The sequence below is a fragment of the Saccostrea echinata genome, unplaced genomic scaffold (genome assembly GCF_033153115.1).
Source record: "Saccostrea echinata isolate AGI-Se365-2 ecotype Australia unplaced genomic scaffold, CSIRO_AGI_Sech_v1 ptg000039l, whole genome shotgun sequence".
In the NCBI taxonomy this organism is placed as follows: domain Eukaryota; kingdom Metazoa; phylum Mollusca; class Bivalvia; order Ostreida; family Ostreidae; genus Saccostrea; species Saccostrea echinata.
This window is the reverse complement of record NW_026889788.1, coordinates 645,477-717,565: the sequence shown is the minus strand read 5'-3', so window position 1 is coordinate 717,565 and position 72,089 is coordinate 645,477. Positions and strand designations below refer to the sequence as shown.

Here is a 72,089-nt window from a genome sequence, read left to right as displayed (position 1 = left end):
ATAAAGGAAATAAAGATACATAATTATCTGTACACACGAGATTTATGCTATATGTCGTGTACATATAACAAGGTGATACCTTGCGGGTTCACTTTTTGACTCAACCGACGACTCTTGCTGCATCTCTGCTTCTTCATTACTAGCTTGTTGCGTTGTTGCTTCCTTCTCACTAGGTTGTTGCGTTGTTGCTTCCCTCTCACTAGGTTGTTGCGTTGCTGCTTCGCTGCACTCGGATACTGAACTGAGACTGGGAGTCGAGGCGGACTTTGAAGAGCAGGGTATATCTTCTAAAACAGAAGATACGGACATTATTGCTGAAAATTTAGTATGGAAATTTTCATTCAAAGCCCCCCCCCTTTAAAATCTTTTAATTTTTTTTTTAGCTGCAGTATGCTCGAAATTTACTACGTGATGTTGTATTAAACTATATAATATTGTATCAAACTTTTTTCTGCTGAGAATGAGAAAAAAATCCCACCTTTATTCACGGAACATGATTTCCGATCTTTTTTATTTTGTTGAAACTGCAGACTTATCACTTTTGTGATCGGCTTCGGACGATCACTTTTGATTCCATATGATGTAAATTTACGTACACATGACGCCTTGCACTTCTTTGTTATACTTTGCACTGACATCTTTTTTCTAAATCTTTCATAGCATGTTAAGTACTAAAAGGAGCTTTATTTGGATGCATATCTAATTGAGATGCTAATATTTAAATAGTTACAGGGTGAATAAACTTGTTTCCTTTAAACGCGTAAGGATTTCGTTCGGAAGTACAATATTCCCCTCAAAGTAAAGTTTGCTCGTGCATTTGTATTTCGGAAATTTCTGATTAAAACCTTTTATATGTTAATGATGTGATTATATAAAAAAGGGACACACATTATCAGAGTTCAAAGTAAAACTTTTCCACTTTTCCACTTTTCAGAAAACTCTAAATTCTTAGTGTGATGTTTACCTCACTTGCTTAATCTCTTATCGCAAACACTCTGCGTGTAATTCTATATACTTTTCATCTCGTATAATATATGGCATGTCAAACGTTGCAATATTCGATCTTTTCCATTTGCATTGTATAATTTTCCATTTGTATTGTATAATTTATATTTGTATTCTATAATTTTCTATTTGTATTGTATAACTTTTCATTTGTATTGTATAATTTTTATTTGTATTCTATAATTTTCTATTTGTATTCTATAATTTTCATTTGTATTGTATAATTTTCATTTGTATTGTATAATTTTTATTTGTATTCTATAATTTTCCATTTGCATTGTATAATTTCTTATTTGTATTGTAAAATTTCTTATTTGTAGGCGATAATTTTTCATTTGTATTGTATCCGCAGACTGTTTATTTGTTTCGTTACGAAGGATTTCATTGGTCAAATTTCAGCAGGTATCGGGTTGAAGATGTTCCGGGTGCTCAAAGCAAACTGGGCTCATATGTATTTGCGTGCATGTTAGAACGGTCATTGGATTCTAAAAAGGGAGTGCTGGAAGATGGCAAATAAATAATTTGTCCTTAGAAATGTTGACTGAAAAAATAAATAATTTGACCTTGAGTGGTGGTACCTACCCCCACCTCCACCCCCTCCCCCACCCCCAAGAAACTGAGTTTTCGGGTTTGGGCTGATTTTCTTCTTTTACTTTTTCTCCTTGTCTCTGGTCATATTGGAAATAAATATTCTCTTCTGCGAGAGAATGAAAATAAATAATCGGATTCGACCCCCCCCCCCCCGAGAATCAAATGGTAGTCCCTTAGCATGCACGCAAATAGAGGAGCTGAGTTTATGTTTGTACAGAGTGCTCGATCGAAATTGTGGGAAGGGTACCAGAATAAGTTTGTGTTGGGCACCTGAAACGTTTATACAGACTAATGGCCAATGATATCCTTCGTAACGAAATAAGTAAACAGTCCTCGGATACAATACAAATGAAAAATTATCGCATACAAATAAGAAATTATACAATACAAAGAAAAAATTATACAATGCAAATGGAAAATATAGCATACAAATGAAAAATTATACAATACTAATGATTTTTTCAATACAAATTGAAAATATAGAATACAAATAAACGTAATACAATCCAAATGGAAAATTATAGAATCTAAATGGAAAATTATAGAATACAAATAAAAATTATACAATACAAATGGAAAATTATACAATACAAATAAAAAATTATACAATACAAATGAAAAATTATACAATACAAATAAAAAGTATACAATACAAATGGAAAGTTATACAATACAAATGCGAAAGATCGAATATTGCAACGTTTGACATGTCATAATAATAAAGGCAAACACCTTGAACTACCATATTTTGATGAGTTCACCTGAAAATTTTCGCAACAATCAGTTCGTTCCGTGAGTCCGTATTACATTCGTACCATTAAAATGGCATTTGTCGAAAAATATAAAACATGCACCCCCCCAAAAAAAAAATTAATTAAAAAAATAAAATAAACAAAACAAACAAATAAACAAATCTGCAAGTAAACATGTCTGTCGATTTTTAATATGACCGTAATTATATGTCACGGAAACTTACGATTGGTATGCGATAAATTTTAGCACAGTCGGATGCTGAAAGTCCAGATATAATTTTCGAAGATTTCTCTCTACATTGCAGGCACATCTCACATTACACCCCATATTTTTAGTTACAAATGACGGGACGTACAATTTTCGATCTCACAAATCATGAATTTATACATGTACACGTCTGAGATTTTTTAACAGGATTATCCTCAATACAATTCTATGCGGAAGTCTGGGAACACATTGGATTGTAATTCCAGTTCGAAGTTGATTTTTTTTAATCCACCCGCTAAGATATTCCAATACGATAGACCAAGACGTAATTTCAATTCCCGAATAGTTTGAAACTGTTTTGCAATCTGAGTCGTATCTTTGTATAAAGTAATAAATATCTCACGGCATAATATAGAGTGTACAAAGATACTGAGAGTACATGGAATGAATTTGAACATTTATGATTATATCCACTACATGTATAATATGTGTACGAGTACATGCGTGGATCTACGATTTTTTTCCCAAGGGGATGGGGTGTGTGCACACCCACTCAAAAAAGGTCAAACTCAGAATTTTGATAAACAAGATCACATTGGATTGTATTTTAATCCACCTAAGATATTTTATTACGCACAATAAATCAAGATGTAATTTCAATTCCAGAATAGTTTGAAATTAATGTTCCGCAATCTGAGCTAGATCTTTGTAATGCTATGCAGTATGTTCTTCCATCTTTTAGAGTAGAGTCTACTCTCTCTCTCTCTCTCTCTGAGTAACGCATCTAACACCCTATTAGTGCCCCATTTGTGACGTCATGTTCGCAAACGCAATGCATTGTGAATGAGTTTCCACATCGTCGAAAACCCACGGTCCCAACAAGGTTGAGTGAAAGGATTATACTGTTTTGCGTTCTACAGATTCAACTGCATTACTGATACATTTTATCCATGGATTTTATACATGTGCCATGATTGAGCACTTAAAGGATAGCATGGTGGAAGCATGTGATCATCTATGCAGCTGTAGCAAGTAAGAATTTTATGATTTGCTAATGAAATTCCAGTTAAAGGGTTTACTAGGATCAAGAAATCGCTTCATTATCTTTGGAACAAATCAGTCTGTTTTAAACACCAATATAGGCATTCATATCTAGTTAACGTAAGTTCAAACCTAGGTACATGTATAGGCTAATCTGAAATATGACGTCATCATGACGATAGGCCTAATGTAAACAAGCATACGAACATCTGATGTCTGTGGACTACAAGTATTTTAATTTAAATAACTAAAATGTTATATTTTCGAGTTAATTATTGACTTCTTTACATGTTACATTCTATATTTGTTGTTATACCTGTTGTGCCTGGCATTGATGACTCGAAGCCCCCAGCAATCCCACAGAAATTTGGCTTGTCCTTCATTAAATCAATTATCTTCTCCTCGCCGGCAGTAGGGGGTTTTGGTGGAGGTCCACCGCCTGTTTTCCTGGCATGTTTACGGGCCTCTGTAAATGTCTTCTTAGCCCCCTGTTGCAGATTCCCCCACTTAAACCTCACTTGTTCTACCGACCTGCGTTGTACCCCAACTGCATTGACCAGATCTGTCACTTCTGCCCATTTCCTGTTCTTTTTAGCGTTTGTTATCAAATTGCTCTGTTTGGCTTTAAGAACTTCTTCGTTCTTTTCGACGAAATCTGTTAAAACAGTTATTTCGGCCAAGGACCAGTTGGTACTTCTCTCTCGCTTTACACTTGCAGCCATTTTTACTTCGCCGTAGCCCGTAGGTACGGGGAACGCGCGCGTGTAGAACGATTTTAACTGAAAGTTAACTATAAGACATCAATTAAATGTGAGTTAGCTAATTTATTTTTAATAGGCTTTCGAACAACAAAATTTTAACTGACAGTTACGTAACTCGTCGATAAAAATTTAACAGCTAGTTACGGCACTAACTGGGAGTTAATTTAACTAACGTTCGTGCAACCGGATCCAGAGAATTACGTAAATAATTATTTGTAATCTAAAATAAGTCTTACATGAATTGTATTTAGTTCCAGAAATATCCATTTCTTTTTTCTTTTTTTTTTCTTTCTTTTTTTTTCATTTTTCAAAGTCGATGAAATAATATCAATAATTATTTGAAATCTAAAATAAGTATATTGCGTTAGCAATCGTGTAAGACCGTGTAACGTGTAGAATCGTGTGCATGAAGGATCGTTCGTGTAACAGATTTTATCGTGCGTTAATAATGCGGAATCGTTCGTGTAACGTGATCGTTCGTATAAGTTGTCAACAATAACGTTGAGCCACTGTATATATATATATATATATATATATATATATATATATATATATATATATATATATATATATATATATATATATATATATATATATATATATAAAATCATAAAAGAAAAAGAAAATGCACGTTTCCAAATTTCATTTGAATAAATTCTTTAAAAGAAATAGAATGAAGTTTCGGTGTTTATTATTTTTTAAAGTAGTCCTCTCCGATTTTAATGCACATCTGCTATTGTTCTGCCCATGCGCGAATCACGTGATCCAGGCAGTCACGTGACATGCTCCGAAGCAGTCTGTTCAGCGAAGCAAAACGATCTTTCCGAGTCTTACATTTCTTACCATGCAAGTTATTTTTTATAACAAAAACAGTCCATCTGTCAGAAATGGCCAAATTTCGGCAATAGGATGGGTGGATAAGGATATCCCTTCCCACAATTAGTATGGTGACCCATCACAACCCTAGTCCTCTGCCTCCGGAGAGTCGTTTTTCCAATGTGGATAAAGTATGGGCGCCTTCTTTTTATCATATCTCATATGTTTAAAGTCTAAAGTAAACGATATTTTAGAGATTTAATAATTATGTTATTTTAAGATATACAACCATTTTCTAATTGTTACTTGACGATGTTTCATAAAAAATTGCTCAACTAAGGACACATCTTTTGCCCGGCTTGCTTTCGCTGGGCAACAGAACAAACATCATTTTTAACCGTCTCCCTGTCTTTACTTAAACAATCAATCCAATTAATGATTGAACTTCTGGTAAGTCTTTTGTCTTCATAAACCTTGTACAAATTATCATATTCTACTGCAAAGGAATTTCCAAGATATACGTTAAACTTTACAGCCGTTCGTTGCTCGAGTACGACTGAGTCAACCATTTTTTGTCACAAGTGACCTACATATTGACGTCATTTTCACATTGTGACGTCACAAACACCGAGCAAAACATTATTTGACATATGTTATTTATAGAACATGTGTATGACTATTTGTGTGCCAAATTTCATTCTCATCTGAATTGTGGTTTTGTAAATATAGAGATAGTTCGCGAACTTTTTGATCACCCCTCGTATATATATAATTCAAAAGTAGTTAAAAGATGATGTCACACAGTAAAAATAATCATAAAAGAAACTGCACAGTTTCCAAATTTCATTTAACACAAGCGCTTTCTAGATTTAACAATCCGTCTTCAGGTCTACATACTTTGAACACATACATACTCAAAGTATGTACACCTGAAGAAGAATTGTTAAATCCAGAAAGCGCTTGTGTTAAATGAAATTTGGAAACGTGCATTTTCTTTTTCTTTTATTTTATGATTATATATATATATATATATATATATATATATATATATATATATATATATATATATATATATATATATATATATATATATATATATATATATGGGGGGGGGGGTGAAAGAAAACTGCTTGTCAATAAGAAGTATCCAACCAAAATCCCCCGATAAGGTTTTCATGTTCGAACTGTAACCGTTCACGGTAGCTCAGTCGGTAGAGCGCTCGTTCCGTGATCGGGAGGTCGTAAGTGCGAATCTCGGCCGCGACTGACCTAAGTCGATAAAAAAAATGGGTAGCAACTGTTCCTTCGCGATGCGCTCGGTACTTTCAAGTGAAAGTTGCGGGTCCTTCGGATGAGACCTTAAAAACCGAGGCCCCGTGTCACGCAGGCGTTGGCACGATAAAGATCCCTCACTGCTCATTGGCCCTGAGTGCCGAGTAAAGGTCAAAATTTGAAGCCCTTCACCGGTATATGGTGACGTATCTATATGAGTGAAAAATTCTCGAATGGGACGTAAAACAACATACAATCAATCAATCATCGAACTGGTTTATTTTCCTTGTCAAAAAAAGGAAGGGTCGATGTTTTGGTGTTGGTATCTATCATTGACTCATATATTTTTTTTTAATTTTTTTTACTGGTTCAATCATGAAAGCCGGAAACTGGCAATGCCCCCCTTCCTTTCGTATTACGGGCCTTAAGTTAACTAATCACAGGGGCGGATCCAGCAATTTTTGAAAGGGGGGGTTCCAGGTCTGTGCCACAGACACTCATGCATAGAATCACACCACAGGCACTTCAAGCCTATTGAAACGGTTTTCTAAGGGGGCAACCTTCAAAGAAAGTTGACAAGCAAAAAAAAAACAAACAAACAAACAAAAAACACCTGTGCACCACGCTCTAAAATCCTATTTCGGGGAGGAGGGGGGGGGGGCTTCCTCTAACTACTCAGTACATTTTTCTCCTCAAATACATGAATTTGCGCATTTTTACCTTTGGGCAACAAGAAATGGGGGGATCCAAATCAAAACTTACGTATTAAAACTACAGCAAGATTATTCTCCGTAAAAGTGAGCCCCCTCACCCTGCATTATACGGGAACATTTTAAAATCTTTTTCTTCATTGATTAAAATATCTCCATAATATAAGGAGAGAAATATATTCTCTTATGCACACTCCCTTTCATAACGTTTTATGTATAAGTGTACTTCTTAAAGTTAGATACTTCGGAAGATAGTCCAAAAATTGCATAGCTAAAAGTTCGCCGGAATCTTACTGATGATAATCAGAGTGAAACCTTGCATGTTACTTGTGAGTGGTTGGGGCCCGGGGCCTGGATAGTAAAGGTACACGGATCGAGGAAAGCAAATACGCGAAACTCTATATAGAGTGCAGATATTGAACTACCTATTTTATTCAAAAATGTTAGCCGTAAAATATCTACCGGTACATTACAGAACTCTCTCTCTCTCTCTCTCTCTCTCTGGAAAAATAAAGGGGGTTCCAACCTCCGGAACCCCCTCTGGATCTGCCAATGCACATATACATGTATATTGTGCTTAATTTTTTATCAGTGTACAATTATTTGTACAAGGGAGGTGCTGGTCAAGAGAACTTGACAGAAACAATTCATACACAAGTTTATATGTACACATTTTACTCGTTATTTATATTAGTGTAGTAACGATTAAATAAATCTGAATTTTTTGAAACATATTTCAATTCCCTTTTCTTCCTTCTCTCAATTTTTTTTTTTTTTTGACATCCCACTTGCACTTCCATCTCTCTGCTTATAATAAACAATGTCAAGGGTCATATATGTAAAATATGCATCTTGTTTCTGGAAACATATTTCAAATGTGTTGAAACCAGACAGCATTCTTTCTTAAGAAGGGTGAACGTTACTTTTCACGTTTTTATGCAGGTCCATAAGATATCACGCGGTTTTTTTTTTTAATGAAATGGTTGACATGAAGTTACAAAAATAAAGATTGATTGATGCTACAAATAGATATAAATATTGTATGTACCGATATGGGGATTCATTAAAGCCGGGCATGTGCATCTGACAGATCAGCACATGAGTTCTATTTTGGATCTAGTTTACAGAGATATTTCTGATAATTATCTCAATGCTAAATTTCTAATGATATCTTTTTTAGATAATTTTCCCATTTCTAATTAAATGCATCTAACAAAACGACAGAAAATCAGGTCCATAAAAAGCCTTCGATTTTTTTTTTATGATAAGCATTTTAACCGCAATATTAATTGCATGTATCTTCTATGACGTCAAAAATGACGTATAACGAGTAACGTCATGTACAACATACATGATCATAATTTACACCCATGCTTTTTTTTTCCAAATATGATTTCAGAAAATGTAAATTTTAGATTCTTGACCACATTTAGTGTCTTAAAAACAAACAATCGACAGCTTTTCTATCGCCTTGTGTCTTATCTATGGATCTTTAGTGTAATATGAGCCACCCATTAGCAATTGGCTATTGAAATTACCGGATTTTTGAAAGCATCAAAAATTCAAAAGTAATGTCAAATTTCGTATTTTTCAAAGCACAAACAACGCTAATAGTTGACATAAAGATTTGTATTTGTGGTATTTATACATATAGTAAGTATGAAAGTTGTTCTTGCCCGTGACCCCATCTAGAACTTTGGGGGGGAAAAACCTGTTGATAAATCGGCATTTTTAACGCTTTTTAAAACCAGCAAATACTGTGATAAGCTCTCAAGGTGACCAGACGTGTTTTTCAATGCTCCTTCTTATCAGTAATTACCTATGCTGCTGATCATGGTAAATAATGGAATCAAGTAATCTGAATGAAAATACAAGTCTGTTCAAATCTATTTTGGATACTTTGGGACTTTCATTTTCACAAGGAAATTCCAATGCTGATGATGAAGATTCCTTAATTGATGTACCAGATTTCTTACGGATGAAATTCAATCAACAGAACATTACCTTGAACTATGATGAGGATAAGTCTGAAGACATTGTGACCATTCTAAACAATGACCTTTTGTTTACCAAAACTGGTTTTAAAAATGGAAATATCTATAAATCAAGTAATGGCAATGTTACGACTACACTATACAAATCAACTCAAACAATCCATGTCCAAGGGAGTGAAAGATCTACTTGGCTTAGAGAATTCATTGGACAAATTCCTCATCTGCCAATAACTGAGGTTAATAAAATTGAAGGGATGCTTGAGCCACAAAATACCTCCACCCCTAAACCTTGTAAATTACAAGATATGGAAAGCAGACCATGTCAGAACTGCAACAGCTTTCAAATTATTCAAAAACACAGTCTGTTACTGATCTCTCTGAGGAAGTTGCCAGATTGAAAATGGAGTTACATACTCTTCAAATTAAAAACACTCATTCAGTAGATGCAACTACTCAAACAAGGGAACCACTTATGAAAACTAAAGCTGTTGATACACGGGACATTAAGGATACCAAAGTACAAGGCATGTCAAGACATACACAGTGTACTAGAGTGGAGACGAGGGAATCTTCAACTTCCCCAGAAACCATGTCGGCTCAAAGAGAGCAGAAAACTTTTAGCAGACAATAGAACCAACAACTGGTGACTGACGTTCCAACCGGAAAGTCTGTACTTGTAATAGGAAGTTCAATCCTCCAGCGAATCCGAACCCGTGGATTACTGAGAAATGTTGCGGTCCGTACAAACCGAGGGGCTCGGCTGAATTGAAATTTCATGCAATGTTCATATATCTGTAGTGTATACAGTACCAATGACCCATCAGTAGGATCGGATCTAGCTAATAGTTTTATGTTTCCTGCGCAGTCAATCAGTAACTAAGATGTAAATTCTGTCAAAAAAGTATTTCATAAGAAACCTTGTACATCCTCGATTACTAGTTCATCTAAACAAAATTCTAATTCCAAAATTTCTGAAAATAATGATCAATCACGAAAGACAACTCCAAATAAATATTTAAATAATCTTGGACTCATCAAGAAAGGTCTTAGATTTGGGAATCTAAATATATGTCATATCTTGCCTAAAATTGACCAACTTAAGATTCTTTTATCAGGATATCGCTCCATGGATGTATTTGGTATCTGTGAAACATTTTTAAATGAGGAAACAGACAACTGTGAATTAGACATTGAAGGATTTAATTTTGAGAGAAAGGATAGATTATTGAAATCAGTGGGAGGATTAATGGTTTATGTTTCCAATAATTTGCATTACAAACGTCGAAATGATTTTGAAGTAGGTAACATTGAAACAATATGGCTTGAAATTAATATCCCAAATTCAAAACCAATTTTTTATTGTACCACATATAGGCCCCCATCTGCCACCACCTGCTGGGTAGAAAGTCTAACACAGGAAATAAATTGTGCATCCCGCTGTGACGATGCTGAAATTATTCTAACAGGTGACTTTAATATCGACCTTATTAAAGACCCCCCCAAGATACTGGACCTCTGCTTTTGAAGAATATGACCTCACACAGCTAATTAATGTACCTACAAGAATAACAAATACCTCATCAATCCTTATTGACCATATATATACTACCCTACCAGAAAACATATGTAATCTGCATTACCATCAATTGCAATATCTGACCACTATCCTGTTTGTTTTACAAGAAAATTAAATAATAACGTCAACAAGTTCAAACACACAGAAATAACCTACAGAGACTTCAAATAATTTAATGAAAATAATTTTCTTGCAAACTTAAAAGAGGTAAATTTCCAATCATTAGAATTATTCTCTGACCCAAATGAAGCACTAAGGAAATTTTATTCACTTTTTAATGCTGTATTAGATAAACATGCAAAAGTAAAAACAAAAAGAGTTAAGCACGACACATGACCTAAATGGTTAACTCAAGAAATTCTGCAAGCACAACACATGCGCGATAACCTTCATAAAAATAAAGACTTCGAAAATTTCAAAATATGGCGCAATAAAGTTACATCACTTATTGAAAACGCCAAGATTAGTTATTACAAAACAACTATAGAACAAAACAAAAGTCCAAAACAGATGTGGGATGTATTAAACAATTTAGCTTCTAAATCACATAATTATATTCCAGCCGCACTTGCAAAAAATAATATCACAGAGGATACACAAGAAATGGTAGAAATGTTTAATTCTCATTTTTCAAATATTTCTGAAGAACTTCTTGCAGGCGTAAGTAAGGAGGAAAATGACTTTACAGGTCTTTTGGACTTTGTAAAGTCTAAACTGGGTACAAACATGTTTGGTATTCCGCTTATTACTCATGACGAAGTACTATCTTTCCTCAATAAACTAGATATTAGTAAATCTTCGGGTGTCGATACCATCGGGCCACGTCTATTGAAACTTACATCACAAATAATACATAAACCTGTGACCCATATTATAAATACAAGTATCATATCTGGCATTTTCCCTGAGAGTTTAAAACTTGCAAAAGTTACTCCAGTTTATAAAAAAGAAAACAGATTAGATCCAAATAACTATAGACCCATTTCCATTTTACCAACATTATCCAAGATTATTGAAAAACATGTGGCAGAGTATATACGATCTCTTTTTACGAACTTTGATCTTATAGTAGAATATCAATCAGGCTTCAGAGAACTACAGCCCTTACAAAAATTACAGATGAATGGTTAAATGAAATGGACAAAGGAAAAATTTTTGGTACTGTTTTTCTTGACTTCAGTAAAGCTTTTGACCTCGTAAATCATGATATTCTACTTAAAAAACTACAATGTTATAATTTTGATGCAATAACTTTACAATGGTTCCGATCATATTTAAGTGACAGACTTCAAAGTGTCCATCTGTCCAACAAACATTCATCTTATCAGCAAGTCACAGCGGGAGTTCAACAGGGTCTATACTAGGACCTCTTCTGTTTTTATTATACATTAATGATCTTCCATTATGTATTACAAAATCCAAAATAGACTTATTTGCAGATGATGCCACTTTACATGCATCCAGCAAAGATTTCCATACTATTGTAGATGCATTATCAACGGATATAGCTTGTATAGCAAAATGGTGTTCTCAGAATCAAATGGTTCTAAATGCTACAAAAACTAAATGCATGTTAGACGGTACGAATCAAAAGAGATCAAATTTCTCTGAGCATGAATTTAATCTATGCGTATCAAACCAAAAACTAGACATTGTATCAAATGAAAAATCCTCGGAGTTTATTTAAATAATTCCTTACAATACAGTGTACATATTGACCATGTGTGTAAAACGCTGTCACGTAAAATTTCTGCCCTCCGTAGAATACGCAAGTTTCGAGATTACTTCCCTTGATGCGCTCTTTCGTCGCGGAGGTGAGTTTTGTTTCCACGTAAACCGGAAGGTGGGACAGTTTACATTGGAAACACTGTGCATATATCGTAATCACCAACATGCCGGTTTATCATTGTTGTGTGCCCGGGTGCACTTCGTCTACTCGGAAACAATTAAATTTATCAAAGTATCCTCATCTTAAAGACGTAATTTTTTTTTCGTTACCAAAAAAATCGGAGAAAAATAAAGCGAAATCTATGGATTAAAATGATCAGACGAGAAAAGACATGGACCCCAAACAAATATACTCGAATATGCTCATTACATTTCGACAGTGAGTGTGACATACCAACGCTTTTTCCTTACAACAATTTTAAAGAGTCATCTAAGAAAAGGTTTGCACAATCATCAAATCTTTTTACAATTGAAAGTAATCTGACATAACTATCGATCATGATCGATCTTGTGATTTCAAATGATTATCCTACTTGAAAGGTTTTGTAAACATATACTGTAGTATGCTACTTATGCGCAATAAAATTATTGCCTGACATAAAAATCAATCTATTATTTTAAATGTTAAGTAAAAATAAAAAAAAATCCTTTTGTATTCATGCATGCAAGTACATGTTTACATGGAAATATAAAAAAATGCAAGGTCCATTCTTACATGTGTATATAAATGTATTTAATTTAGTATAATTTATATTACAGAACAACTTGTAACTCCAGTAACACAGACCAGCCTGTAAATGATGGGTTTGAACCACTGAGGGAACATTGTGAAGTATCTACAGAAACCTCAGCTGAGTTCTGCATGTATGAAGATAACTCAATCCCATATGTTGTTGGTGAAGTAGAGCTTTCTGATGCAAAGTCTAATGGTACAAATTTATTCTGATCAGACAAAAGACATCAAAATATTTAATTCTTATATACTATTTGAATTAAACTTAATACAGTGAAAAATAATTATGTAAGTTTATATATTTTTTAGTTTTAATCAGTGGAAAGAAGTTTGAAGATACTGAAAGAAGTCCTCCTTCATCTGATCACTCCTACATAGCAGCACCTCAGGGCCTACCTAATGTCGCAGACATGTCTATGCAGACAGAACTGACCATGAACGACATTACAAAGTTGAGTGAGGAGAACAAACATCTGAAAGCAAAATTAGCTGATAAATCATCACTTTTAAGAGATGCTTTTGTTGAAAACATAACAAAAAATGATGCAAATGTTAGATCATATACTGGTTTACCATCTCTTGCCCTGCTATTAGGAATATTCAACATACTTGTTTCCAAATGCTCTTAAGTATTGGTCCGGCCAAGTAAGTGCCAAAGAAAAAGGTTACCAGAAAACCCCCAGACACAAGAAACCTGGTCCGACAAGAAAACTGTCTCTTTTTCATGAATTCATATTGACACTTGTTCGTTTACGCTTAGGAATTTATGAATTTTGCCTTTCAGATGTGTTTGGAATATCAAAATCTAGAGTTTCACAAATTTTCATAACATGGATTACTTTCATGTTAAATGTTTTTGGGTATCTAATAAGGTGGCCAACTAGAAATCAGGTCAGAAAATATATGCCAATGTCTTTCAGAAAAAATTATCCAAACACACGTGCAGTTAAAGATTGCACAGAGTTTTTCTTTCAGCGTCCTCGATCACCTACTGCTCAGGCAGCTACATACAGCAGTTACAAATCTAAGAATACAGGTAAATGTCTACTAGCTATATCCCCTTCAGGAACTTTTATATTTGTATCAAAGGTTTATGGTGGCAATGTATCAGACAGATTTATTTCACATGATTCTGGATTTTTAGATTTTGTTGAGGAAGATGACGATATCATGGCTGATCGTGGGTTTACAATTAGAGATTTGATAACAAATAAAAAAGCTACACTAAACATTCCCCCCTTTACTAGAAAGTGTGCTTGGGGAAAAAAGAAACTGTTAAATGTAATTGAAATAAAACAAACCAGAAAAATTGCCAAGCTTAGAATTCATGTAGAAAGAGCCATCCAGAGACTAAAATTATTCAGACTTGTTGGAAATATTATTCCATGGTCTTTAAAACCAATAATGAATCAGATGATAAAAGTTGCAGCATTTTTATGCAACTTAATGCCACCATTAGTTAGAAGGTAATTGAATTTCCAAAAAAAAAAAAAAAAAAAAAATTAAGAAAATGCACTACATGTTTAAAATAATTTTTCTTGGTTAATTTTTGATAATTACAAAAATATAACTTGCTGGAAATTTGTCAGGTTGATAATCAATACAACTCGTATATATAGTTGTTCATGTTGTATATTTATTAATATTTTATTCTAGTATTTTTAATGTGAAAATTATTAATACAATATGTATTTCAAGTGTCATAAAGCTAATTTATATTTCACAGAGAGCATGCTATCATATAGCATATTATAATATTAATAATTCAGCAGTAGCTACATATATGTGCATGAAATATTTGCAACCAAAAGCTAATCGCAACAGGTCACATACAAACGGAGCATATAAAGCATTAGCATATATTATTGTAAAAATTATTACATGCAATGCAATATGTATTTCAACTGTCATCAAGTTAATTTATATTCACGAAGAGCATGCTTTTATATAGCATATTATGATATTAATAACTAAGCAGCTAGCTACATATATGTGCATGAAATATTTGCAACCAAAAAGTTAATCACAACAAGTAACATACAAAAAGAGCATATAAAGAATTAGCAGATATTAGATTCCTTGCAACTTTGGCAATAAAAATCTTTCAAAAAATATCTTTGATTTTTCAAACAATGAATTCCACAGGGATGGATCAAAATAAATTCTTTCGGTGTAAATGTTGTGTTTTCCAGGGGTGACATCACCTTCTAAATACAAAACAAAATCACACCACTGTACATTTACAACAGCCATTTGTGTTTGAATTTGAGTATACCAATTTGAGTTCTCTTTTAATTTCATACAACCATTCTCATCCATTTTAATATGATATTTTTCATTGAAAATCTTATCTAAAGTGTAATTTCTAAATTTGTATGGACATTTAATTTCAAGAATACCTGTTCCACAACATCGACACTGTAAAATTCCATCTGGTGAAGCACCAAGATGAGGTTTATTGGAATCAATAACAAGACCAGATATTTTAACTTTTCCACCCATGTGTTCTGCAATATACTTTTTTCAAATAAATTTCTTGCTAAAACTTCTCTTTCTTTACCATAAACAGTAGCTGGTGTTGAAAATGATCTACAGTCAGTACTCAAAATTTGTTTAACAATGTAATTATTGGGGTCACTTCCTTTAAAATTACAAGCATTGTGTAAGGTTGATGAAGTAATTCTCCTAAATCTGTATTTATACCAATAGACTGAGTCTGATTGCTGTTCAGTAAGCCTGTTAATTTCACTACAATCTGTTTCAACAATGCATGTAGATAAGTAGTCAAAAATTGATAAATTGCCATTAGGGTCAAAGTTTGAAATGCACTGTTTTAAAGTTTTAGGTATATTTTGTACATTATCATCAATAGATAAGTCAAGAACTTCAATGATTTGGGTGTCAGAACCTTTTACTAAATCTAAAAGCATATTATCAACATCACAATTGTTTTGACTTATGGTAGTAGGGTCAAAGCAATGTTCAAATGGACGAATGCGAGTTTTTTCAGTTGATTGTTCAATTTCATCCAACAGTTTTGGTTTTGATTCCCAACGAGGAACATCCCAGGTGCATTTTCTGTCAGTGCACGTTTCTGTGTTTCTATCAATATGCCTCTCGGACCACATTGCCAGACTGAACAATAGGGCCACAACATGTTTACATCCACCATCATCTCTAAAATATACATAACTCATCTCAAAGATGCTTGATGCTGCGAATATTTTCTGTACTACAGTACTAGCTCTATAATTTTTATTTAAATCCTTTATGTGTTTGTTTCAATGAATATTTACAGGATTCCTCATAATTGGTGCAATTAATTTTATTTTATTGTAAATGTGTATTTATCTGACAATAATAATAATTATTATTTATGATAATATTTGAATTCATTGCCAGGTTACTTGTATATAACCTGTTGATAAGTCAACAGATGTGGTAATAATAAATTATTATCTTGAGACTTTGGTTTTTTTTTCTTTGCAGTATAATAGCAATGATTGTAATTTTAATAATGTTTATGAATATAATTTATTGTTTAAGTTTTAATCATTATTTACCCAGTGCAATCACAACCAGCAGAAGTGCAACTGCCATCAGTACAATTCAAGAGGCACCAGGTCCTATAGGGATCAGCAGACTGTGATGTCTCTCTAATGCATAATGATTTCACATATAGATGGTTATGAGTCAAGTCATGGCATTGGACAGAGTGAATATGATTAGATTGATACAATCTGTAACCGTGTTCACACTTGTAATTTTGCAGACGAGTGGGAGACCAGGCATCAGCCTTGGACAGTAAATAAACAAATACATCCGCTTGACAAAATACTGGAATATGTTTTAAATCATCAGTCCATTTTTTAATCCCTGGGATGTTACAACTGGAAATTGAATAACCTCTCCATCAATAATTACTCGACTTCTCTGGCGCAGAAAGTCTCGAGCATCATCGGGGGGTTTCAAGACGGGCAAATTTAAATCCACAGCTTTTTTTGCCAATTCCCGTAGTTGGTACACATTATAATCACTGACAGTCATTCCTCGTTCAATTAAAAACAATTTAAGCTGTGGTTTCAGCATTAAATCGATGTTTAACGACATGTTTCTCTTTAGCGCGTCTATATATAGGATTGTTTACGTTCTCCTTGACGATGTGTCCCACCTTCCGCGTCAACTGGAGTGTTATTTGCGCCTTTAAAATAGGAGAGTTCCTATCTCGAAACTGGCGTATTAAAAAAGTTTCTTCCTATTCAAACACGCAAACTGTTTTACAATGCTTATATTATGCCTTCAATTGATTATTGTTTAACCGTGTGGGGTAATACGTCTCACTCAAATCTTGACCGAGTTCATAAGCTTCAAACACGTGCTGCAAGGTATATTTTAGATGCTCCCCCTGATGCGCCCTCACAACCTCTCTTTGAGAAACTTGATTGGTTCACAGTGTATGAGCAACTTACTGTAAATAAATATGTTTTGTTATATAAATCACTGTTTAACTCTAACCCTACTTATTTAAATAGTATGTTTGATTTCCAGTGTAATAATCGATACAATCTTCGATCTGAATCCAATTTAGACCTGTGTGTTCCAGCTCATAAATGTAAACTCTTTGAAAATTCCTTCCAATACTCTGGTGCTATGTTGTGGAATGATTTACCTGTATATATAAAAATGTCTCCAACAATCAATGCTTTCAAGCACCAAGTTAAAAGATATGTAAAACAATGTCGCAATAATTCATGATTATTTATTGATTGTGTGTATTTGTATATGTATATTGATTTTTGTCTACAGAAGGCCCCGGGGAAGAATAGTGCTTGCACTAATCTGGTTACCTTCTTGAAATCAAGTTTATTATTATTATTATTATTATTATTATATTCCAATCGTCTGATATGCCTAAAGACGCCTCATTTAACATTTTTTTTACATGTGGGATATGAGTGCGTTTCCACTTACATTATCTATCTATCTATCTATCTATCTATCTATCTACCTATATATATATATATATATATATATATATATATATATATATATATATATATATATATATATATATATATATATATATATATAGCTCATGAATCGATCCTATAAGTTTGTGTAAAGCACTGAGACACATATGATGGATCGTGGCCATAGCATTTTAACACGCACTGGATTTCTGTTGTTTTTTTTTCAAAATGAGCACACTCGTTACCGCAAAATATTTTTATTGGAAAATGTTTCTCGAATAGTTGTTATCCTTTTTTCTGTTTTAATATTTTGCGGTAACGAGTGTGCTGTATGTGTAAATCACGATTAACTGTGTAAAATTTGGCATTTTCCCGGAAAACCTCGAATTACGGTGAGGTTTAGAATTTAGTTTGACATAAAAATTTCCGGTTTTGACGGAAATGTTATACATGTGAAATGTGTTAATGTTTTAGGGTGAGAATTATCAAAAACATATATTCTGAAGTCCTCTTACTGTAAGCCAATGAAACCAAAATGTTTGCAAAGAGTTTATTGACTGAAAGTTGTGAGTCGTACAGATGATCGTATAGTGGCTCTCTCGAAGAGCGCCGTAGATCGTATTTTATAATGTACAACAGCTGTACAATACGTAATACTCATTTACATATGAAATAGACAAATCAGATTCAAGTAAACAAGTTATTCAATAAATTTGTACAAAATCCTGGAATTTTATAAAATAAATTGTAATTGAAACATAAACCTTAATAAGCTTTAGTCCAACGTCCTAGTATTGTGCAAAAGTTAATATAATGTTAAGATAACTTTAGCAATGTTCCGTTAGTTTAGTATGTTTAATTTAATCAGTATTTTATTATGTAAAGTCAGTTTACATAATTGGATTGGACATCAGGCATGGCCTATATAAGTCCTCTCCAAAAAGGTCAGGATTACAGATGTTAAGAATTGACAATGTTTTACAATCATGATGAAATAATTCATACTAAGTTACATTAATTTCTTTTGTTAACTAGAAATGGGATAAAAGGAGAGATAAATTGTTAAATTCACAAGAGTTATTACTTAGCATGTATACTCACTATACAATATAATGAAAAAATAAAAGAGAGCAAACAAACAACAAAATAGAATAAGCAAACAAATAAAGTGCAAAAGACAAATATGTAAGGAAAAAAAACGAAGAAAATAATATTAATAATAATAAATAAACACATCTGGAACAAGCAAAAACACTGTATAATAATTAGAAAAAAAAAGAATGAGAGTGCAAAAGACAAATATCCAAGAAAAAAAATTACAATATATGTACATGTACATGGAAATGCTGAGATTTGAAATAAGTATAAATATAAAAAATATTAGGAAATTAATATTAAAACTTAAATAAGAAATAATATCAAAATTGCTTTGAAAACTTGATGTACAGTTGGACTGCTTCAAAATTGAACAATTAGTTTTATCAGGTAATTGTCTATCACCAAATAGCAAAGTATTCAAAATTTGATCAGGAGAGAGGGTTTCTAATTCTATCATACTCTGAAGATTGTCAAAAAGTATCATTCTCTGATTATTATAGGCAGGGCATTCTAAGAAAAAATGATAGTTATCCTCGTTCAGATATCCGCACTTAGTACAAGATGCCATTTCACTTAAATACTGATTATACAGGTGAGCATTTAGATTACTAGATTCATTACGTAGTTGACAATGTATAATGTTTTCCTTGCGATTACCATAATTTAAAAAGATCTTGACATCCTTTATTCTATCTATAGTAGGTTTCTTTAAGATATTCTTGAAACTTGAATAAGATTCAATACATTTTGTTTCTAATGGTAAATTGTTCCATAATTGTACAGTAGAAGGCAGAAAACTGTTGAAATATGACACTGTCCTTGCTTGAGGTATGACAAAATTAAAATTACCAATATTTCTAAGATTGTAACCATGATTTGGTGGCATAAAAGGTAGGACCATTTCTTGCAAATAGAGAGGGGCTATACCATACACAATTTTATAAAATAACAAGAGTTTTTGTCTTTCCCTTCTATTATTTAGTGGTTCCCAACCTAATTCTAAATACAGAGCATTTCTGGATGAATTTTTCCTAAGTCCTGTTATTATTTGGGCTGCTTCTACTTGAATATTTTCTAAAAGATTTGAAAGTTCTTGTGAGCAATTATCCCAGACAATGCTACCATATTCTAAAATGGGTCGAATAAAAGCAAAATAGACTTTTATCAATGCACTCCTATCTAACAAATGTTTCAACATTCTTAAAAGATTTAGCCGAGAACAAGCTTTTCATATAAATATTTATATGAGATGACCATTTGGCATCATTTTGGAAAAGGAGTCCAAGATGACAGTGTGTTCTAGATTCATTAATAATACTACCATTAAACCCAAAATGGACTGGGGGATGGTCACTTGAACTTCTTGAAAAATTTAAATTACAGGTTTTGGTTGGGTTAAAATCCACAGCCCATGTTGAAGCCCATTTATTAATTTTATCTAAGTCAGACATAAGTGATATTGCTGCTGCATTAACATCATTATCTACAACTATAAACAGTGATGTATCATCTGCAAATAACCTTGTATTATTAACTAGATTATCAGTTATGTCATTAATATACAGGAGGAATAAAAAAGGACCTAGAACAGAACCCTGAGGAACACCTGCAGATATAGGTTTAAAATTTGAATAGAACCCATTTAAGGCCACTCTTTGAACTCTAACATCTAAATAATTTACAATCTATTTTAATAGTGTACCTTGAATACCATAAGATTCTAATTTAAAAAGTAGACCTTTATGCCAAACTTTATCAAAAGCTTTTGAAATATCACCGAAGACAAATCTTACTTCTTTACCTTTATCTAGGTTTGATATAATCGTATTATAAATTTCCACTAATTGGTTGATAGTTGAGTCATTTGGTTGGAATCCTGACTGGTATTTTGTTAAGATATTGTTTTCTAATATAAAATTGTACAAATATTTAAAAATAATTTTTTCCATAATCTTGCAAATAGTACTAGTTAGTGAAATTGGCCTATAGTTATTAACTAAGTCAGGCTTACCTTTACCCTTAAAAACTGGGGTAATATTAGCTTGCTTCCATACATTTGGTAAACGTTTTAATCCAAACGACTTATTAAAAAGTTTTACTGGTGGTTTACAGATGGAGGAGGATAATTGTTTAAGAATATTTGGTGTTATACCATCTGGACCAGGGGTTTGCTTACATTTAAATTATTCAATTGATCAGCCACATCTTGTTCAGTGACAAATATGTTTTCAATGGTTACTAAGGGAGGACCTGGACCATGCTCAGGCAAAGTTTTACTTTCATCAAAGCTAGAAACATTTGAATAAAAATTATTTAATGCTTCTGCCTTTTCTAATGGATGAAGTAAAATTTGACCATTTGATTTTAAGGGAGGCATAGGTTTATGTTTATTTGAAAATTTTGCGATTGATTTTGTAATTCGCCACCATTTACCTGGTGGAATATCTTTATTAAGTATTTGAGATGTAAGTTTGTTCTTATGCTTTTCTTTGGCATTTCTAACAATAGAAATTACCTCATTTCGCAATTCTCTGAAACGACACCATAGGTTTGGGCAATCTTTATGTTTTGCTTTTTTATGTATACGGTTTCGTTGCCTTATTCTTAGACGTATACTATTATTCATGAATGGTTTATCTCGTGGCCTAATTGTGACTACCTTTTTAGGTATATGTTTATCCAAGCATCATAGTGTGTAAGAAATTATCATATATTTCATTTATATTTGAGGAATTAAAGACTGTGGATCGAGTCCCAATTGACTTTGCTAAGATCATTTTCAATATTTTTGAATTTAACATCCTCATAGTTTCTTATGGTGCTTTTATAAGCATATTGTTTGAAAGTTTTGTATTTTATATCAAAACTAACAGGTGAATGTGTACTACAGAATGGAGATGCTACATACACATTATCTACAATACTATGATTACTGGTGAAAACTAAATCTATACAAGTACCAGGAGTAGTTGTAAAATTTGTTGGTTCATTAATCAGGTTTAATATTTTTTTTTGTATCATACATTGTTTAAAAATATTGTTTCCACTGCTCAACATATCAATGTTAAAATCACCCATAAGAAATACTGGCATAGACTCATTTGATACTATATCTAGTGAATCAGAAAGACGCTCAAAGTAGGAGACAGTTGAATTAGGTGGTCGATATATTAAACCAAGTAAAATTTTCTTATTATTTTGCATATGTATTTCACACCACAGAAGCTCAATGTCAGTAATATTGAGATCCTCTCTTATGATAAAATGCAAGTCTAGGGAAATATGAAACAGCATTCCACCCCCAAACCTATTGCGATCCTTTCTGATGGGAGGGTGAAAACCGTGAAACATGATTTCATCATTGGCTATATTATTATCAAGGTGAGTTTCAGTAATACCAATAATATCATATTCAGACAACTTATTACAAACCACATCAATTTTGTTAAGTAAACTACATACATTATTATGGACTTCGCTTAAATTTCGAGTTCCAAAATTATTTGGTATTGGTCCAGGGTTTATTTCTAAATTACCCATTATGAGTAAAAAAAAAAACCCAATACTAAAATATAACAATGAGAATTATTGAACACATTTAAAAATGCAGATCTATGTGATTCAACATTGAGCCATGTGAACCTCAAGTCAGAATAATTACATATAAGTGACAGACAATCTGGAATATATAAATAATTCGGGAGACTCTGGTTTTTAACAAATAAAAGAAAATTAATCATGTGTACCATAAGTTATCAATTGAATAATTAGAAAAAATACCTGAGTCTCACCACAGGGTACACACAGGATGTTGACATGTTCAAAATAAAAATAGAATTTGAAAGGATCAACAATTTCCGGAGCAGTAAACATTTTTTTCCGTATTTCGCCAACTTGGAAGATATACATATAATTTGTAACAAGAATTCCATAATAATTTGATAAGACTATACTCAGCATTTTTAGTGCAAAATAATTACACTGGTACGAAAACAAAGAACATATGGGAGGAAAAGTGCAGATATACACTAGAATACAACAGAGAAAAGTGCAACTTGTTTGGAAAAAGAATAATTGAATATATACAAGAACAATAAAGGGGAAGTTTTTCCCAAGTCATAAAATGATAGTATAAGTACTGTGCGTAGTACAAAACGCAGCATAAAAAATGTGTATTGGCATTCTAAAAATAAGTTGTATTTTTCCCTTTTTTGAGGAATATCACGTGACTTTAGGGATTTTCCATAAAGTCGAAATGCACGTGGATCTGGAGTTACACAAATACATGTGGTAAGCATATAAATATCTACTTTAGGTTTAATCTAAGCAATATTTATATATTGTTTTTTGTGTTCATAGAATAAAATTGTAAGTTTTAACCCGTGTATAAGTTTGTATAGTCAGACTGGTCTCTGACACCTTGGTATTTACAGTCAATGTGGCCACTATGAGGAAAGTCCAACTGTTTCCATGGCCGCACTGGCATATGTTTTTGTTTGGGATACTGCACCTGGTTTAAGGTCATCAATTCTTGTACACATTTTTGTTTAGTCATCATGGTATTTTATGAAGATTTTCCCATCTGCCGTCCACGTATCTTTGATTTCTTTGTTTTTTTAGTTGTCTTGCATGATATGAAATTGCGGAACGGTTTTTGTCAGATCTTCGAAAATATAGAAGGAAGTGTTATGAGACTGATTATACTCGTGAACGGTTTTCATCTTTTTATGACATTGTGTCTTGCTTTCCATGAAGTAAATTTGACAATAATATCGCGGTTTAGTTTTGAATTACGTATGTTTAGTATGTTTATTTTCTGATTAAAATAATTGTCTCAAACCCTATAGGTTTACATTACATTTTTTCATATTTAAGAGGGGTAATCAAAAAGTTCGCGAACTAATTGAATTACTTCCTTAAAAGAAATAAAATGAGGTTTCAGTGTTCATTATCTTTTAAAGCAGTCCTCTCCGATTTTAATGCACATCTGCCATTGTTCTGCCCATGCATGAATCACGTGATTCAGGCGGTCACGTGACATGCCCCGTAGCGGTCTGTTCACAGAAGCTAAAAGGTTTTTCCGAGTCTTATATTTCTTACCATGCAAGTTATTTTTTATAACAAGGACAGACCATCTGTCAGAAAAGGCCAAATCTCGGCAACAGGATGTGTGGATAAGGATATCCCTTCCCAGAATGAGCATTGTGACCATCACAACCCGAGTCCTCTGTCTCGGGAGCGTCGTTTTTCCAATGTGGAAAAAGCTTGGGCGCCTTATTTTTTCATATCTCATATGTTTAAAGTCTAAAGTAAACGATATTTTAGGGATTTAATAATTATATTATTGTTCAGATATTGTTCAACTATTTTTCTTATTGTAACTTGGCGATCTTTCGAAACAAATTGATCAACTAAGAACACATCTTTTTACCGGCTTGCTTTCGCTGGGCAACAGAACAAACATCATTTTTAACCATCTCCCTGCCTTCACTTAAACAATCAATCCAATTAATGATTGAACTTCTGGTAAGTCTTTTGTCTTTATAAACCTTGTACAAATTATCATATTCTGCTGCAAAGGAATTTCCGAGATATACGTTAATCTTGACAGCCGTTCGTTGCTCGAGTACGACTGAGTCAACCATTTTTTGTAACAAGTCACCTACATATTGACGTCATTTTCCCACTGTGACGTCACAAACACGGAGGAAAACATTATTAAACATCTTCTATTTATAGAACATGTGTATGACTATATGTGTACCAAATTTCATTCTGATCTGAACTGTGGTTTTGTAAATATAGAGATAGTTCGCGAACTTTTTGATCACCCCTCGAACTAGGCCAAATAAGACATATAGTTCTTTTAAAAACATTATTCTGGTCCTCAAGTTTGAAGTGTAGTAAGCCAATAAACAGTACAAGAGAATGAATTTTTAGAAAGTGAATCTTATTTTTTTTTTAATATTTCATAATTGACATAAGCATTTTCAAATATAGAAAGCATAAACAAAATTATTATCTGAATACCATAAGTTTTATACAGCATCCAGGTTTCAGATTTACAAATAAATGCTACACTAATGAAAGTAATGATACAATCATGAAACACAGGGTCAAACTAATATAATCAACACAACTGTTGCAGAATTAAAAGTTCTTCCATTGACATTGACACATTATCAACTTCGTAGATAGAAATTCAGTTTAAGTTATAACAAATAGCTAATTCTAAAACTCATTGTTGTGGACCTAATACCATGGTGCAAAAGGAATAGGAAGCAAATTAATCTGACACCATTAGTAAAAATAATCAAACGTTGGAACTTGATGATTAAACCTATATATTTATATGAGAAGGTAATGATGATAATCCTGCAGAATCTAAACAGTCTGTATCTGTTGATGCATGTATTTTAAACCTCGAATATATCACATCGCCAAAACACTAAAATAGTGTCAAATGATTTAAGATACTTGGCTGATGAGAGTCATTTTCTTTCAAAAGAAAAACACAATAAGCTGATATTAAATAAATTTTTACCAAAGAATATTTATATAAAGGAAAAGTCCTTATTATAAAGGTGGACATTCTTCACTTCACATTTGAAATCAAAGGGTGGTTGTCCTCTAACATACAAAACACTGACAGCACAATTCTTCAATACATGTTTGAAATTCCAGTACTTCAACAAAGGATTTATACATATCTTCCCAGGCACAAAGCAATGACCATCTCTTTTGCACTGCCATTTGTGGTTTATGCTTCTACAAAAGTAAAATCAAGGGTCTTAGAGGCACATAGCATTATATATATCGACAAATATTAATAAATATCAATTATTTGATTGAGTTTAATTTTCTCAATTTTCAGGATTTTTGGAATTCCCTCTTGTTTAGAAATTTAAGAAATGTTTCTTTTTTCCATGCTTTACTCATATTTAAAAACTAGACAAAATACAATTATTTAGCTCTTAAATTAAATTCTCAATTTCTCAGCCAATCTGGACAAAACTTGTCAACATTTAATGGTAGGTAATTTTTTCAACAAAGCCTCTTTGTTCAAGTAAGCATTTTGCTTAGATATTTTAATTCAAGTAAACATTCTGCTTAATTGCTATATTAATGTTTTATTTCAAATATTAATTTACTAGACAAATATTAATTAATTAACTTTAAAATGTATACAAAGATTCTTATCATTTTAAATCATCTGCTACCAGTAGATTATGTATGCATAAAATAATTGTTTTACCAAAATGAACCAAACACTTTAAATGTGTTACTCATTCTAAGGGAAAATTGAGTTATTCTCATTTTAAATATGACACTAACATTTAATACAGTGGGATAGACCATGTGACGTGACAGTGCCTCTTCGTGTGTTAGTGATAACATTAATTAATGGAAATATGTTGCTTTTTAGAAAATAAATAAATAAAATGTTTCTTTTTCAGTTTATACTTATAACATAAAACTGCAAGTATCTTTTTTATGAGATTTACATTTATGTTCGAGAATCTTATGTCTTGTGATTAATATACATGTGTATATACAGCAGATCGAATTGTTTCAAAATTAATTGATCAATGATATAGATTCAAAGAGTGCTCAAGTTTCAGCTGTACAATATCTTTTTTTTTATTCGGCTTCGCCTCGGTCAATATTGATATTTTTCTGATGAATAATAAACCATATTCACCATCGAAAGAGTCCATAATTGTATCGTATTTACAATAATATTATATACTTTTCATGATGAAAATCACCTGTCATCCAGCATAATTTAAGTGGTATATATACAGTAAGTCCGAGACATGATTTCGATTATAAGATTCTAATTCTTTTTTGGGGGGATGCCTGTATTTTTGTTAGTTTCTCCCTACCTCAGATTCACGTTTTCTAGAGACTGGTCCTTTGATACGCTCATACCTAAGGCAGGTAAACAAGGAAAAAAATTCTGGACATCGGCAACTGCAAGTTCCGAAGAGTATGTAGACGGTTCGCGATCTGGTGGATTACGGTCGACGGATCTATAATTTTATCATCACTGAAAGTGGGAATGGTGAAAAAGGAATTATATAGGGTGTAGGAAATCAACTATATTTCTCGTATCATAGCTCATGAATTACTAAAATTCCATTTTTATAAAACAAAATCTTAAATTTTTACGATGAGAATTGTCATATAGTGATATACGGTGTAAGATGATGACAATTTTATAACTGTCATTTTCTTTCATCAACTTTAAGTTATTATTGCATGAAAATATTTCTTGCCGATATCCTAATAGAAATTTTGACAGTTGAATCTGAATAATTGATTTGGATATGGATTATAACATATGGAATGTAGCAAGATCATGACAAAACTTCTATGTGTATATGTACGATCTTGAAGAAGAAACAAAATGCTAAAACACTTAATACAATTCTTTAACTAAAATCATTGAAATTTGCTATACGTTTATAATATAAGATTGGTCTTAGACACATCATTTATACTTATGCATAAATGTATTAAGAAACTACAATGTATTTTAGCATTTGATATGTTCGGCGTAATTTAAACATATCATGTGTATGAAGAAAGAATTTGAAACATGGTGTCTTATATTCTTGAGTATTTTTTTATTATTACTTTGAATTCTGAAAAAAGATCACTCCTTATAAACTTCTGACAAGCAGCTTCCAAATCAAAATTTACAAAGAAAAACTACATCAAAAAATATCTTAGAAAAAGCACACACATACACGTACTGAAAGCATACCTTCATAAGAGATTTTAAAAATTTGCTATTTGATGGCATCATTGGAAGAAATATTCTAAGATTTATATTGCATTAATCTCTTAATATGACGATTAATTAAAGAATATTTCACATTTTGGATTTATTGCACTTGATTATCTTGCACAATCATGGTAATTACATGTATTGAGTCCCGCAGCGTCACTTGGTATTGTTGAAGAAAACGTAATAATCTTCCTGCATTTGTTGCAGCGCTCTTTTCTGAAACAGTTAAATCGAAACGGTTCAAAATAAGTACATGTAATACCTTTTGAAACTCACGTACAAATTTAATCAAAATTTATCAAATTTACTTTCTTTTTTGTAATCATTGTGATAGTGAAATTCTGTATTGTTTATATAGCAAAGAGATTTGCACAGTAAAAGCAAGCCTTAAACCGCAATTAGCAAATGAAATATTTCCTATACTAACTTTATTTTGTCATTGTGTCGCAGACAGTCATGTTTGAATAAAGAGTCATGATATATAATATGAGATGGGTTTCTCTTATTTTTCATTCAAAACGTATTCTGTGTAAAAGACAGCATTTATATGGAAAGCCCAAGATTTCAAAAGATCAAGAATCCGCCAAGAATTTTTAGGATGCAGAAGTGCGGCAATAATCATATGCTTGCTTGGCCACGGGTCGAGACCCACATACAGGTAGGGATTTATTTTTTTGTTGTTGTATGTCACGAATATATAGCTATTATTTGAAAAATATGGATAAAAATATATCTGTTTAATCAAAGAAAGACCGTATGCATTTCTTGTTTTCCTCTTTTTGCCGCTTTCTTTGACATTAGAAACAGAAACAAATTAATTCTCACAAGATTAATATTTACAGTTTAGATAATGCAGAAACATGCATTTATTAAACATTTCACTTCATATTTTATGACATATTAGTATTGTGTGTTTAAGTTTAGTATTTAACATGAAAGTATAATAATGATTATTTGTGTAATTCTTCGATATAGAGTTACTCATTTGAAACATGCACAGTTAGATCCACCCATCTATTTCTTTGGTTTGTTAAAAGTGGCATACTTAATAAACCTGGTGACGTTTAAATAGTTGTCAAAATAGGGAGAATTTCTCCATCATGGACCATTTGGTAAGGACTTTGCCCTCTACCTGTAATAAATTCATTGCTAGTCCTGACTTTAACCCCATTTCATTTTTAACCATTAATTAACAAGACTGATAAATAAGATAACATGAAGTAAGACTAAATTTTTGTTTTATTTGGCCCAACATTACTTAATGGCTTTATTTAATCATGTTACAAAACTTAAATCTATACAACTCATTTTCATGTTGACAATAATACTAATAACAGAGATGACAAACAAGTGTTAGATCAGTAATATTGTTTTATTTAGTTACCATGGCTATAGCTTTATGTTACAGCTTTATTTATTTCTTGTGACAAAATGTAGCATTGGGTTCACAGGTACTTGGGTCGTGGTTTATAATATAAATATGTATGAACCCTCATACATATTTATATTATAAACCACGACCCAAGTACCTGTGATTGGGTTAGTTGTATCTGATCTAATGGCGACACATATAGTATATTTTCTATTATAACTATTTTGTAATATACATAATGGCTGTAATTTAACTGATTTGCAGAGTGTCATTCGGTTACATTGGTTACAATCCTTACCCTAGCCCCAATGAACCAATTAATCTTAATTAACCATATTCCCAACCTAACCCCTTTCCCTAATCTAAAACACTAACTAACCCACATCCTAACTAACAGTAATCCCTAACGTTTATTTCCATCCTAACTAACCTTTATCCCAATCCAAACTTAACCTTTATCCCAAAATCAACTAACCTTTATCCCAATCCCAACTAACCTTAATCTAAATCCCAACCCTTACCCTGACCCCAAATCCTAACTAATTATAAACCCAACCTAACCCTTCTCCCAAATCCCAAACACTAAGCAAAACCATAACTAACCTTAAACTCTAATTAATCCAAACCCAATTTACTCAATTCCCAGCACTGACCTAATTTTAACCCTTAGTACCTATATTTACATGTATTTCTTAACCTAAGTTTCCAGCAACCACTGTAACCTGACTTAAATACATAAGAGTTGATTAACCAATGTAACCAATGTGGTTGCAATTGGAAAGGGGTAAAAGTCAGAACTAAATGATATGTTAACTTGACTAATTTTATCAGAATGGCAAAACTTGGGCAGAAAATTGTGAGGGCGTTTGAAAATGAAGAACATTGTGACGTACGTATCACACTAGCTGATGGAACTTTCATGTGTGCACATTCATTAGTGTTGGTCATTGGTTGTCAATACTTTCATACCCGATTAAATGGAAATTGGAACAGTGGAAAAGGGAACCATGAAGTAAATTGCAGTGATTTTTCTGCAGGCCTTACACGGTCGATGATTAAGTTTCTTTACCAAACAGATATTGATCTGTCAATGGAAAATGTACAGGACATTCTACAAATTGCAGATTTCTACATCGTTCCTGATTTAAGAAAGAAGTGTGAAGAGTTTTTGCTCTGTTCAATATCATCTGAAAATGTTTTTTCCATCCTGAATATGGCTTTTACATTTAGCATAGAAAATGTTTTGTCATCTGCATTGTCATTTATTGACAATTATTTAGAAAACATTATGTCTATCAGAGAAAATGCAGACTTGTTTTGTACATTTCATAAAGATCTGTTAATTCTTTTAATCAAAAGAGACTCAATGTGCATTCATGAAGAAAAACTCTTCAAATTTGTTGTTATGTGGATGAAATCTGAAAATAGAGCTGAACCTGTTTGTTGGAATACACTTGTTCCTCACATTAGATTTGGAAGAATGTCTATTGATTTTTTCATAGAAAATATTGTTTACAAAAATGTTATAGAAAGTGATTATGCTTTGAAAATCATGTTATATATGACCTCTTTATCTACACAGAAAGATGAGATTGATCACAATACATATCGTCCAAGAAAGTGTATTTCTTTAAATGACCGTGTAGTAAATAGGTTTTTTTCCATAGTCCGGATAGTACATGGGAATATGATGCCATTTATGGTGACCGACTAGCTTTTTCTGTAAACTCAGATGTTAGATTATCAAGAGTTATTCTCTTTGGTGCCAAAAACTGTTCATTGTGTGTCGAAATTACCCTTTTTTCAGAAGACTGTATTGTTAAATTAAAAATACGAGAGGAACTTGGAGATGTTTTTGATTTTCCTGTAATTTTTCCAAATGTTGTAGAGATAAAAAAAGAAAAAAATTATACCATTGTTGCAAATGTTAGTGGAAGTAATGTCTTTTTTGGGGTGGATGGTGTAGAGTGTGTAAAAACAATGATTGACAGGAATACAAAGGCTGAAGTTAAGTTTTTTGACAGTGTAGGTAGCTAAACAAATACAAGAAGAGGTCAAATTAAGGTTTAATTTTGTGCTAAATTTAAATTTTTGCTGACAGACATTTTACACGTTTAAAGTTATTAAACTTTATAAATTGTTTGGAAAATAGCTTTCAATTTGAATTCCTTGGATTATCTTAAATCTTCTATTAATAACAAAGTTAATTTGTTAAACTTTATTTATGCATATATTTTCAAATTGACTATGGTAATTTTTTATTTGCTGAACCAATTGCAATGCATTTATTAATTTAAATGCATCAAATATATCATTTGTCATTGCTATGGTTACATTGTATTAATATATTGGTCTAATGGACAAGCATTTTACTGCATATGTGATTAGATTTATAGTGATAACAGAATACAGATTTTGTGTGTGACTCATAAAAAACAAATATATCATGTATATGAAATACTATTAGAGCTTGAAATGTATTCAGTTTGTCAGAGGTTATGTACTTGTACTGCATAAAAGATAATAAATGTAAAACTCTTATTTTATTTCATAAGTCCCTTTTTTGGTGAAACTGGACGGGATTTTTTTTATATACAAATCGGGTTTGTTCTTTCGCAGAATTTTCTCAAAATCTATTCATAGCTCAATGTTAATGGTAAAAGTTATTTGAATATGGAACTGAGCCAAATTAAATGTAAGCAAAAAAGAATGATACTATGAAACGATGATGTGTTTAAAAAGTGTATGAATTACATTATTATGACAAACGTTGATTAAGAAAATAGATTAGATTTAACTATAAGAGTTTTTTTAGAAAGCTGCTTAGGTATTGAGAGGTAATATTCACAATTGGCACACAGTATTGTAATATTGAATTGGGCTAATATCCAAGCAATGTTTTACAAAAGAACTAACAACTTCTGATCAAATTTATAATGATTATATTTGAGGTATGTCATCAAACGCACCCTTGGTGTTCTGCCATTTTGCCTTATTTGATGTATGTAGTATTACATGAGTTTTAAGAATTCTTTGATCAATAAAGTTTTGATTGAATAGCATGTGTAAAACTACTCCTCATAAAAAGTCAAGCAACTATCTCATAGGTATGTTTTTAAGGGAGAAATAACTTGTAATAGATGGTTTTGTTGCTATACCTTCAATTACAAGTAATTTTTCCTTTAAAAAGAATAAAAATGAGTTTGTTGCTTGACTTTTTGTGAGAGGTATAGGTTATATTTTCAGGGTTTAATTTGGTATGTGCACCATAAATGAGGACACAGAAATATGGATGAAAGTAAGTAATATTCATTTTGTAACTTGGGCACTGCAAGTATTTGCTGATGCCAATTAAGCAATCACCTTTTTAGTACCCTACCGGTTTCACTGGTATAAAAATATTGTATTTTTATGATCATTATCATTATGACAGACTAGTAAATAAATGCTTGTTGTATATTTTTGTAGATTTAAAAGACATCATTAGAAGTTACCACAGAAGAGGTTTATCTCACAAGGAAATTCACTTTTTACTGAAAATAAGACATGGTCAAAACTATAGGTATGTGTGTGTACATGTATATAAAGCTACATGTAATTTGATTAAAAAGAAGGAAAAATAACAATTTCTTAAATAACTACAAAAACAACATCAACCCCACCCATTCTTCAAGCATACATATAAAAAGAACAGAGTTATCAACCAACCTTTTCTTAAAATTTATTCAATAGAAATTAGATTTTATAGCTAGAAGCTACCCACCCCCTCCTTCCTCCAACATTGTTTGAACAGCTTAAAAGAAAGTGAAGGAATTGTATATTGAAATCAAATTCAAAATATAAGGAGACTACCGCCACCCCCTTTTTTCTTCTCCACTTCGAAAAATGATGCTACATGTTTGAATATTAAATACCAGAGTAGTTGCATCTCTTTCCTCGTGCTTTTGTATTGAATATGCACTGTGCAATGCTGCTGCTACCACTAACCTTCTAAAATAAAGGTGTGTTGGTATGTCAATGACATGCTAATTAAGGCTAAGTAATTTTAATAAAAATACATTTTTTATTCACTGAAAGGAATAAAATACTTTAAAATTCTATTTTCTTCCAGTTTCCAATATCTGAAGAGAAAAGTAATGCCAAGATTAAATTTAAATTACAGAAGAGGAAATAGAAACCTGACAGATTTTGCTGAAGTATTGGATCTTATAAAGGTAAATTCAATGTACACACACATACGTGCCTGTGTGTGGAGGGAGAGAGGATATATAAATAAAAATGCATGCATAATGTGTTTGTGTGTTATTTTTACTTTCAGAATGAAGTGAAAATAAAACCAGATCGAAGTATATCTGACATGTTTTTCAGATTGAAAACAATCCATGGGTGCAATGTTCGAAGGTAAAGTAGACTTTTTTAACTATCATTATATAGTTAACACTAAGAATATTTCTCCTTGGTTACACACAGTTGCAGGTACACAGAGAATGTGGAAAAAATGTATTAATTTTTACTATTTTGATAGAGAATTGGTGAGGCAAATAATGAGAACACTAGACCCTGTCGGCGTGTCCCTCAGAAAGGGAAACAAACTGAAACGAAGACAGTACCTTAGTAAAGGTTTTTCATAATTATTTACCTTGAATGTAGAGTTACATGTGCAAAAAGTTATGGTTTATAATTTTTGTTCAATACATGTACTACATTTGGATTAATAAGATAATATTTTGTTGAATCCTTGTCATTGCAATTTAACAGGTCCCAATTGGCTTTGGCATATAGGTAAGTTAGCATTTTTATGACAAATTGCAAATGGTTTTTTTTTTTTTAACTTTTTAGCCAGTGATTCATTTTGACGTGGTGCGTCCTGCATAAAATATACACAAAATTTGCTCAGTACACATAATTTCACTGTTTGTGCATCCCATTTTAAAAATACACATGCCCATTTTTTCGCTAAGAAGTTCCTTTCTTAACCTACAAACAAGATGCCCGAAATATTCCGAATTAAAACACACTACAAAAGCAGAAATCTCATAGGTCAACACTTAGTAATTTCCAATGAGATCCAATGATACATGACATTACCGTGTTGATGTTGATCATGATGCTACCGAATAAAACGGATAAAATTACTCTGGATCCAGGATATATTAACCAGGGTTTATGAAAAAGTAGACAAGTGGCAGTTGATAACAACAAAGAGGTTCATGCTAAAAGGAACGCTGATCCAGAACGTGCAATAAATGGCTATTGATACAGGCGATAAAGAAACAGGCGAAACTCTGAAGGGTCCCAGTGACAGCACTTTGCCTGTCTCTTAGTATGGTCATTTAAAATTTTAGTTTAGATAAGCATAGCTTGTTTGATATTCATGTTCTATGTAAAATAAATATGGACTTGTTGTTTTCGGCTTGGGACTCATAATTATGGTTAAAAGGGGGCCTTTGGACTCGTGAAGACAATTTTCAAAATGAATCACTGTTATTAAAGTTGTTAAATCAAATTTAATTCATTTTAGTATTTTATTTTCATGCATTATGATACATGTATAGTACTGTGACACATGAGCAACATATACACGTGTAATGTAAATATATAAATATATTTAGTTTCTATGCTTTGAAACCAGTCATTGCAATGTACGTATATTTCAAATACATTGGTGAAGTCTGCTGATCAATGAATGCCAGTAAACAGCAGAATGAATCATTTATGGTGTATATAGATTTTTAAATTAAAAAACTGTATGATATTTAGTATCTTTTTTAATAATTGTAGATCAGTATGATAAATTGAGCCCTTTTGGGATATATATCAGTGGATGCATTGATGGGTAGGTAAACATAAAATGTTGGGAATTTATTAATTATACTTTTTACTATGTCCCTAGAGATGTAGGCGCATTTGATAGCGTTGACAGATTTAGCCCCAGGTTCGAGTCTAGCCTGTCACTATTGCGGTTACGTTGGGCAAGTTACTTTACTAGTGCACTCTCTCCACCCAGTGGTGAATATGGTAATGCAAAAGCTTACAAATCTTACATGTTCCATTGTAATTTTAGGTTTTCCCGCTATGTGCTTTGGGTGGAAGCTGGTGTCAGCAATAAAAACCCCAAAAAGATTGCAGGGTACTTTTTGAAGACTTTGGAGAATGTTAAAGGTACATGTAATTCAGTGCAAAGATTTGGAAGAGTTGGTTTGTTAAATGAATATATTGAAGACAATATCTCATTTGATTTCTGGAGTTAAAGCAAGATGGCTTGTTTTCTGTAATATTTTTTTACCTTTTGCATCTATTAATGTTGATGTATATACATATTGAATACTGATTTGTAGGATTTCCACATATTATTCGAGGAGATGCAGGTCAGTTTTTTTTTAAACCATACAGTGTGATTTTTTTTTAAAAAAAAAAGAGAGAGGAATAAATCATGTTATTGATTTGTCAGGCTAGTAATAACATAGATACCCCTGCAAATAAATCTAAAGGAGGTATGCTGGAATCATCCAGTCCGTCTCTAAGGACAAATTTGTCCCCCATCCTATAGATTTTTTTCCTACTGCATAGAATAGTATGGCAATTTGTGCATTTTTTGAAAACCATTTGAATATGTGAACCTGCAATTTTTAAATGAGTTTTCCAAAAGAAAAGTCCTGTTATTAAAATGGTGAAAATTATGGGTGGGCTGCTGTCAAACAGGTACAATCCTCCACTCCCACCCCATCAACATTTTCATTAAAAAAAGTGTTTTTTAAACAACGAATAATAAAAGTGGGGTAACATAAGAGTCTCAGATTAGCATTTAGACTTCAACATGAAGCTTTAAATGAAAACATAAGACTGACATATCAATCTAAGAGCTATGGTACTTGGGTGACCATCAAGACCTGTGGGCATCTTGTTAAGTTAAAGGGTGTGCATTAACCTTGAACCTTTCAAGGTCAGATGTGAATGTCCTATTAGAATTACTGTAAACCAACTTTTATTCGCGACGACTTTATTTCGCGATTTACCAGGGGGTAAACTAGTTCGCGACGATTAATTTTCGCGATCACGCCTATTTAGGTTCTCTTGTTAATAAACACATAGACCATAATGACCGGTTCGCTGCGAGAAATATTCGCGATGACGAGGGTCTCGCAAACTTCGCGAAAATTTCTCGCACGCGAATAAAAGTTGGTTTACAGTATGTCAAAAAAACAAAAAAAAACTCTGGTCAGGAGCATACCTTCTTAAATCTTAATCTAAGTTATACTGCAACCACTGGTTGCCTGTGGTCAAGGTTGTGTGATTAATGAGATTGAATTAAAAGTTCTATGCCAACTGAAAATATTTCTAAGGTGAAAGCAAATTCTCTGAAAAACTTTTCATCCTTATGTCCATTTTTTTATCCAGTCCTTTTGAGACGACTATCTCAATTATGTCTAGTTTATAAACTAATGATTTGTTATTCTCTGGTCTTGATACTTCAACTTTAAAAAAATTAAATAATAGTTGAGCTTGGGTGAAATTGATTACCCATTATAGAAGATAACATGCTTTTGAAACTAATTTTATTGTGAGATTTCGGCCTTCATCTTTTGAGGGTAATTTTTTTGTACCCTAGAATTCTTTTTATTGATTTTATGTGTAAACTACCTTTTTGTTTCTTTATATCCCTGTTTGAAATACCACATATTTTTTAAGGAACAGAGAATGGGACAGTAGCTGCCATTCAAAACTTCTTGAGAGAAGATGATGATGACTGCTTCAGCAAGAAATCCTTCCTCTATGGAAAATCCACTCATAATCAAGTAATGTTTATTATTAACTATTAGCTAATTTACCACAGGTCGTGTCATTGTGTCATATGTGAAGTTGTTCAAACCCATCCCAATATTAGTGGTTATTGACTGATTTAAAAGCACTGCCCTTTCACTTTGAATTTTGACTGAATGACTGTATATTAAATCTGCAACATAGCTTCTAAATTTTAATGTTTTTTATTGAAGAGGATAGAGAGATGGTGGGGAATTTTGAGAAGAAAATGCACAGATCAATGGATTCATCATTTTAAGGTTAGAAAAATACAAGTATTTTTTCCATCCTTTAAGTAAAGTACATAAGCCGAACACTGTTCATTCTGTGAGAGAAAACTGATCAAGGCCTGTAGGGCCGAGATTACTTCTTTCTCTCACAGAATGGACAGCTTGAGGCTAATATCCAACTTAAAACATTACCTTCATTGTTTTAAGAATGGACACAATCAAGTTAACCTGTTGACAATGCTGATAAATATATTTCTTAACTTTGAACAATAAAACCAGTGTTGCATAGAACTTTCTGTTGTTCACTTAATGGATATGCAGGAGGTTTATATAGCTGTGCTGTAAAAATTTCATATTCATTCACTCTTCTACTAAGCAACACCATCTCATTCTTTATTGGGGAGAGCATTTCTTATTTAGCAATATTTAAGGATGTAAAAGATGGACTGCATATATTAACACTGTGATAATCTGGATATGGAGGGTGGGAATGTTGTGCCAACTTTTGATATGACTTAAAATTACAATATCATTTGATGAAATGATTAAGCCAACCAAAACAAAGAATGCATTGACCGACTCAGATGCAGAAATTTTTCCAGGGGTGTGGAGGAGGTTGACGGTCAAGGTTTAGTTTTATGAACCTTTTTCCTATGTAGTTCGGATGATCAAGAATTAACTTTTAGATTGTGAAGAATATGATTTTTAATGTAGTGCAGTGAAATTTGTTACAGTGTATGTTCTGATCATATCTGATGTGATTTGTGGTTACCAGTTATTAATATGATAAAATGCATTAATTATACCCCCGCTCTGAAGGAGAAGGGGGTATACTGTTTTACCCTTATGTGTCTGTCTGTCTGTCTGTCCGTAACAAAAATTTTTGTCGTATTTTTCTCAGCAACTATTCATTGCAGGTGCTTAAAATTTTAACACACTATTTGTTTAGGAATTCTATACACTTGGATATATTTTTGTACACATTTTTTGGAGGTCAACTTCCTGTTTAAGTCCACTTTGCTTATTTTGTATATTCACATTAGAGCGGTGGTATTACTAGTGAGCATTGGCTCACAGATATCTTGTTTTGATTCCTGATTCTGAAAAATGGAGTAGATGTATATCATACTGGATAATATATACTAAATATAAAAGCTAAAAATAAACAAAGGATTGGGTAAAAAAAAATGGTTTAAGATGGGTATTCAAGTTTAGGCAATATTGTTCTGCTTTTCTATTTATTTTTCTTATAGTTTTTAGGAATTAGAAAAAGATGGTCATTTTACAATTGGTGATGATCTTCATATGTAAGTTTGCTTTTTACTTAGAAATAACCAACAGGTTAAATAGGCTAACTATTCAATCATTAATAGAATAAAAAAAAAATTGGCCTCTGTAGCTATAAAGGTATAGACAATTCAAAATTCCTCGGACTCTTGAACTACTCCCCCATGTGAATGAATCTAAAATAATAAAGGCAAGGTAACAGTCATAGGACTCCAAGATAAGGGTTTAGAACTCAAAATGAAGCTGAAAATGCAAACATGAGACTCTGACATGTCAATCTAAGGGTTATGGGACTCAAGTGACTGTCAAGGCCTCTTGTTGTTTATATTTTCTGTTGTCTTTGCTTTGTCAGTTGCTACCGGTTTGTCAGTATATCACACAAATATGTGTGGTTTAAATTCAATATCAAAAGTATCAAAAGCTAATGAACCAATCAGATCCATGTTTGAAGCCAAGAAACTAATATCAAGTTTCATTTCAGAACTTTAGTTCAGTACTGCTACATGCAGATTATCAGAGAAGAATTGGAAGAAGTGAAATTTGCCTGGAATAACCACAGAATCAGGAAACAAAAATCAGGTGATATTGTTCCTGGGATACCTGAGCTCCTTTATCATGTTCCTGAAATGTTAGGTCAGTTTACTTGTTTTGATTCTGGAATCATTTACAAAGTGATCAAATTTCGGTTCACATATTTTTTTTTTGCTGAAAGTAAAAATAGGTTTGTATTTGAAAGTTCTTTAGATTCAATTTTTTATATGTAACTCTTGTGGACACTGTTAAAGACTACAATGCTGGATCAACAGACTTTTGTACATTTGTTAACTGATTTTTTTTCTCATAGAAAATTGTGTATAAATGAACTTAAAATCAAGAAATTTCATCATAAGTTGCTTACAAGGAACTGTGTTACAAAAAAAGCTTTATACCAGACATTTCCCCATTCCTCTTGTGTTAAAGTAGCATGTACATGTATATATCTATAGTAACAATTAAAGAAAGTTAAAATTTTGGCCCCTGTCAGAGTATCTTTTAGTTAAAAATTTGTTGGAATTAAAAATGCATGAAATTTAAAGTCTCTTTTTAAAAGATCATTTAATATGTTGACATACATGTATATATAACCTCTTAACCCCATCTTTCCAAGTCAAGAGTTTCTGATCTGCTCCTCTCTACATAAACCCTTGATCGAATAGGCAGTTCGTCTCAAATTTATTTGACAATGATTCAACATTGATCAATGCACAATTAACATCATTATTGAAACCACGTTTCTTATTGGATCATGCAAACTTGTATGACACCAACCAGCGTGCGAGGTTTCTAACCCAGCCAAACACTGCCTATTCGGTCAAGGGTTTATGTAGAGCGGAGCGGATCAGAAAGTCTTGACTTTGAAAGATGCTTAACCCACAAGAAAATGACTTGTTTCGCTGTGTAATACTTTTATAAGAGAAAAAAATTGCAATTGTTTACCTATGTCCTATGAAACACATCGTTTAAGAACAACAAGGTCACAAATGATTTAATATATACAAAGTATTTTCCTATGAAAATGTAAGAATTTTTCCAAAGGAATTTTATATTGAAAACTGAAAAACATGTTTAGTTAATTGTGTATGATGTTTTATTTCATTTTTTATTTCAGGCAATCCACAGTGCCAAAATTATCTTCATTATATCGATGTTAATGATGAGCGGTTTCATTTTCTGAAATCTCAATGCTGCTTTCAAAATGACTTGGATGATGACATTAAGGAAGCTTTTGACATCATCTCAGACTATTACCGTCCTTCAACAATATTAGAAGCCAGAACTATGTATATTGCACTCAAAGATGTATTGGAACACCAAATATATCATTAATTTTTTTGCTTTTTTTTCGGGTATTTTATATCCTATTCTTATAATTAATAATATATTCTATAAATTCTGGGTTGTGTATGTTTAATTATGAACATCTGTTTGTACACATCAAGTACATGTACATTGTACATCGTCAGGAAACATATTATATGGGATGGGAATTGTAAAACATGTACAAATGAAAAAAAAAACAATAAAAAAAATATCAATGCATTGAATTTTAATTTATATTATCCAGTAGTTCTTTTAATGTTCTTTATATTACTTGGGAGTTTAACCAGTGAATGCAAATTTAAAGAGTCCTGCAACTTACTACTATGCCTCCCAGATAACAATTTCACAACTTGTTGACAATGTGACACTACTGAAGAGTGCTTAAAAAGTTATAATGTAAATACTTAAGTAAGGCATTTCTAATGCTCAACCAAAATTTGAACATCGGTCGTCAAGTTGCAAGTGAGATACATAGCACACAATTCTTTGTTATGTAAACAAATCTCGAGTTATGTTTTTGTTTACATTTTGAATTTTCCAGGTTTAGACCTAAAATGAATCCGACAAATGCTAGAAACTACTTGTTTATGTTCAAAACTAATCAGAAGAAAGAAAAATCAGTTTGAAAAAGATCTTTTTTTGCTATTTTGACCAAATGGAAACAAAAACATGATCGGAGCCTTGTTTACATGACAGAAAAATTTGAGATCTGTATCTTGCTCATATCTGTAACTGACGCTCAAAGTTGGTTTATAATTAGAAATGCATTTTAAAGCATTTTTAAAAATGAAAGCAGAAATATCAAATTTGACCATAAGCGAGACCATGCCGCTTGATAGTAATGAAGTTAATGTTTAACTTGACTGAATTTCAAACGAAACTTTTTGGGCAAAAACTCACGTTCTAACCAAGTACAACATGATTACAGTGAAGCACCATGTATAAGTGATTTTGGTTGGTTATTTCAATACATCTACTTAACTTACCAATGCATTAATAAAACTTGCTTTAATGAAATATGAATTTATAATAAAAAAAAAAAGCTGTATTTGAGTTTTACTGTAAGTCCTTCAACCTAGATTAAGCAATATAATAATATAAATAGATGTTGGATTAACGATATTTGAAAGTGATTAATACTTGAATGAATCAGATTCTGAAACTAGGATTAGTGAACTGATACTCTGTAAAGGTCAAAATTTCAGTATCAAAATAAAAAAAAAGTTCAGGTGTAATGGGATGCCTCCATATTTTGGATATTGTTCTGATCAAAATATACCAGAAGAATCAAGTATAATTTTATGAATCATTCCTTACCCATAATTGTTACCAAACGGTATATAACAATCGGTTTGTCTACAAATCTTTCATGTCACGAGTTCCAATACTGCTGGGGCTTTTATAATTTTGACTTTTCCAAAAATATTTTAAAGACTCTTTTTGGTCAAATAGGTACCATTTTAAAATTCTAAAAAGGTGTATTTTGATCGTGTACTTTTATCCACATTAAAGTGGATTTAGTGAAAAATTCCCTTTGGGGCGATGGAGAACAAAAATAATAGTACATTGGTTATATCTGACCTTGATTCATTTTTAATAGTTCCTCTGTCAAGATACCCACTTTTTACATTCAATTTGAGGATAAACAGTTGATCACTGATATAATAATAAGATATAATAAAGAAGAAATTGAATATTGTGTTATTTTTTATGTTTATTAAATTGTACAGGATCATTCCAAACATTAATCCTTTCCAAATCCATGCATTGATGATATTTTCTGTTTTTTTATTCGCTCTATTAATGGTTGATACAAAGCAGCCATATTGCTGTCTATGAAAAAAAATCTCTGCTCATAATGATATCAAATGCTCAATAATGAAAAATGGTACTCTATACAAATGTGATGGGGAAAAGAAAAAAAAAACTGCTACAAATTTATATTCTCTTGTTACATGAGAACATCCCCAAATCCAGTGAAAGTTTCTTCTGTGGCAAAATACTATAAAAAAAAAAAAAGAGAAGAATAAATTTCCTCACGTAATTTCATTCAAATTTTGTATCAATTCTTTTATGAGACTTAATTTATGTCTGTTCATGCAAAAGCAATTCTTGCTTGTGTTCAACTTTTCATTACAAAATGATAAAGAACCTTACTTTGTGATAGCAATGTATATGCAAGTATAAAATGCATTTTCTTAGTGGGCATTGTCAATTCTTAGTGGGCATTGTCAATTAATGATGGTTTCTGAAATACCTACCGCTTCATGCAGGTATAATATATTTGGCAAGTCCCCCACTTTCACTTTGAAGTTGTTTTTTAGTTCATAAATGTGCGGGCAACTGGGGTTAGGGCAGTTGGTGGGTGTGCGACACTCCAAGTGGAAAACGTGGGGGGGGGGGAGAATTTCAGGATCGACCTCCACGCATATCCAGCTGAAAACGCTCTGAAAAGAATATAAAATAATTACTTAATAATAACTTGCACGACTTGTACTTTGTGTTGATTTGCACTGCATTAATTACTCATTATAATACAATTAACCTTGCAAGTAAGTTAAAAATTTAAATCCAAATCATCAAATCTATTGAGGGCAAACAGGGATTATACCTATTAGATTTATTGAAAGGGCAATTTAAAGCTGAACCCTACTCGTAAATGGGCACCATCACACAGTTATATAAACCATTCGATTAAGTTACACCCAATTGCACACATGAAACTCGACGTGTAGTTTTGATGTGTAGTTTTCCTTTCGTGGTCTTTGGATTTTATGCATTTATTTCTTTTCTATGTACATATTCTATTTCTAAATATTTACACTTTCAACTCTCTTTGTCTGTGATAACATTACATTTTGAAGCCTATAGCCCAATAATTTCATAACAAGAGGCCCATGGGCCTTATAGGTCACCTGAGTATCATGCAACAACTTTCCAACAATTGAATTTGATTCATGTCTTAAACTAGAGGCCATGAAATTTACAATTTTGAAAGAGGCACCATTGCTTATCATAATTATACACTCAGCATGCTAATTTTGGTTACTTAAAACCCAGAGGTAGATCAGAGCAACAAAGAGAAAATGCATTTCCACTTTTAGTGAATTTCATGGCCCCTGGGTCAGGGCTTCTTATGTGAGGGCGGGTCCATAGTTGAGCTCCCCATCCCACAGGAACCACTGACCCTGGGGCCACATCTTTCGAAATTTTGGAAATTTTTAAAAATTTTATTTCATCATGCTGTTGATTAATACCAAAGTGCAAACTTCAAAGCATTAAATTATTTCAGACTATGTTACCCCCCCCCCCACCCCAAAGTACCTCTGCCCCAGGGGACAGGAAATTAATCATTTTTGGAAGAAGCAGTTTATTCATAAATATATACTAAGATCATTGGCATTATACCAAATAACAAAGGAAAAGATTTTCAAAGAATTCAAGCATTTTCACTATATAAACATCAGAGCCCCCCCCCCCACCCCCTAACACAAGAATCTCTAACCCAGGGACTCTGAAATTCAAAAATCTCAAAGAGGCATTCTTCCTCCTCATAACTATGTACATAGTTTATTGGTTAAATGCTCAGGTGCAGAAAAGAAGAGTTTTAAAGAATTTATGCATTTTCACTATATATTCAATAAAGCCTCACCCTAACGCCAGAATCCCCAACCCAGGGGCCATGAAATTCACAATTTTTGAAGAGGTAGCTTTATTCAACATAATTAAGTACTTACGTAATTATGTGGTTAGTTTATTTAATACTCAGGAGCAAAGAAGAAAATTTTCAAAGAAATAATTCATTTTTTACTATATAATCTATATAGCCCCGCCCTAGCACTAGAACCCCTGACCCTGGGGCCATGAAATTCACAATTTTGGAAGAGACAGCCTTATTCAACATAGCCATGCACTTGATTAGTTTATCTAATGCCCATGAACAGAGAAGAAGAATTTCAAAGAATTTATGCAATTTCACTATATAATCTATATAGCCCCACCCTACTACTAGAACCCCTGACCCTGGGGCCATTAAATTCAAAATTTGAGAAGAGGCAGTCTTATTCAACATAACTATACACTTGGTTTGTTTATTTTAAATGCCCACAAACAGAAAAGAAGATTTTCAAAGAATTTATGCATTTTCACTATATAATCTATATAGCCCCGCCCTAGCACTAGAACCCCTGACCCTGGGGCCATGAAATTCACAATTTTGGAAAAGGCGGTCATTTTCAACTTACCTTTGCACTTGGTTAGTTTATTTAATGCTCACAAACAGAAAAGAAGAATTTCAAAGAAATAATGCATTTTCACTATATAATCTGTTTAGCCCCGCCCTAGCACAAGAACCCCTGACCCTGGGGCCATAAATTTCACAATTTTGGTAGAGAACTCAATGCTGATTACGATCATACCAACAGTTTAACTACTTGATGTCCAGGAGTAAAGAAGAAGATTTTTAAAGATTGCACTAATTTTAGTGGTTTTTGACCAACTTCCCAGACCCCAGGGGGACAGGGACCGTGAAATTCACAATTTTTGTTCCCCTTCACCCATACATGCTATATGCCAAATTTGGTTGAAATTGGTTCAGTGGTTTCAGAGAAGAAGCTAAAAATGTTCAAATGTTAACACACGACGCACGACGACGGACGAAAACAGATAGCAATAGGTCACCTGAGTTTATCCATTTAGCATAACATTTGATAATTTCATCGCGACCAAGTAACACAGCGAGGCAAGTGGTACATCCACACAGGGGAGACCTCTACAGCAAAATACTTAAAACTGTAAGAGGTCTGCGGCTTATATTTGGGCTGTAGAGATAGTGGCGATGAAATAGATATACGGCTGTCAATACCTATTTACGAACAGTGTTACGCTTTAATTAATTATATGAACTTATTAAACTCTTCATTATTCACAGGCATTGCTCATCAATGTGTATGAAAGTGAAAATTAAAAACCATATATATTCTCTGGTATTTATTTTGTAAATTAATATAAAACTTTTTCTTCTTACACTGATGATAGCAATTTGCGTACCTGTCAAACTTAAAGATTCCATATGTGGATCTTCAGCCCATCATGTTAAAAAGTGTGATGTGTATTAGCTTGAACCCCCTCCATTCTATTTGACATACCTTTACTGTATCATTCAGTTTGAATGGCCTGTTAATTGCAAGACCCCCATGGCTCTCGTACACAACGCAGAGTTGAACCTGGGGCTCATCTTTGGTTGGAAAGTATAGGAATGAACTCTGTGCGAACTTCAAAAAGAAATCTATAGTTTAGTTTGAAATAAGTCCAACATAAAACATTTATAATTTCTTCTTTTTTTTTTTTTTTTTGAGGGGGGGGGGGATATTTTTACCATAATTAAATTTTATAAACATTTAGAATTGAAATAAATGAAAATTAATTATCCATTACAGTTTGACAGCTCCACTGATTCTTCTGCTTGGATAATCAAAAATTAATTTTCAAAACCTTGTACATATTAAGACATTTGAAAGAAAAGCCAACCAACATTGACAAATACTAGAAAAGCATTTGAGAAATGCCTGCAATTTTCTAGAAGATATAAACTTCTGTATTTCACATGTCAAGTTTCTTCCATGAATAGTACCTAATTATTGTGATCTTTACTGTTTTCCAGGATAGAGGGATGATCATTTTATCATGTTGTCTTGATTCAGAAGATAAAGTTTTTTCCTTTTAATTAGTTTCATTATTTTTATCAAAAACAGACTTAATTCAAAAATGAATCTTGAACATATTTTACAATACTTTTCAATTGATATCATTATGATCATAAAAAAATTGCTTGACAACTGAAATATCACACCATATCTAATTACTAGTTTATAGTTTGCACAAATGCATGGAAACTTGATTTACTACTAGCACAGTAACAGTATAAACTTTGTATTTTCATTCTTATGAGCTGGACACACACAGTACAAACCTATGTCAATTATGCTTACCAACTGCCTTTCCTGCCTCTGTTGCATCATCTGTAATAATTCAGGGAAAATATCAAAATAAAGCAAGCAGGGAAAGATGTGGAGCTTATATTGTTTTTCTGGACACCACACAGGGTAAGGTCAGTAGCTGAGAGAAAGAGAAAGAGAGAGAGAGAACAAGCTAGCATTAGAAAGAGAATACAAAGGGAAAATCGGAGAGGAAGAGAAAATACAAACCTCCTCAAATTCTTTCATAATCTCATCATCATCATCTCTCTGTATAAATAGATAAACATTATGTGTATTCTAAATTTTGAAAGCTTTATGGAATCATATACAGGAAACTCTTGATGGCTCAAAGTTCTTGATCGCTCGAAATGAGTCTAGGGTCCTGTTATTCATAATCTATTGTTTTTTTACTATTGATACCTTGAAGTGGCTGTGTACAGGCAAGCGTCACCTAATTAACACCTACTAGGTCATTTAAATGGCCCCAGGCGTTAGACACGGGACCAGAGTAATGGGTTGTTTATTCAGGTGACACTGTCATGCTTGATCATACCTTTACCTAATCTAAAATTAACACCGACTGTCTTACGATAATTTGGAGAAGCAGTGAAAAGTAACACCCACATTTCTACCATTCATGTAAAACACCTTGAATTAAGTACACATGTACCTTTATAAAGTTTAAACATAGGTAATCACAGATTACAAAGCTCACCGAGACGAGGCATCACCTTTATGAAGGGGAAGCATCACCTTTTTGAGACCAACTTTATCATATTATATAAAAATCATTGTTAATGATCTTAGATATTCATGGATACTGTTTTGACACAATATCGTATTGTCATATGTTAAAAAATTGCATGATAACCATATGTTCATTTTATAGTATTATAAGATTCAATGTTTATCAATACAATAAAATAAAATGTGATATTGCATCCTATGATACAATTTATATCATATTATACAATATAATATTGTTATAAATAATGATCCAATATGATATTGTAACATATGATATGACATTGTATCCTATTGTATACATTATTGTATTTGATCACATAATACAATTTATATCATTATTTATGATACAATATAGTATTATATGATACAATATCATATCACATAATACATCACAATATTGTAACATATGATATTAAATTGTATAATATAGTATGATATTATATCATATTTGATACATTATATGATATTGTATCAATTGATACAATATAATTTGATACAACATTGTATCATATCATATAATACAATATCATGTGATATTATACAATTATGGACTCTTTTGGTGTTGAATATGGTTTGTTATTCACCAAAAAAAATATTCATATTGACCGAGGCGAAGCTGAGGTCAATATGGATATTTTTCTGGTGAATAACAAACCATATTCAACACCAAAAGAGTCCATAACTGTTTTATTATATAGTCGGGATTTGAATAGATAAGACATTGAAGGCTGTTTTACGACATCATTTTCATTTGCGATATTCCAATGTTGAAAATAAAAAAAACATCTCCAGATTACTGTTTGTAACCTTTATGATGAAATGTTTTGAAACTCATAATGTAAGGATATATTAGTAGTATAAACAAGATGACATGGTCATTATAGCAAGATCTCACGCGCATGCACGTGCGCTTCGCTCTGATTGGCTGAAACTAAAGTCTCAATATCTGTTTTGTTTTACGTCATAATCATTTGAAATTTTGAACTTAGTCACACATTATGAAGGTCTACAGCATGATATGTAAGAATGTTCATGAAAGCACGTACATGCACGTGTGCTGGCAAGAGCGCGCACGTGCAACATGTGAAATTACCAATATAATGAATGAAGCCTTAACTTTTCTATTTCTTGATGGAATTTTTTGAAACTCACAATGTATGGATATATTAGTAATATCAACAAGATGACGTGGTCAAAATAGCAAGATCTTACGCGCATGCACGTGTGCTTCGCTCTGATTGGCTGAAACTAAATTCTCAATATCTTTCTTGTTTTACGTCATAATCCTTTGAAATTTTGAACATAGTCATACATTATGAAGATCTACAGCATGAAATATAAGAATTATCATAAAAGCATGTTAATTTACGTGTGCTGCAATCTGATTGGCTGAAACTTTAGATGCCTATAACTTTGTTGTTTCTCAACAGAACAGGATGAAATTTAGAATATGAATAGAAATAATGAATTCCTACATGATACTACTATCAAGATTGAATGCAAGGGCGTGCTTGCATGTATTTGCGCAAGTGCAATGCGAAAAATGAACAATGTATTTGAAAAACGGTAACATTTATATTTTTATGACTTTTTATTGATTCTTAGCTATATTATAGAATATAAAGATATGTTAATAGTTTAGACAACATGCAATGATCACCTTGCATGTGTATGCACGTGCGTTTGCGTGCAATGCGTTTAATGACAAAAAATATCATTGTAGCTTTTAAATTTTTTTTTTATGAAATCCTGCGATAACTGAGCATCTTAAAAAAAAGTTTTAAAGGAAATTGGCACAAAAAGGGAGTTGGGGAGCGTTTGGGAAACATCTGTAACGGTCCCCGTTACAATTAGAACTAGTTTATATTATAGTTAAATCAACTATGCAAGTTTGAAATAGTACAGTACTATTACCTATAAAACATGTGACCTGTTCCAAAAAACAAAACCTCATCCAGCATCCGAAACCTATGGCTCAGATTCAGCATTCATGCCTGTCAGGTGCATCAGTATCATAAGACGCATCATCCATGCAAGTTTGGTGAAGTTAGGACCAGTAATAACTAAGATATAATCATCAGAGGGCACCTGCTCCCAAAACTTTAACCAGCTCCAAAAACCCTAACCTCCTCCAGCATCCGAAACCTATGGCTCAGATTCAGCATTCAAGCCTGTCTGGTGCATCAGTATTATAAGACGCACCATCCATGCAAGTTTGGTGAAGTTAGGACCAGTAGTAACTTAGAAATTGCTATCAAAGGGCACCTGCACCAAAAATTTTAACCTGCTCCAAAAACCTTAACCTCCTCCAGCATCTGAAATTCATGGCCCAGATTCAGCATCCAAGTCTTTCAAGTCCATAAGTAGGTCCAGATGCATCATCCATGCAAGTTTGGTGAAGATAGGACAAGTAATAACTTAGATACTGGACCTGCAACAAAAACTTTAACCAGGTCCGGACGCTGATGCCGACGCCAGGGGTATAGCATAAGCTCCCCCCGACTTCGTCTCGGTGAGCTAAAAATTAAAAAAAATAATTACCTTATTCTCATCTGTACATTTGCCTTCATCTGTGTCCTTTAATGGTAAAGTAAGGGACAAAATTTAACATGTGAATATTAATGTTTCATAAATAAGCATAAGCTTCTGACTTGCTTCGCTATACATAAGTGTGGATCGAATCAGAGACTCTTGACTTTGAAAGATAAAATGTACATTCATAATGTCACACATACCGTTACAGGAATGTCTGGCAGATCTGAACTGTCATTCTTAATCTGCAAAATCAGAATAGGTAAATCCATTATCTGTCTTCTTTTACAGGTATATGAATTTAAACATACAGCATGCTTTTCCAGATAAGAGTGAATACGAACAACTTAAAATCTAAAAGACAGCGAAAAATTTCATATATTAACATTTATTTATTTGTATTATCCAAACATTAGTGGTTTGTTTGGCTACATAACATTTAAACTTGATCCAGGGATTGTATACATTAAGTTTAAATTGCTCAAGGCACCATACACCCCTCCCACTGAACAAGATGTCCATTGGCCACATCGCTCACCTGAGCAACAAAAGCCATTATATAATCAGCTTTATGGAGTCAAACATAAATCTGGACAATGAAGTAAAAGATGCTTGTATAAATGAGTTTTCTCATTTCACTCTAGATATTTTTATGTTCAATATATAGCCCCTATTGGATCAAAATGATTTCATTGTAGTATCACATTAGTTTTAAAGAAATGATTTTGAAAGATTTTTTTTCTACGTAAAATTTTGACCCTCCATTGCGGACTCAACTTGAACTCAACACTACCTGGGAATGCTTTCACACAAGTAACAGCATTTCTGACCTATAAGTTTTAAAGAAAATATTTTCTGAAGATTTTTCAATCATCATATATTTTTATGTAAAAATTTGACGCACCCTACCAATGGGGACCATGAATTTAACAATTTGAATCTACACTACCTGGGGGTGCTTCCACGTATGGCTCATGGCCAAATGTTTTATGAGAAGAAAATTTTTGAAACCCCCCCACCACCCAATAAATTTTCAAAAATTCCTAATTATCTCCCCTTGAGAGAGGGTGTGGCTCTTCACTTTTAACAAACTTGAATCCCCCTCACCTAATGATACCTTGTACTAAGTTTGGTTCTGGGGAAGAAGATGAAAATTAATACTGTTTACAACTTTGACGATGACAGACAACTGACAAATTTTGATCAGAAAAGCTCACTCAAGCCTTTGACCCAGGTGAGCTAAAATTGTCAAAATAGTTTCTTCTGGCATAATGGATTGGTATTGTGAGTAAATATTATTTGGTAAATGTCAACATTTACATGTAAAATTTCTGTTTGCTTGGTTTTTATCAAACAAAAAATCTTGGTAAAACTTCTATGATTATTGTTTAAAACAACAGAAATTCATTGTTATTATAATCTTACTGGAGATTCTTGAGGACTGGCTGTACTGCAGACACCTTTTTTCTTTTTCTGTAAACCAAAAAAAGTATTTAACTAGAGTCACTGAATCTTTAGATAAAGTAGGAACATCCAATGTTTCTCCACAAGAGAGGTATAACGCAGACACAAATCATGAGCTTTTTTCTTTCGATGACATTGAACATGCCCAAATGACAATAGGTCAAATCATGATCAGGAACACCCTCAGATCATAAGCAATCTTTGTGTGAAGTAAGAACATTCAATGTTTCTCCATAAGAAATATATGGACTAGACACGGTTTCCAATATACATGTAGACAGACAGACAGACAGATAGACAGACAGATATGGCAATTCCTATATTTACCACCCCCCAAACTTTGTTTGTGGAGTTATAAAAACAAATAAATGATGAAAATATCAATAAAACAAACTCAAGCAAAACCTACATGTATGTAGAATGTAATTGTTTAATTGAACTTGAATAATGATATAAACACTTTGTTACCATGGAATGGGAATGGAGCGTTGGCATATCTTCAGTGTCAGATGCTACATGTACCTATATTAATGTAAAAATATAGGAACTCAACATCAAATCAAACCCAAAAGGTCAGCTAATAAAGACTGCAAAAAAACTATAAACTGTTTAAGCAAAACATCACTAATGGTTATAAAAACTGACAAAGGTTTAGAGGCTTTAAAATTATGCATTAACATTTTCATGCTTATGCGCCTCTGAAAGTCTAACCTCTTGTCATGACATCACTTAAACATAAAACGCAATGGTTTTAATAGGCTGCATAAAAATGTGGTTTTATGGAAATTATTAATTTACCCGTTTAGATCGTTTTCTTTCAGGTGTACTAGTCTGTGGCAAATTTTCTGTCTTCTTTTTTCTTTTCTTAAAAAAATAACAATTTTATTAAATCAATCAAGAAGTCAATAATTGATTGATAAAAGCATGAATGGAATTAAAATATACTTGTATATAGATGAAACATTCTATCTAATATAAAACAAATCCTTGCACAAAATATTATAAGTGAAACTCACAGGCTCTTCAAACTCGTCCTCTGAAGAATCAGACAGTATGATATCCAGACTTCTCTGCTTCTGTTAAAAATCAAAAGCATAATCAACCTAGTTTTTCTTGATGTGATAAATTGATAATAATTCCAAGGTAACACTTTGTTACCTTGGAATGAGAATGGAGCATTTGCATTTCATCATTATTAACAGATGCTACATGTACCTATATTAATGTAAAAATATAGGAACTCAACATCAAATCAAACCCAAAAGGCCAATTAATAAAGACTGCAAAAATGCTAGAAACTGTTAAACCAATACATCACAAATGGCAATCAAAACTGACAAAGGCTTTAAGGCCCTTTTGCATCACAATTATATACATGTACCGGTATATTCCTCAGAGAGCCAATCTAGATGTGAATCTAACATACTTCATTTTACGAGGTCGGTTTGCGTATTCTGGAGAAAGTCTGAGGCAAGTAAAGAGACAATATGGGTAGTAAATTGCATGAAGAATTTACTGGTACTATTTTTTTTCAAAGATTTTTCATATAAATCAGTCCAAAACTAGGCACATTTTGTGCACAATAAATACACAATTTTTCAATTGAGGCACTAAAGCCCCAAGGTCATGCATCCAAAATTTTTCCAGACCGAGAGCTACAAACCTGCAGCTGAAAAATGTGGTTCTTAAAAAAAATTACAATTTTATTAAACCAATCAAGAAGTCAATGATTGATTAATAAAGGCATGAATGGAATAAAAATATACTTGCATATAGATGAAACATTCTATCTATAAAACATGTCCTTGCACAAAATATTACAAGTCAAACTCACAGACTCTTCCAACTCGTCCTCTGAAGAATCAGACAGTATGATATCGTGACGTTTCTGCTTCTGTTAAAAATCAAAAGCATAATCAACCTAGCTTTTCTAGATATGATAAATTAATAACATTTAAATAAATCAAGAAAATTGTACATTTTTGAACTGGCATCTAGATCATCAATAAACTGACTTGGTGACTGACAATAATCAGATTTAAATAATATTAACATATTGCTCAAGTATTTCTTGGATACAATGATAGCTCTTGGTTTTATAATCTTGTTGTTTCCTATTATATGAAGCCATATATTGAGATATGGCATCAAACATTCATTAAAGGCAACCTTTGAGTGTGACATGATAATGATTCGGAGTAATGATCCATTCTTTCAGGTGAATTAATGTGAACCAGATTGGCATTAACCAGAGGGGAAAGAAACATGCTAAGGACAATGTCATCACAAAGAGATATGCTATAACCTTGAACTTTAACTGTAAATTCTGTAAAAGGTCATAGCAAAAATGGTTTAATGTTAATGTTTGCATATCTAATGACTCCCTCTCCCCCACTAAGACAAGTTATATTGCGCATTAGAAAAAAATAACAATTCAATTTGCCATTTCAAACCACCAAATGAAGAGACATATAGATTATCATGTGGCATTTTTTATATTTCATCCTATATTGGTGAGATGTTGGCAAAAGACTAATGCCCCCTCCCTTAAAGACCTCTGCAAAGAAAATGAAAGGAAACAGCAAATACATGTAATTGGAATATTTTTAAGTCCAAAGGGGCATAACTCTTTCAAAAATTGCTCATTTGTACCCAAAATCAAACTCGACTTAGATATTAGTACATGTATATCAAATTTCCGTATGTACAACCTCTGCAAAGTAAATGAACAGTCACTGTTGGTAGATCGACCTACAGACAGACGAACAGCAGCAGAACAATATGTTCTCCCTTCTTCCAAGGAGATAATAAAAATGCCTTGTCCAATTTTTATGAAAATAAAATATGTATTACAGAAAATAATAATGGAAATGTAAATGATTATTTTCACCAACTTTGATCCCATGTAAAGCCCATTCCTGACCCCTGGGGGTCATGATTTAAAAGAAACTTACCGGTAACTTAAACTTTAAACAATTCATTTATTTAACTTTCCGGTATATAAATGATTTAAGTATTTTTGGCTCTTGTAAAAACAGATTTTTAAAACACCCCAATACACATTCCTAATTATTTCCCCTTGGAAAGGGACATAATGTCCTTCATTCAAACAAACTTGAAAGCCCTTCCCTAAAGAATGCTTTTTGCCAAGTTTGTTGAAATTGACCTGGTGGTTGTGGAAAAGATAAAATGTGAAAAATTTACCACATCAATGGCGAAGACAAATAAGAGACAAAATTTGCCCAGAAAAATTCACTTGAGTTGTTGTACATACCAGAGATTCTTTGGCTGAGGTGGTCTTCTCCTTTAGAATAAAAAGATTACCTTAATGAGCATTTCAATTTATATGTACTTACAAAACATGGGTAACAATTTCATTTCAAATGTTTTTCATCCAATAAAATTCTGTTATTTCCTATTTATCCTGTTTGTACTTACTGGAGATTCATTTGCTGAAGTGGTCTTCTCCTTTAGAATACAAACATTATCTTAATTGGCCATTTTTATAATGTACATTACCCTTGTAATAATTTCTTTCAAATGTTTTTCATCTGGTGAAACTTTGCAATTTTTCTATTTTTACAATTAAAGAGTACTTACTGGGGATTCATTGGCTGAAGTGGTCTTCTCCTTTAAAATACAAAGATAACCCTTAAGTATATAACAATTATATTATAGGTATGTAAAACTTTACAAGGTTTAATGATAATTAAGTTTAACAGAACATATTTAACGATTAAGTAATTGAAAGATCTTTAATATCAAATGTGCTATAAAATTGATCAGATAATCACTCTGAAATTCAATCCTTTGTAACATAAATACAATTTATGATGAAACAGTTACTACAGTGTATTTGCTAGTTTCTCATTGAAAGGGTGTTACTTAATTGTTTCACACTTTTGATTTTTCAGTTTCAATCACACTTTGCAAAAGAAGGTATACAATACACACTATAATAGACGATCTCTAATTGAATTTTTCAGAGATACATATAAATTGTTCTGTTTTGCTGCTAAAAAAATTAGCAGTTTCGCTAAAGAATGTATCATGGAAGAATCAATAGAACTTTCATAGTATGTGGAATTGAACAGCTGGTATGAACAGTCTTATATTTTTTTTTTTCACATATATATATTCATCATTCATTAAAACTTTTACATGACTTCAGCAGATGTGTCCTAACAAGGTGATTTCCCTCTTCACAAGGTACTTTTAGTATTTGTTTTCACTTTCATTGACCCTTTTTTTAATTACTCTGTGTCAAGATTGGTTTAAAAAAAAAAACTATTTTTCTTTTGCACAGCTTTTCATTTCCACATTTTCTACATTTGCAAACAATCCAAACTTTAAATAAAAATCTTAATTCATGTAAATAGTACTTCCAAACAAATAAAGAAAGTCAGTAGAAATGAAATTGTTAATTTGGAACTTTTTTCATTTGCTTCTAGGTTTGCTTATCCTGCATACCTGCTTTAAATATCTTCTGTTTCTTAATTACATTTGGGACTAATCATCATGATCAAAGGTACATCCATGGAATTGCAGAGTTAAAAGGGGATAGCAGGAAAGATTCTATATTCTTTATCGTGGTTTGTCAGTCATTCCTTCCTAATTTATTTTCTATACTTTTTCTTTATGGTTTATCAAACTCATTTAAGCTTTTCTTGCATATTTTCTTTAATCAAGAGCCATTTTCAAATTGTTTTCATGATTCTGTGGCACTAATTTTTTTTATAAATGTTCTAACAATTTAGTATTGTAAAATATATATAAATCAATCTGTAGCTTCATGATTCCTGTCAACTATAACAATTACTTGTTATCTTCACAGTAACTGCAAAATTACAAGAACCTATCTTTGTATTAAAAAGTAGCTGATTCTGGTTCATTTAAGAAATACATGTAAACAGCAATGTTAACCATTTAACCCGGATATGAACTTGGTTGGTAATGAAAATATAAAAAAAATATAAAGGGAAAAAAATCAAATCCTGAACAAAAGCAATTTAACTTTATATGTAACCAACAGTACAAAATTATCCTTACTGTGATAAGATTGTTTACATTTTTTTCCGAGCTGTAATTCAGTTTATAACAGCATTACAATGATTTCAACTAATGTATAATGTATTACACAGCATTAATTTTATAATGTGCAACATTATACCGTAACTTAAAACATGCATGTATTTCAAAAAGCACAATTTCTTTCAAGCAAATCCCTGCACTATCATATGTAATATCACACACTGAAGAATTATATATCATAACACACACGCACACCCACCCACCCACACACATGTATTTAACACATTGTTCTTTTCTTATAGAAATCAATTACAATTACTTACAGGCATGCACTTGAACAAAAAAACCAAAATGTTTCCTCTTTCCCTTCGATAGGTTCTTTAAATCTTCTACGCTTGTCGTATCTTTGAGTGCAATGAATTTGTGCTCTTTAAATACCATCGCTTCCATAGGAATCTGTGTCTTGAACTTTGCACTTAAGAGAGCCATCCACTCCGGGACGGCACTGGAAGATTTCACTTCCAGTAATAATGACGAGCTGCCATTTATCACCCTCTGCAGCCTCTTTCCACGGTTGTCCAAAAAACGGACTTCCAAAATCTGTTAATGTAATTAAAAGATTAGTAGTTAGTGCATTTCAATTACCAGGTAATTAAAAATAAATAAAATATCCCTTTTTAATAGAACAATCATGCACAGTATACATGTAAAAAAGAAATATGCTATGATTACAAAATAGTTAAAAATGGAGGCCTTCGTGCATGAAATCAGCACATTTTATATTTTATCCAGCCCTTGCAAAAATGTTCCATGGAGTAAGATTAAAATTGACGGGATTCAGCTCTGATCAACTATACACCAAAATTGACCTGAAGATAAATATATACCATTGGTCTGAAGGACCAGTTTTGTGCATTACACCTTTTAAACATATTTTGTTTCCTACATACAGTACTGATAGCCTATTATAAATATCTGATCAAACAAAGACAAAATAGTTCATAAATAACTACACACATTTAAGCTGGATTCAATGATGCCTAATTTCTTACCTCCAACCCTGAAGATTTAGTGTGTCCACCTAATCTTTTGCTGGACATTTTTTCTTACTATCCAAAAACTTGGCCTTTAAAAAGTCAAGTTTGGACTGTACCTCTGAAGAAGAAAAAATAGAACATTGCCCTTTATTGCATCTTTGATTTACCGTATGTAGTATGACTTAGGTTGAGGACAACATGAGAAGATTTTAAAAAATATGGAAAGTTCACATACTGAGGAATAAATGACTGATGGACAACAGGTGATCAGAAAAGCTGACTTGAACCTTCGGTTCAGGTGAGCTTAAAATGGAAACTGAAGGCAAGAGTCTAAACTTAGCATCTACATAGTTCTTTTAGAAATCATTTCATTATTCAGATGTACTCTATATGTCTCCAGATTTTCTCTAATAAAAATTTGCATTGTTTATGAACATACAGCACTGGCATCATAATGTGACTTCTATCTCATAATTTACCAATAACATATAATTTACTGTACCTTCTCTCTTCTTATGCAAAGATGGACTTCCTAAAGTAAAAGGATAGTCATGATAGATTTTACCTGCTAATATAATATATAATTTAAATGAATTCTTCTCTTTCTTTAAGTAAAACATATATATGTAAAATGTGCTGTCATTAAACAAATACAATTTCTAAATAATTATTCTTCCAAGAAAAAAGTTTTGTAATTTTGAATCATACACGGATATCATCTGTACTTACCATTTGGCGAGAAGCATCCTTTTGCTGACTCATCAAAAGCTGTATTAAGTATAAACAAAGTAGCATATCAAAATATCTATAGGTAAGCTATTCAAACACATACTTTGAAAATTAATAAAAGGTCACCAATTTGAAAATATTTACAAGGCTATGCATATATTTATTTATAATTAGTATTTTAGCACATTGTACTTTTGTATCTCATGTACATATGCAGTATTCCTTTGACCATATTAAAACCGATATATGTAAGTTTCAGTAGTATTTATTTAATATCAAACTTACATTTTGATGGCCCTGGTTTGACTGTGTCAGGTTCTGTTGTTACTGCAATATACATTAATTAACAATAAGTTACAAAGTGGGTTATGTACAAGACTAGTATATTATCTAATATGTACTTTATTTTTCATTGACCTACAGTATAATGCATCTCTAGCATAATACTACACTATCGTTATTACCTTTCCTTTTGACACAGACTGGGGCGCCACATGAACCACAAAACTTGTTTGTGGGGCCTAAAACCACCCCACATTCAATGCAAAACATAATTCTAAAAAAGAAAATATATAATGAACTGTATATAAAAAGAGGTCATAATATAATGACAATCAATGCTTATAATACCAGATCCAGTACAATCACTAGATATTGCTAGGTACCTTTAATTACCTACATAGCTTTATTTACCTACCTAATTATACTACTATGATAATTGATTGTTAATAATTCAACACAATGTGAAATAATCATACTTATCGATGCCTTATCACACACAAGGTGGACTGGTATACATTTACTGATTTACAGTCAAGTCGTACACAGACCAACTCGTATACAGGTCAACTCGTATTGTTAGCCTATTTACAGAAAATGGATACTTATCACTGTTTTAGACAATGAAAGTCATCTTTTGCAGTAAAATATTATATAACTTAATCTTTTCTTAAATGATATCATCTGTTGTAAGAATATTTGTTAACGTTATATATATATATATTAATTATCATGTTTAATATTTGACATAAATTGTATTTGATTATATATGCATATGAAATTTTTGTATACGAGTTGACTCTTTAGCATACCGGGAATTTTTGTATACGTTGTTTATACGGAAATTTTTGTATACGAGTTGACCTGTATATGAGTTGGTCTGTGTACGACTTGACCGGACTCCCATTTACTCAAACAATATAAATGCATGCTTTGCTTAAAACTGCCTAAAAGCTGCAATGTTTCATGCAACTATCTGTGTTCTGTGTTGTTATTTTAAAACTACATAGTAAACAACCTTGCAATTTCTTGGGGTTTTTTTTTCTTCCTTTAAATGCAAAATTGCACAAATGTATTTTCAAAAACCTACTTCAGGTTGTTCTAATTTTAAAGGATCCGTACTATCCTACTATTGAGATAAATTTACTTGAGTTTCCTCGTTAATATAATTGCTTCCATTTATGGAAAAATGAAAACAATTACAATAAATGATTATCAGTTATATGTTAATAAAGCTGTAGGAATAATTAAAAAATCTAAAAGAAATCAAGTTCAGAAATGACATTTACTGCTTCGTGAGGGTTTCAGTTTCACTCGTCAATAGATTGAGACCCGCTACTGTTTTAATGAGAAAGGAAAACAATCTAAATAAAATAAAAGAAAATTATTCATTGTGTACTTACATCGAACAACGATTCCTGATTGCAGTTATGTATGCCTATATTGTAATACGACGGTAACAAGTTATCTAGATATTTTCAAATCTTCGGAAGTAAATCCTGATCTTTTGAAATCTTGGGAAATTAGTCTTTGTCTTTTGAAATCTTGGGAAGTGAATCTTGACTGCGTTTGGAAGTAATGTATCTTCCCAGTTAGCACAACAACGTTATTAAAACGTTATAAAAACGTTATGAAAATGTTATGAAAACATTTTCTAAAACGTTATTACAACGTTATTTTGTGTGGTTTTTTAAACGTTATTATAACGTTTTGCAAAAACATTGTACTGTAATGTTTTAAAAACGTTTGGAAAACTTTTTTTAAAACGTTTTCAAAACGTTTAAAAAAATCAATTTTACAACATAATAAACAATATATTTCTTATAATTTAATAAATTTAAATCCATTCATTAATGTTGTCTAAACAGTGTTTTTTTAACACCTGCACAATAAAATTACAGTTTTCCTTCAAATGAAATTTGTACTGTTTGAAATACAAAAAGATCACAGCATCCTTTTTCCATCAGAAATTATTCTGTCGTTCACTTGGACGTCTCTATTTTCTTCTGAAAAACAAAGACTTGGACATAAAACTTGGACTAAGTGATTATCCATTCATACTCGTACATTTCTTTTTAGTTAAACATATCCATGTATTAGGGCATCTGACAACTAACTACACATGCTAGTATATAGAAATCTGATGAACACAAAGAAAGTATGTTTTGGTATACAGTTGTATAAATAAACAAAAATTTACATGTGTAAATATATCTATATATTTATGATAACCATCTTCTAACATACCTTATCATATTTAATTCCTCCGGGAAGGTATGGATCAGACCTCTTTGTCCCACCTCTCATTAAATCGTAAGTGATTGTCTTTGATGCTTTGTAAATCTTGTAAGCAGCAGCTATTACAATGTAATGTGAAATTCATTATAAGAAATGTAAATAAGTAGATGTATAAACATATTTAACAAAGGCGTCGGAAGCAAATTTAAAGTGGGGGAGGGGTCTAAACCAACAAAAACGTTGTTGGGGGGGGGGGGGGTAAGCCCGAATTTTCACTAACTCTATAATTATGTCTATCTTTGCAAAAAAAAGGGGGGGCACCCCCCCCCCCCCCGGGTCCAATGATTTATAAGTTGATATGTTAACTGAAGATTATTGCATTTTCTTAGCATTAATGGTGATAAAACTTACTCTTAATTACTGTATACAGGGAAATTTTCGCCCCCGTTTTATTTTCGCCCCTTTCGCCCTTGACACAAGTGGGCGAATTTAAGACGGGGCGAATTCAAAGAAAAAAGTATAATTTCCTAAACAAAATTGTGACTGGGCAAAATTAAAAAGGGGCAAAATTGTTTGCAAGTGTGAAAGGGCGAAAATAACACGGGGCGAAAATAACCCTGTATACAGTATTCTTTAAAAGGGTGCACTTTTCAACCCTCTCTCCAGTCTCGGTGAACTGACCCATGCTATTTGTTTGTATCATCTCCGCCCCGCATTGAAACCACTGCATTCATCTTAAATTAGTGTTATATGTTATCATGAAGAATGTGGATTTCAAAATCTTTGATTGCTGGCAAATATATAATCAAGCCTGAGATTGATTAATTATTTCCTCTCCTTTCCATTCCAAAAGAAAATAGGTTTAATGTGGCATTGTATTCTGTAATACATAACACAAATTCGGAAAAAATCTAACAAATCATTTTACATGTACATCTCTTAAGAATTATTTAACCCTGTCTTGTTAAGACCCCCTCCCACACCCATTCATATTCCCAACTATATTTTAATTATGTTCTGAAACCCCTTACACATTTTAAATACATGTAAATAAACCAAACTTTTCAAACAATAAATCGCCCGCCTAATTCAAATTCCAATGAACTTTATAAATTCAACTCAACAAACATATATACACCTAAGTCTATGAGAATGAAAGATCTAAGATTCTAAATGCATATGTATTTACAGCTACAATATGATTGCTAAATTAATATACAGAATGAATACCATTTAAAATTTAACATACCATACGTTGACATTTGTAAGATATTTCCCTATTCCTTTTCTTTGTCTTACAAGAATGCCGCCAGGTTTTTCAAAACTGTGATTCTGTTGACCTATATAGATCACATGGAAATTGTTTGCAACAAGGATCGGCTGCATCAGCCCTGGCCATGGCATCCTGCTGTGTCACTCAATTAACTCTCGATTAACACATTATCGAAGGGGGAACTTAATTCCCATAGCACAAATAAATGACTCCACTGAATTATTTAAATTCAGGAACTTTGTTGAACAAATAATTTTTTAGAATTTTTTTTCTTTTACTCTCTTTCATATATAAATATTTTTTTTACAATGGTATAAGTGATAAATATGAACACATTTCCGTGATTTTTTTTTTATTATTATTTTTGGGGGTCTAAATTTTATTATCAAAACTCAAAATCAATCATAACTCAAACTTTGGAGCTATTTATAAGAAAACAGAAGTTTTATATATATACATGTGTAACGCCTTACACTAAATAGTTAAAAACTTCTGATGTTTGGAGTTGGTTTTTCTGTAACGTTTTCACAATGTTTTGCAAACATTTTAAGACAATGTTGTATTCATGTTGTCTGGTAACATTTGTATTTCATGAAATTTATAATAATTATTACACAAGGTATGATTTTTATTTAATCATACTATTCAATTTAGAGCTACACGATTTTTTATCATTATAGAAATTCATGTTAAATGCTAAATGTTTTCTGAAAACCTCCTTGCAACAGGAACAAAATGTTATGAAAAACATTTTTAAAATGATTGTTTAGAACGTTTTCTAATAACGTATTTACAACCAAAATAAAACGTTTTAAACACATTTTATAAACGTTTTATTAAAAACGTTTTCAGATAACATCATTACAACAGGAATAAAATGTTATGAAAACGTTTTGTGCTACTTGGGTTGGCGCAATGCTATCTTGGCCGAATCTCGGTCCTATAAAATCTTGGGAAGTAATGTATCTTGGCCAATGCAATTTGGGATAGAAAATCATGGCCTAGTCAAGATGTAAAACATGGGATATATCTTGACTAAGCCAGGGTTGTCAAATCATGACCGGCAAAGATAAGAAGGCCATGTTATGCTATCAAACCAAACCTGACTTGGTCAGAGTTGCAATCATAACATGACCGATTGAATTACTAGGAATATATAGAACATGACCGCCCAAGATTGAATTACTATGAATATATAGAACATGATCGCCCAAGATTGAATTACTATGAATATATAGAACATGACCGCCCAAGATTGAATTACTATGAATATATAGAACATGACCGCCCAAGATTGAATTACTATGAATATATAGAACATGACTTGGGAGTCCCGTGTGGCCGATCATGACTTGGCCGGGATTGTAAACATGACCGCCCAAGATTGAATTACTATGAATATATAGAACATGACTTGGGGGTCCCCTGTGGCTTTCCATACATGTTATATGATGACCGCGGCCAAGATAGGATGGCCATGTTATCAATCCTGACTTGGCCAAGATAGCATGGCCATGTTATAAATCTTGACTTGGCCAAGATAGTTTGGTCATGTTATCAATCCTGACTTGGCCAAGATAGCATGGCCATGTTATAAATCTTGACTTGGCCAAGATAGGTTTGTCATGTTATCAATTCTGACTTGGTTAAGATGATGAAAATCATGACTTGGTCATGTTTGAAATCTTGACATGGTCATGATTACCATCCTGACCGGCCAGGATTGATTTACAATGAAATATATAGAACATGACATGGGGGTCCCCTATTTACCCTCATATGCAATGATGACACATGTATTCAATCCGTGTCTGGAAGGCATGTTTTATTTCAATAGATTTTTGGTATGTAACTTGCATCTCCAAAAGTATCCTCCAAAACAGACAAATAAATATTTCATCGAAGCGACGTATTTTATTTCCGATTTTAATGCATGTTTTATTTCAATAGATTTTTGGTATGTAACTTGCATCTCCAAAAGTATCCTCCAAAACAGACAAATAAATATTTCATCGAAGCGACGTATTTTAATTCCGATTTTAATGCGCGAATCATAAAAAAAATTCAGTGATGTCTACTGACCTTCTTTCCAGTCTCCGCTTCGACTCCGCCATTTTCTCTGTTGCAAAGGAATTTAGGCTGGACCCCTTGACAGAATCTATTGTGGCATATTTCTGCCCCATACATGCAAAATAAATTATGTTAACATGCAACATAATTATGTTGACATGCGACTTATTTATGTCAACATGCAAAATAATTATATCTTTAGTACGAAAACGTATAACCGCCTCATATTTTTGCGTTAGAACGTAAAATAATATTCTTATACTCATACTTTCAAATATACTTGCTTTAAAGTTTGACAATTTATATATGATACCAATCTCTCATGAATAACACTTTTTTGATATGTTTTGGATGACTTATACACTTAATCTGTTAAAGTTAAATCTAAAATGTTTCACTGAAACAGTCCATGTGAATTATGCCGCGAAAAGTTTGATAAATCAGGTGGTGATACAGTAGTTAAAAGATGTTGACAACGATATTGCATACAAGCAAGTTTCAAAGGACAACGATACTTTGAAGTTGTCCTACCTGCACATGCCTTTCTAATAATGCAGCATCCTGGCGCCGTATTCATTACTGACAATGCACAGCTTCATACAACTCGTTCGACAAGCGAATCAGTACAAGACCAGATCGTCCTGTTCTGCCTTGGCTATCTATATCGCCATATTTATAACCCATTAAGCATGCATTGGACAAAATGGATTTTCATATCTCCCAAACACAACCGCATCCCCATACTCTGCAACAGCTGACACAAGCTCTACATTTAGAATAAGAGGGAGAGTAAGATACACTGAATTGTGGACTAACATCAAAAAGGTTCCATAGAGTTTTTTCTTTCGTCTTATCTTCTACTTCCTTTACATATATCTCTATTATAGGCCTTATGACTAGAAACCTTAATGTTTTCAACATACGAGTTGATGTATTTCCAGAATTTTATATTCATAAAAGGATCTCGAAAATTCCTTGATATAACAGTTAATATATACATAATTGCAATAAGAATTCCGCAAAATGGATATCGTGTACCTCTCTTCATCTTTGATCATAAGAAATAGATAATAATATAAAAACATTGATTCTGTTTTATATACCAGAGTGATGGTTTAATCGTTCAATATATAAAAGGAATATTCATATGTATAAACAAGGAAACATTTCGTTTCAATGGAAGATAGCTTTTAATTATCTAAAAAAAAATCTTCATATGTATTACTTGTATAATGGAACATTTTGCACCAACAGACAATTTGTTCAAAGCGCGTTTCGCATAAACACAAGTTTCTCACATCGACTGTTAGGAATTTGATTTCATTCATGTTCATTTACTTGCATCTTTAAAAGTGTATTTACTCTTTTAAATAGTCTTTTAAAAAGATCGGCAACTTATTTTTCCTTTTCTATTAATTATGACACAGATTTAAGCAAAGCAGTATCCACTAAAAATTACTTTGGGTATTGATTGCTTTTGTCAAGCATTTTTTTTAAAAGCTTTCACTTCTAAAAGCTTTTTTTATACACATATACAAGTGATACTTTATATTACTTATACATGTTTTATAGATAGAATGTTTCATCTATATGCAAGTATATTTTTATTCCATTCATGCCTTTATTAATCAATCATTGACTTCTTGATTGGTTTAATAAAATTGTAATTTTTTTTAAGAACCACATTTTTCAGCTGCAGGTTTGTAGCTCCCGGTCTGGAAAAATTTTGGATGCATGACCTTGGGGCTTTAGTGCCTCAATTGAAAAATTGTGTATTTATTGTGCACAAAATGTGCCTAGTTTTGGACTGATTTATATGAAAAATCTTTGAAAAAAAATAGTACCAGTAAATTCTTCATGCAATTTACTACCCATATTGTCTCTTTACTTGCCTCAGACTTTCTCCAGAATACGCAAACCGACCTCGTAAAATGAAGTATGTTAGATTCACATCTAGATTGGCTCTCTGAGGAATATACCGGTACATGTATATAATTGTGATGTAAAAGGGCCTTAAAGCCTTTGTCAGTTTTGATTGCCATTTGTGATGTATTGGTTTAACAGTTTCTAGCATTTTTGCAGTCTTTATTAATTGGCCTTTTGGGTTTGATTTGATGTTGAGTTCCTATATTTTTACATTAATATAGGTACATGTAGCATCTGTTAATAATGATGAAATGCAAATGCTCCATTCTCATTCCAAGGTAACAAAGTGTTACCTTGGAATTATTATCAATTTATCACATCAAGAAAAACTAGGTTGATTATGCTTTTGATTTTTAACAGAAGCAGAGAAGTCTGGATATCATACTGTCTGATTCTTCAGAGGACGAGTTTGAAGTGCCTGTGAGTTTCACTTATAATATTTTGTGCAAGGATTTGTTTTATATTAGATAGAATGTTTCATCTATATACAAGTATATTTTAATTCCATTCATGCTTTTATCAATCAATTATTGACTTCTTGATTGATTTAATAAAATTGTTATTTTTTTAAGAAAAGAAAAAAGAAGACAGAAAATTTGCCACAGACTAGTACACCTGAAAGAAAACGATCTAAACGGGTAAATTAATAATTTCCATAAGAGGTTAGACTTTCAGAGGCGCATAAGCATGAAAATGTTAATGCATAATTTTAAAGCCTCTAAACCTTTGTCAGTTTTTATAACCATTAGTGATGTTTTGCTTAAACAGTTTATAGTTTTTTTGCAGTCTTTATTAGCTGACCTTTTTGGTTTGATTTGATGTTGAGTTCCTATATTTTTTACATTAATATAGGTACATGTAGCATCTGACACTGAAGATATGCCAACGCTCCATTCCCATTCCATGGTAACAAAGTGTTTATATCATTATTCAAGTTCAATTAAACAATTACATTCTACATACATGTAGGTTTTGCTTGAGTTTGTTTTATTGATATTTTCATCATTTATTTGTTTTTATAACTCCACAAACAAAGTTTGGGGGGTGGTAAATATAGGAATTGCCATATCTGTCTGTCTATCTGTCTGTCTGTCTGTCTACATGTATATTGGAAACCGTGTCTAGTCCATATATTTCTTATGGAGAAACATTGAATGTTCTTACTTCACACAAAGATTGCTTATGATCTGAGGGTGTTCCTGATCATGATTTGACCTATTGTCATTTGGGCATGTTCAATGTCATCGAAAGAAAAAAGCTCATGATTTGTGTCTGCGTTATACCTCTCTTGTGGAGAAACATTGGATGTTCCTACTTTATCTAAAGATTCAGTGACTCTAGTTAAATACTTTTTTTGGTTTACAGAAAAAGAAAAAAGGTGTCTGCAGTACAGCCAGTCCTCAAGAATCTCCAGTAAGATTATAATAACAATGAATTTCTGTTGTTTTAAACAATAATCATAGAAGTTTTACCAAGATTTTTTGTTTGATAAAAACCAAGCAAACAGAAATTTTACATGTAAATGTTGACATTTACCAAATAATATTTACTCACAATACCAATCCATTATGCCAGAAGAAACTATTTTGACAATTTTAGCTCACCTGGGTCAAAGGCTTGAGTGAGCTTTTCTGATCAAAATTTGTCAGTTGTCTGTCATCGTCAAAGTTGTAAACAGTATTAATTTTCATCTTCTTCCCCAGAACCAAACTTAGTACAAGGTATCATTAGGTGAGGGGGATTCAAGTTTGTTAAAAGTGAAGAGCCACACCCTCTCTCAAGGGGAGATAATTAGGAATTTTTGAAAATTTATTGGGTGGTGGGGGGGTTTCAAAAATTTTCTTCTCATAAAACATTTGGCCATGAGCCATACGTGGAAGCACCCCCAGGTAGTGTAGATTCAAATTGTTAAATTCATGGTCCCCATTGGTAGGGTGCGTCAAATTTTTACATAAAAATATATGATGATTGAAAAATCTTCAGAAAATATTTTCTTTAAAACTTATAGGTCAGAAATGCTGTTACTTGTGTGAAAGCATTCCCAGGTAGTGTTGAGTTCAAGTTGAGTCCGCAATGGAGGGTCAAAATTTTACGTAGAAAAAAAATCTTTCAAAATCATTTCTTTAAAACTAATGTGATACTACAATGAAATCATTTTGATCCAATAGGGGCTATATGTTGAACATAAAAATATCTAGAGTGAAATGAGAAAACTCATTTATACAAGCATCTTTTACTTCATTGTCCAGATTTATGTTTGACTCCATAAAGCTGATTATATAATGGCTTTTGTTGCTCAGGTGAGCGATGTGGCCAATGGACATCTTGTTCAGTGGGAGGGGTGTATGGTGCCTTGAGCAATTTAAACTTAATGTATACAATCCCTGGATCAAGTTTAAATGTTATGTAGCCAAACAAACCACTAATGTTTGGATAATACAAATAAATAAATGTTAATATATGAAATTTTTCGCTGTCTTTTAGATTTTAAGTTGTTCGTATTCACTCTTATCTGGAAAAGCATGCTGTATGTTTAAATTCATATACCTGTAAAAGAAGACAGATAATGGATTTACCTATTCTGATTTTGCAGATTAAGAATGACAGTTCAGATCTGCCAGACATTCCTGTAACGGTATGTGTGACATTATGAATGTACATTTTATCTTTCAAAGTCAAGAGTCTCTGATTCGATCCACACTTATGTATAGCGAAGCAAGTCAGAAGCTTATGCTTATTTATGAAACATTAATATTCACATGTTAAATTTTGTCCCTTACTTTACCATTAAAGGACACAGATGAAGGCAAATGTACAGATGAGAATAAGGTAATTATTTTTTTTAATTTTTAGCTCACCGAGACGAAGTCGGGGGGAGCTTATGCTATACCCCTGGCGTCGGCATCAGCGTCCGGACCTGGTTAAAGTTTTTGTTGCAGGTCCAGTATCTAAGTTATTACTTGTCCTATCTTCACCAAACTTGCATGGATGATGCATCTGGACCTACTTATGGACTTGAAAGACTTGGATGCTGAATCTGGGCCATGAATTTCAGATGCTGGAGGAGGTTAAGGTTTTTGGAGCAGGTTAAAATTTTTGGTGCAGGTGCCCTTTGATAGCAATTTCTAAGTTACTACTGGTCCTAACTTCACCAAACTTGCATGGATGGTGCGTCTTATGATACTGATGCACCAGACAGGCTTGAATGCTGAATCTGAGCCATAGGTTTCGGATGCTGGAGGAGGTTAGGGTTTTTGGAGCTGGTTAAAGTTTTGGGAGCAGGTGCCCTCTGATGATTATATCTTAGTTATTACTGGTCCTAACTTCACCAAACTTGCATGGATGCTGCGTCTTATGATACTGATGCACCTGACAGGCATGAATGCTGAATCTGAGCCATAGGTTTCGGATGCTGGATGAGGTTTTGTTTTTTGGAACAGGTCACATGTTTTATAGGTAATAGTACTGTACTATTTCAAACTTGCATAGTTGATTTAACTATAATATAAACTAGTTCTAATTGTAACGGGGACCGTTACAGATGTTTCCCAAACGCTCCCCAACTCCCTTTTTGTGCCAATTTCCTTTAAAACTTTTTTTTAAGATGCTCAGTTATCGCAGGATTTCATAAAAAAAAATTTAAAAGCTACAATGATATTTTTTGTTATTAAACGCATTGCACGCAAACGCACGTGCATACACATGCAAGGTGATCATTGCATGTTGTCTAAACTATTAACATATCTTTATATTCTATAATATAGCTAAGAATCAATAAAAAGTCATAAAAATATAAATGTTACCGTTTTTCAAATACATTGTTCATTTTTCGCATTGCACTTGCGCAAATACATGCAAGCACGCCCTTGCATTCAATCTTGATAGTAGTATCATGTAGGAATTCATTATTTCTATTCATATTCTAAATTTCATCCTGTTCTGTTGAGAAACAACAAAGTTATAGGCATCTAAAGTTTCAGCCAATCAGATTGCAGCACACGTAAATTAACATGCTTTTATGATAATTCTTATATTTCATGCTGTAGATCTTCATAATGTATGACTATGTTCAAAATTTCAAAGGATTATGACGTAAAACAAGAAAGATATTGAGAATTTAGTTTCAGCCAATCAGAGCGAAGCACACGTGCATGCGCGTAAGATCTTGCTATTTTGACCACGTCATCTTGTTGATACTACTAATATATCCATACATTGTGAGTTTCAAAACATTTCATCAAAAAGGTTACAAACAGTAATCTGCAGATGTTTTTTTTATTTTCAACATTGGAATATCGCAAATGAAAATGGTGTCGTCAAACAGCCTTCAATGTCTTATCTATTCAAATCCCGACTATATAATAAAACAGTTATGGACTCTTTTGGTGTTGAATATGGTTTGTTATTCACCAGAAAAATATCCATATTGACCTCAGCTTCGCCTCGGTCAATATGAATATTTTTTTTGGTGAATAACAAACCATATTCAACACCAAAAGAGTCCATAATTGTATAATATCACATGATATTGTATCATATGATATGATACAATGTTGTATCAAATTATATTGTATCAATTGATACAATATCATATAATGTATCAAATATGATATAATATCATACTATATTATACAATTTAATATCATATGTTACAATATTGTGATGTATTATGTGATATGATATTGTATCATATAATACTATATTGTATCATAAATAATGATATAAATTGTATTATGTGATCAAATACAATAATGTATACAATAGGATACAATGTCATATCATATGTTACAATATCATATTGGATCATTATTTATAACAGTATTATATTGTATAATATGATATAAATTGTATCATAGGATGCAATATCATATTTTATATTATTGTATTGATAAACATTGAATCTTATAATACTATAAAATGAACATATGGTTATCATGCAATTTTTTAACATATGGCAATACGATATTGTGTCAAAACAGTATCCATGAATATCCAAGATCATTAACAATGATTTTTATATAATATGATAAAGTTGGTCTCAAAAAGGTGATGCTTCCCCTTCATAAAGGTGATGCCTCGTCTCGGTGAGCTTTGTAATCTGTGATTACCTATGTTTAAACTTTATAAAGGTACATGTGTACTTAATTCAAGGTGTTTTACATGAATGGTAGAAATGTGGGTGTTACTTTTCATTGCTTCTCCAAATTATCGTAAGACAGTCGGTGTTAATTTTAGATTAGGTAAAGGTATGATCAAGCATGACAGTGTCACCTGAATAAACAACCCATTACTCTGGTCCCGTGTCTAACGCCTGGGGCCATTTAAATGACCTAGTAGGTGTTAATTAGGTGACGCTTGCCTGTACACAGCCACTTCAAGGTATCAATAGTAAAAAACAATAGATTATGAATAACAGGACCCTAGACTCATTTCGAGCGATCAAGAACTTTGAGCCATCAAGAGTTTCCTGTATATGATTCCATAAAGCTTTCAAAATTTAGAATACACATAATGTTTATCTATTTATACAGAGAGATGATGATGATGAGATTATGAAAGAATTTGAGGAGGTTTGTATTTTCTCTTCCTCTCCGATTTTCCCTCTGTATTCTCTTTCTAATGCTAGCTTGTTCTCTCTCTCTCTTTCTCTTTCTCTCAGCTACTGACCTTACCCTGTGTGGTGTCCAGAAAAACAATATAAGCTCCACATCTTTCCCTGCTTGCTTTATTTTGATATTTTCCCTGAATTATTACAGATGATGCAACAGAGGCAGGAAAGGCAGTTGGTAAGCATAATTGACATAGGTTTGTACTGTGTGTGTCCAGCTCATAAGAATTAAAATACAAAGTTTATACTGTTACTGTGCTAGTAGTAAATCAAGTTTCCATGCATTTGTGCAAACTATAAACTAGTAATTAGATATGGTGTGATATTTCAATTGTCAAGCAATTTTTTTATGATCATAATGATATCAATTGAAAAGTATTGTAAAATATGTTCAAGATTCATTTTTGAATTAAGTCTGTTTTTGATAAAAATAATGAAACTAATTAAAAGGAAAAAACTTTATCTTCTGAATCAAGACAACATGATAAAATGATCATCCCTCTATCCTGGAAAACAGTAAAGATCACAATAATTAGGTGCTATTCATGGAAGAAACTTGACTTGTGAAATACAGAAGTT

The 72,089-nt window shown here is 32.3% G+C and overlaps 4 protein-coding genes and 3 long non-coding RNA genes across 7 annotated transcripts in view; 2 read left to right on the top strand and 5 right to left on the bottom strand.

Moving 5' to 3' along the window:
* The window catches only part of LOC133200400 (uncharacterized), a 6,982-nt gene extending 2,663 nt beyond the window's left edge, over nucleotides 1-4,319 (bottom strand). The window contains exons 1-2 of the mRNA XM_061336206.1: nucleotides 3,914-4,319; nucleotides 80-287 (exon numbers count right to left, since the gene is read on the bottom strand). Coding sequence (XP_061192190.1) covers nucleotides 80-287; nucleotides 3,914-4,319 — 614 coding nt within the window. The remainder of the gene's footprint in view (nucleotides 1-79; nucleotides 288-3,913) is intronic.
* Nucleotides 4,320-13,518: 9,199 nt separating this feature from the next.
* LOC133200422 (uncharacterized) lies at nucleotides 13,519-14,673 on the top strand. The gene is made up of 2 exons (XM_061336223.1): nucleotides 13,519-14,078; nucleotides 14,163-14,673. Exons 1-2 carry the CDS (start codon nucleotides 14,031-14,033, stop codon nucleotides 14,655-14,657), a joined length of 543 nt encoding a protein of 180 aa, XP_061192207.1. The 5' UTR covers nucleotides 13,519-14,030; the 3' UTR covers nucleotides 14,658-14,673.
* A 17,876-nt stretch (nucleotides 14,674-32,549) lies between these two features.
* On the top strand, nucleotides 32,550-40,817 carry LOC133200376 (uncharacterized). Its single transcript, XM_061336190.1, has 14 exons — nucleotides 32,550-32,719; nucleotides 32,890-32,983; nucleotides 33,533-33,635; nucleotides 33,740-33,822; nucleotides 33,947-34,041; nucleotides 34,180-34,203; nucleotides 35,203-35,257; nucleotides 35,486-35,583; nucleotides 35,760-35,789; nucleotides 37,111-37,217; nucleotides 37,416-37,481; nucleotides 38,712-38,758; nucleotides 39,220-39,371; nucleotides 40,387-40,817. Exons 1-14 carry the CDS (start codon nucleotides 32,710-32,712, stop codon nucleotides 40,602-40,604), a joined length of 1,182 nt encoding a protein of 393 aa, XP_061192174.1. The 5' UTR covers nucleotides 32,550-32,709; the 3' UTR covers nucleotides 40,605-40,817.
* Nucleotides 40,818-42,549: 1,732 nt separating this feature from the next.
* LOC133200399 (uncharacterized) lies at nucleotides 42,550-52,524 on the bottom strand. Its single transcript, XM_061336205.1, has 11 exons — nucleotides 52,336-52,524; nucleotides 52,118-52,183; nucleotides 51,788-51,841; nucleotides 51,281-51,328; nucleotides 50,059-50,100; nucleotides 49,865-49,900; nucleotides 46,805-46,843; nucleotides 46,589-46,618; nucleotides 45,746-45,871; nucleotides 42,860-43,045; nucleotides 42,550-42,600 (listed from the first exon to the last, which is right to left on the bottom strand). The coding sequence occupies exons 3-11, from the start codon at nucleotides 51,812-51,814 to the stop codon at nucleotides 42,550-42,552; spliced, it is 585 nt and encodes a 194-aa protein (XP_061192189.1). The 5' UTR covers nucleotides 51,815-51,841; nucleotides 52,118-52,183; nucleotides 52,336-52,524.
* Nucleotides 52,525-53,158: 634 nt separating this feature from the next.
* LOC133200421 (uncharacterized) lies at nucleotides 53,159-56,857 on the bottom strand. Its single transcript, XR_009722932.1, has 5 exons — nucleotides 56,674-56,857; nucleotides 54,920-54,949; nucleotides 54,758-54,787; nucleotides 54,594-54,623; nucleotides 53,159-53,213 (listed from the first exon to the last, which is right to left on the bottom strand). It is a non-coding gene; the product is annotated as an uncharacterized LOC133200421 (long non-coding RNA).
* Nucleotides 56,858-57,456: 599 nt separating this feature from the next.
* On the bottom strand, nucleotides 57,457-58,421 carry LOC133200420 (uncharacterized). Its single transcript, XR_009722931.1, has 4 exons — nucleotides 58,402-58,421; nucleotides 58,117-58,155; nucleotides 57,890-57,919; nucleotides 57,457-57,505 (listed from the first exon to the last, which is right to left on the bottom strand). It is a non-coding gene; the product is annotated as an uncharacterized LOC133200420 (long non-coding RNA).
* Nucleotides 58,422-58,424: 3 nt separating this feature from the next.
* On the bottom strand, nucleotides 58,425-58,909 carry LOC133200419 (uncharacterized). Its single transcript, XR_009722930.1, has 3 exons — nucleotides 58,875-58,909; nucleotides 58,581-58,672; nucleotides 58,425-58,443 (listed from the first exon to the last, which is right to left on the bottom strand). It is a non-coding gene; the product is annotated as an uncharacterized LOC133200419 (long non-coding RNA).
* Nucleotides 58,910-72,089: the final 13,180 nt, after the last annotated feature.

What these genes read in the sequence shown, in the direction of transcription:
- LOC133200422 (XM_061336223.1), top strand. Translation starts at nt 14,031, where the DNA reads ATGTTAAATGTTTTTGGGTATCTAATAAGGTGGCCAACTAGAAATCAG. An exon ending in GGTGGCCAACTAGAAATCAG is followed by an intron (nt 14,079 to 14,162) that starts GTCAGAAAATAT and finishes TTTTTCTTTCAG; the next exon opens with CGTCCTCGATCACCTACTGC.
- LOC133200376 (XM_061336190.1), top strand. An exon ending in AGACATGGTCAAAACTATAG is followed by an intron (nt 32,984 to 33,532) that starts GTATGTGTGTGT and finishes ATTTTCTTCCAG; the next exon opens with TTTCCAATATCTGAAGAGAA. An exon ending in ATTGGTGATGATCTTCATAT is followed by an intron (nt 38,759 to 39,219) that starts GTAAGTTTGCTT and finishes GTTTCATTTCAG; the next exon opens with AACTTTAGTTCAGTACTGCT.
- LOC133200399 (XM_061336205.1), bottom strand. Translation starts at nt 51,814, where the DNA reads ATGCCAACGCTCCATTCCCATTCCATG. An exon ending in AATGTACAGATGAGAATAAG is followed by an intron (nt 46,844 to 49,864) that starts GTAATTATTTTT and finishes CTATTTATACAG; the next exon opens with AGAGATGATGATGATGAGAT. An exon ending in TTATGAAAGAATTTGAGGAG is followed by an intron (nt 46,619 to 46,804) that starts GTTTGTATTTTC and finishes GAATTATTACAG; the next exon opens with ATGATGCAACAGAGGCAGGA.